General features: G+C 44.6%; 3 protein-coding genes across 4 annotated transcripts; 2 read left to right on the top strand and 1 right to left on the bottom strand.

Moving 5' to 3' along the window:
* The first annotated feature begins 18,679 nt into the window (after positions 1–18,679).
* Positions 18,680–22,236, top strand: LOC123397964. The gene is made up of 5 exons (XM_045092473.1): positions 18,680–18,759; positions 19,339–19,447; positions 19,764–19,994; positions 20,137–20,707; positions 20,925–22,236. The coding sequence occupies exons 3-5, from the start codon at positions 19,866–19,868 to the stop codon at positions 21,875–21,877; spliced, it is 1,653 nt and encodes a 550-aa protein (XP_044948408.1). The 5' UTR covers positions 18,680–18,759; positions 19,339–19,447; positions 19,764–19,865; the 3' UTR covers positions 21,878–22,236.
* A 13,640-nt stretch (positions 22,237–35,876) lies between these two features.
* LOC123451936 (protein PHOX1-like) lies at positions 35,877–40,474 on the bottom strand. 2 transcript variants are annotated; one of them, XR_006632535.1, is made up of 3 exons: positions 37,905–40,474; positions 37,198–37,414; positions 35,877–36,218 (listed from the first exon to the last, which is right to left on the bottom strand). XR_006632535.1 is itself a non-coding variant. In XM_045128500.1 (2 exons), exons 1-2 carry the CDS (start codon positions 39,847–39,849, stop codon positions 37,266–37,268), a joined length of 2,094 nt encoding a protein of 697 aa, XP_044984435.1. In that variant the 5' UTR covers positions 39,850–40,474; the 3' UTR covers positions 37,002–37,265. The 2 variants fall into 2 exon arrangements, 1 of the variants encoding a protein (XP_044984435.1); XM_045128500.1 differs by lacking the exon at positions 35,877–36,218 and having other exon boundaries at positions 37,002–37,414.
* A 1,875-nt stretch (positions 40,475–42,349) lies between these two features.
* Positions 42,350–46,127, top strand: LOC123451935 (signal peptidase complex subunit 3B-like). The gene is made up of 6 exons (XM_045128499.1): positions 42,350–42,605; positions 42,740–42,787; positions 42,888–42,950; positions 43,439–43,492; positions 45,497–45,583; positions 45,765–46,127. Exons 1-6 carry the CDS (start codon positions 42,480–42,482, stop codon positions 45,888–45,890), a joined length of 504 nt encoding a protein of 167 aa, XP_044984434.1. The 5' UTR covers positions 42,350–42,479; the 3' UTR covers positions 45,891–46,127.
* Positions 46,128–72,089: the final 25,962 nt, after the last annotated feature.

The raw sequence follows: 72,089 nt of genomic DNA, 5'->3' as shown, positions 1-72,089 counted from the left end.
TGTCCATAAATGCAGATTTGAATCCTGCGGTACAACTTGTATGCAACGTACCCATCTATTGCTCCATACCCAATATTGATAGGGTCAAGTGGAGTCTTCTCCCAATGTTTGTGCCCTGACTTGGGGAATTTTGTCTTCATATTAGTGTACTCCTCATCGATCAGGGCGGTTGCCATATGAGAAATTGAAGTCTTGTCATGCTCAAGCCTGAAACTACCCTGAAGATCGATGTGGCATTTAGCTCGTATCTCAATACCCCAAGTGCGCCTCATCTTGATCTTGTTATTCATTATATCAACGCTAGCAAAGTATATGCCGCTGCGAAGGAACTCCATGAGTTTTGGACAGTGCTTGTCACTACTGCAACAACAAAATGGAACAAATATGTTAAATACTATATTTTAGAACAAGTATAGTTGAATCATAAAAATTATAATACGGCAAAGTATAATAAGAATCATAACAAGTATAATAAGAATCATAGCAAGTTTCCTATTTCCTATGCATTTCCTATCCTATGAATCAAAAGAAGCCCCTAAACTATGAGATGTTCGCATGATGGCCAATATGTACAAGGAAAATTCTTATGCAATTTTCCTATCCTATTCATATCCTCCTAATTCCTATTCCTATGCAATTTTCCCTATCCTCCTATATATTCCTATGCAATTTTCCTATGAAAATCAAAGAAAAGCCCCATTCCTATATGAATCAAAAAGAAATCACCTATTTTTCCTATGCATTTTTCCTATGAATCAAGGAAACTAAGACATGTTCTCGACATTCCCAATCCTTCTATTCCTATGCAATTTTTCTATCCTATGAATCAAAGAAAAACCCCAATTAAAACTATGACAAGTTCGTACCTAGCCCACTGGAAGACCATGACACGTTGCTTTAAACAAAGTTTGTGTACTCGAGATCGAGGCCCATGAACTTGTGTTTCTCCTCTTGAAGCTATTCCTCAAACATGGAAAGAAAAACCATCACTTTGGCGCTGTCGTTCGTGTAGACGACATCGAGATTGGTCGTGCCATGTGCGAGCACCTTCCTGTAGCGAGTGATTGGATTCATGGTGGAGGATGGGAAAGAAGAGAGGAGGGAGACGAACAGATCGAAGAGAGGATGGGGAAGAAGCGAGGAGAGGAGGACGAACAAATCGAATGGAGATTCGTTTACTGAAGGGTCGCGGTTACTGTAGCGTTTGATCTCGCGCGGAACAACTTTCCAGGCGCGGGAATCGAACAGTTTGGACCTTTAGTCCCGGTTTGAGCCAAGAGTCAGGACTAAAAGGGCTCGTGCCAGGTGAACGGTTTCCACCACCCCTTTAGTCCAGGTGCATGGCTCAAACCGGGACTAAAGGTCCCATCTGAACCGGGACTGATGGTTGTCGATGCCCGACTGTTGCCCTGCCCTCACGAACCGGGACTGGTTCTCCCATTGATCACAGTTTGTAACAGAACCGGGATTAAATCTCTTTCATCGGCTGGACCAAAGCCCTGTTTTCTACTAGTGCATGCATATGGATATTTTCTAGCCGTTCAATTTTTTGAGTGCTAAGAGCATCTCCAATAGATAATGTATATATTTGAATATGTAAGAAATAGACGTTGTACAATTTACATCACCAAAAATGCTTTTTACATCTTTAAAAAAGAGCTAACTTCAACAGATGATGTAAAACTATGCTCTAACAAATGATGTATAATAGAATATGTAAAACTAGTTTGGCGGCATGGCGATGGCTGATCAGACGAGCGGTGGGGCGGTTAGTGAGCTTGAGGACGAGAGGCGTATGGCGGACGAGCTTGCAAACGAATAGTGAGGCGAGTAGTGAGGTTGTAGCATAGCGACATGGTGGTAGGTGAGCTTCAAATGGCGTGTCGGAGTGGCGATATGGTGGTGATTTGGGTGATTTAGAGGCGTTGGGCAACAGAGCGGTGGTAGATCCGATGACTGTGAGGTTGGGAAGGCTGGACCTGCCGGCGATGGGTGATACGTCCATTTTGCATCTATTTTCATGTTGATATTTATCGCTTCTTGGGCTGTTATTTCACTTCACGGTACCATACTTATGCCTTTTCTCTCTTATTTTGCAAGGTTTACATGAAGAGGGAGAATGTCGGCAGCTAGAATTCTGGCCTGAAAGAGGAGCAAAGTTGAGATACATATTATGTGCAACTCCAAACGCCGTAAAAATCAACGAGGATTTTTTTCAGATTTATAAAAAATACTGGGCCGAAGAAGCGCCACAGGGGCACCAGCAGGTGGCCACAAGCATGCTTGGCGTCGCGCCAAGGGGGCTTGTGGGCAGCCTGCTGGCCCACTGGCCCCCTCTTCTCCTATATGAAGGGTTTCGTCTGGAAAAAAAAATCAGGGAGGATATTTTTCATGGATTCGCCGCCGCCACGAGGCGGAACTTGAGCACAACCAATCTAGAGCTCCGGCATGACGATCTTGTCGGGGAAACTTCCCTCCCAGAGGGGGAAATCATCGCCATCGTCATCACCAACACTCCTCTCATCGGAGGGGACTCGTCACCATCAACATCTTCATCAGCACCATCTCATCTCCAAACCCTAGTTCATCACTTGTAACCAATCTCCGTCTCGCGACTCCGATTGGTACTTGTAAGGTTGCTAGTAGTGTTGATTACTCTTTGTAGTTGATGCTAGTTGGATTATTTGGTGGAAGAGTTTATGTTCAGATCCTTGATGCTACTCATTACCTCTCTGGTCATGAATATGATTATGCTTTGTGATTAGTTACTTTTGTTCCCGAGGACATGGGATAAGTCATGCTAATAGTAGGTATGTGAATTTGGCATTCGTTCGGTAATTTGATGTGTTGTATGTTGTTTTTCCTCTAGTGGTGTTATGTGAACGTCGACTACATAACACTTCACCATTATTTGGGCCTAGAGGAAGGCATTGGGAAGTAGTAAGTAGATGATGGGTTGCTAGAGTGACAGAAGCTTAAACCCTAGTTTATGTGTTGCTTCGTAAGAGGCTGATTTGGATCCACTAGTTTAATGCTATGGTTAGACTTTGTCTTAATTCTTCTTTCGTAGTTGCGGATGCTTGCGAGAGGTGTTAATCATAAGTGGGATGGTTGTCCAAGTAAGGGCAGTACCCAAGCGCCGGTCAACCCACATCTCAAACTATCAAAGTAATGAACGCGAATCATATGAACATGATGAAACTAGCATGACAGAAATTCTCGTGTGTCCTCGGGAGCGTTTTTCCTCCTTTAAGACTTTGTCCAGGCTTGTCCCTTGCTACAAAAGGGATTGGGCCACTTTGCTGCACCGTTGCTTCTTTTGTTACTTGTTACTCGCTACGAATCATCTCACCACACAATCACTTGTTACCGATAATTTCAGTGCTTGCAGATATTTCCTTGCTGAAAACCACTTGTCAGATCTTTCTGCTCCTCGTTGGGTTCGACACTCTTACTTATCGAAACGACTACGATTGATCCCCTATACTTGTGGGTCATCAATACTCTTTTCTGGCGCCGTTGCCGGGAAGTGAAGCGCCTTTGGTAAGTGGAACTTGGTAAGGAAACATTCATATAGTGTGCTGAATTTTATTGTCACTTGTCACTATGGATACTAATCCTTTGAGGGGCTTGTTCGTGGTATCTTCACCTCGAACGGAAGCACAAATAGGTGCTCCTCAACCTGCTGCACCTCATGAAAATATTTGCTTTGAATTTCCTTTGGGTATGCTTGAGAAAATGCTGGCTAATCCTTTTACATGGGATGGAACATCACATCCAGACTTGCATCTAATCTATGTAGATGAGGTTTGTAGTTTATTTAAGCTTGCAGGTTTTCTCGAGGATGAGGTCAAGAAGAAGGTCTTTCCTTTACCTTTGAAGGATAAGGCGTTGACATGGTATAGGCTATGTGATGATACTGGATCATGGGACTACAATCGATTGAAATTGGAATTTCATCAAAAGTTTTATCCTATGCATTTAGTACATCGTGATCGGAATTATATTTATAATTTTTGGCCTTGTGACAGAGAAAGCATCGCTCAGGCTTGGGGGAGGCTTAAATCAATGCTATATTCATGCCCCAATCATGAGCTCTCGAGAGAAATTATCATTCAGAACTTCTATGCTCGGCTTTCTCATGATGATCGCACCATGCTTGACACTTCTTGTACCGGTTCTTTTATGAAGAGAGATATTGACTTCAAATGGAATTTATTGGAGAGAATTAAACGCAACTCTGAAGATTGGGAGCTGGAAGAAGGTAAGGAGTCAGGTACGAATTTCAAGTTTGATTGCGTTAAATCCTTTGTTGAAACAAATACCTTTAGTGATTTTAGCGCTAAGTATGGACTTGACTCTGAGATAGTAGCTTCACTGTGTGAATCATTTTCTACTCATATTGATCTCCCCAAAAAGAAGTGGTTTAAATATTATCCTTCTTTAGAAGTCAATGTAGTTAAACCCAATCCAGTTGAAGACAAAGTCATTGCCTATAATGATCCTATTGTTCCCAGTGCTTACATTGAGAAACCACATTTCCCTGTTAGGATAAAGGATCATTCTAAAGCTTCAACTGTGATACGTAGAGGCTATATTAGAACACTTACACCCCCTGAGAAAATTAGAGTTGAACCTAGCATTGCTATCATCAAAGATCTTCTATCCGACGATGTTGAGGGACATAATATTCACTTCTGTGAAGATGCTGCTAGAATTGCTAAACCTCACGCTAGAGACAAACATAGGCCCGTTGTTGGCATGCCTGTTGTTTCTGTTAAGATAGGAGATCATTGTTATCATGGCTTATGTGACGTGGGTGCTAGTGTTAGTGCAATACCTCAATCCTTATATGATGAAATCAAAGACGAGACTGCACCTGTTGAGATAGAGCCTATTGATGTCACTATTCAGCTTGCCAATAGAGATACTATCTGCCATGTGGGAATTGTAAGGGATGTTGAAGTCTTGTGTGGTAAAACAAACTATCCTGCTGATTTCCTCGTTCTTGCTACCGCACAAGATAAATGTCCCATCATATTTGGTAGACCCTTTCTCAGTACTGTCAATGCTCATATTGATTGTGAGAAGCAAACTATCACTGTTGGCTTTGAAAGTGTGTCACATGAGTTCTTCTCTAAGTTTGGTAGACAACCTCATGAAAAGGAGTTGCCTAGTAGGGATGAAACTATTGCCTTAGCCTCTAGTGACGTGCCTCCTACTGATCCCTTAGAGCAATACTTGCTTGAGCATGAAAATGATATGCATATGGATGAAAGGGATGATATAGATAGAGTTGTCTTAGAACAATATCCTATCCTTAAGAATAACTTGCCTGTTGAACTGCTTGGGGATCCACCCCACCAAAGGGTGATCCTGTGTTCGAGCTTAAATAGTTGCCTGATACTCTTAAGTATGCTTATCTTGATGAAAAAGAGATATATCCTGTCATTATTAGTGCTAGCCTCTCAGAGCATGAAGAAAAGAAGTTACTAAAAATTCTGAGGAAGCACCGTGCTGCTATTGGATATACTCTTGATGATCTTAAGGGCATTAGTCCCACTCTATGCCAACACAAGATTAAAATTGATAGTGACTTCAAACCAGTTGTTGATCATCAAAGGAGATTGAATCCTAAGATGGAAGAAGTAGTAAGAAAAGAAATATTAAAGCTCCTAGAAGCGGGTATTATCTATCCTGTTGCTCATAGCGATTGGGTGAGTCTGGTGCACTTCGTCCCTAAGAAGGGAGGCATTACCGTTGTCCCTAATGATAATGATGAATTGATCCCACAGAGGATTATTACTGGCTATAGGATGGTGATCGATTTTAGGAAATTGAATAAGGCCACTAGGAAAGATCATTACCCTCTGCCTTTTATCGACCAAATGCTAGAAAGGCTGTCTAAACACACACACTTTTGCTTTCCAGACAGTTATTCCGGTTTCTCCCAAATACGAGTTGCACAATCTGATCAGGAGAAAACCACTTTCACCTGCCCTTTCGGTACCTTTGCTTATAGACGTATGTCTTTTGGCTTATGTAATGCACCTGCCATCTTTCAAAGATGTATGATGGCTATATTCTCTGACTTTTGTGAAAAGATTGTTGAGGTTTTCATGGATGACTTCTCCGTTTACGGGTCTTCCTTTGATGATTGCCTCAGCAACCTTGATCGAGTCTTGCACAGATGTAAAGACACCAATCTTGTCTTGAATTGGGACAAGTGCCACTTTATGGTTAATGAAGGCATCGTCTTAGGACATAAAATTTCTGAAAGAGGTATAGAAGTCGATAAGGCTAAGGTTGATGCAATCGAGAAAATGCCATACCCCATAGATATCAAAGGTATAAGAAGTTTCCTTGGTCATGCTGGTTTCTATAGAAGGTTCATTAAAGACTTCTCTAAGATTTCTAGGCCTCTTACCAATCTCTTGCAAAACGATATTCCTTTTGTTTTTGACGATGATTGCGAGGAAGCCTTCGAAATACTTAAGAGGGCTTTGATAACTGCACCCATTGTTCAACCACCTGATTGGAACTTACCTTTTGAAATTATGTGTGATGCTAGTGATTATGTTGTTGGTGCTGTTCTAGGGCAAAGAGTCAATAAGAAGTTGAATGTTATTCACTACGCTAGTAAAACTCTAGACAATGCTCAAAGAAACTATGCTACTACGGAGAAGGAATTTTTAGCAGTCGTGTTTGCTTGTGAAAAGTTGAGGTCTTACGTAGTTGATTCCAAAGTCATTATTCACACTGATCACGCTGCTATTAAGTACCTCATGGAGAAGAAGGACGCTAAACCTAGACTTATCATATGGGTTCTCTTGCTACAAGAATTTGATTTGCACGTTGTCGACAGAAAGGGTGCTGATAACCCCGTAGCAGATAACTTGTCTAGGTTGGAGAACGTTCTTGATGACCCACAACCTATTGATGATAGCTTTCCCGATGAGCAATTGAATGTCATTAATGCTTCACGTAGTGCACCGTGGTATGCCGATTATGCAAACTATATCGTTGCCAAATATATACCACCTAGTTTCACATACCAGCAAAAGAAGAAATTCTTCTTTGACTTGTGACATTACTTTTGGGATGATCCTCACCTTTATAAGGAAGGAGTAGATGGTGTTATTAGACGTTGTGTACTTGAACATGAACAGGGGCAGATCCTACAGAAATGTCACTCCGAGGCCTACCGAGGACACCATGCGGGAGATAGAACTGCACACAAGGTATTGCAATCAGGTTTCTATTGGCCCACTCTCTTCAAGGATGCCCGTAAGTTTGTCTTGTCTTGTGACGAATGTCAAAGAGTAGGTAATATCGGTAAACGTCAGGAAATGTCTATGAACTATTCACTTGTCATTGAACCATTTGATGTTTGGGGCTTTGATTATAGGGGACCTTTTCCAAAATCCAATGGGTATACTCACATCTTAGTTGGTGTTGATTACGTCACTAAGTGGGTAGAAGCTATCCCCATTAGTAGTGCTAATCACAACACTTCTATCAGGATGCTTAAAGAAGTTTTCTTCCCTAGATTTGGAGTCCCTAGATATCTAATGACCGACGGTGGTTCACATTTCATTCATGGTGCTTTCCGTAAAACGCTTGCAAAGTACGATGTCAACCATAGGATTGTGTCTCCCTATCAATCTCAGTCCAGTGGTCAAGTAGAGCTAAGTAATAGAGAGATTAAACTGATTCTGCAAAAGACTGTCAAAAGGTCTAGAAAGAATTGGTCTAAGAAGCTCGATGATGCACTGTGGGCTTATAGAACTGCCTATAAGAATCCCATGGGCATGTCTCCGTACAAAATTATGTGCGGTAAAGCCTGTCATTTACCTCTTGAGTTAGAGCATAAAGCTTATTGGGCAATCAAAGGGCTCAACTTTGATTTCAAAAATTGCCGGTAAGAAGAGGTTATTTGACATTAGCTCGCTTGATGAATGGAGAACTCAGGCATATGAGAATGCCAAGTTGTTCAAAGAGAAGGTTAAGAGGTGGCATGATAAGAGGATACAAAAGCGTGAGTTCAATGTAGGTGATTATGTCTTGCTATATAATTCTCGTTTAAGATTCTTTGCAGGCAAGCTTCTCTCTAAATGGAAAGGTCCCTATATTGTTGAGGAAGTATATCGTTCCGGTGCTATCAAGATCAAGAACACGGAAGATAACTGTCCGAGAGTTGTAAATGGGCAGAGAATCAAGCATTATGTCTCAGGTACTCCCATAAATGTTGAAAGCAATATCATCAATACCATAACTCTGGAAGAATACCTAAGGGACATTTATCAGCGTGTTTCAGACTCCGAAAACGAAGAGGTATGTGATTCGGTAAGAAAACAGAGTCCAAAACTTTTCCAGTAGGAAATTTTCTCCGTTTTGGAATATTTGAAAAAATACAAAAATTGGAAGTAGTCCGGAAAGTGCACGAGGAGGCGACAAGCCTGCCGGGAGCGCTTGTGGCCACCTCATGCGCCCCCGGACTCTGTTTTCGTGCGGAGTACTCCTTCTGGTCTGGAAAAAATCAATATATATTCTCCCGTTTGGTCTGACCCTCGTATCACGCAGATTTCCTCTGTTTTTCGTTTCGAGCCTGTTTTCTGCCGCAGATTTAGGACAAGATGTCGTCCCAGGAATCTGTGGGGGAGAACAATCTTCCTCAAGTCTATGAAGAAGTACATGCTGATCTGAAAAGGATGGAGATCATGGAGGCTAAGGAGAGGTTACCTAAAGAAACCAAGGACAAAGCTAAGGAGAAAGATCAGGCATGGGATGAAGTGCAATCTGTGCTCAACAAGGAAGAAGTTGAAGAAGTGGATTTCCTCCAACCCTACCTCCACCTACTGTCTCCATCCTTGATTGAACTCTTGAGGTTTTGTGAAACAACTCGTGCTCGCAATACTTATCTCACTCGTGAAGTTGTTTTGTTGGAGAAACATATCACAGATCTCCAAGGTATAAATCAAAGATTGATGGCCCTCTTGGAATCAAAGGTTGCAACAACTCCACCACCATCACCTCCAAAGGAAGACAACTGAGCATGGGTATGGGCAATCCCCTTGGCTTTTGCCAAGCTTGGGGGAGTTGCCCCTGTATCATATCACCATCACATCTTTTGCCTTTACCTTTGTTTTAGTTTTCCTTTTCAGTTTTCTCTTTCTCTAGTAGATTAAAAGTCTTAGTGTTTTAGTCTTGAGTTTTGCTTTGTGTCACCCCCGATGTATTCGAGCTCTTGAGCCATATAATAAAGAGTGTCTTAGTTGAGGGCTTTGCCTCTTGCCATGATCAATAGATTGAGAAAAGAACAAAAGCATGAAAGATCATGTAATGATCTTATGGGAAGTGATGGCTTCACATACGAAAAGGATGATGATAGAAACTTGTTGAGGGTAGACAAACGTAGACCTTGGTCATTGTTGCAATTGATAGGAAGTGATAAAGAAGGATAGGTTCACATATAAATATATCATCTGTGACACCATCTATGATTGTGAACACTCACTAAACTATTGCATGCCCAGAAGTAGATGTTCGACAAGGAAGACAACATAATGAATTGTGTTTGCTTGGCTCCGAACAATGTTATATGATTAGAGATCCCTTAGCATGTGAGGATTTCTTCCACCTCACATTAGCCAAACCTCCCGCACTAAGTAGATATACTACTTGTGCATCCATGAACCATCAAACCAGTTTTGCCATGAGTGTCCACCATACCTACCTATGGATTGAATAAGATCCCTCAAGTAAGTTGTCATCGGTGCAAGCAATAAAAATTGCTCTCTAATATGTATGATCTATTAGTGTGTGGAAAATAAGATTTATACGAACCTGTGATGAGGGAAGACATAAAAGCGACAGACTGCATAATAAAGTTCTTTATCACAGGAGGCAACTTAAAGTGATGTTCCTCCGCACTAAGAGGACATGCATCCAAACCTCAAAAGCGCATGACAACCTCTTCTTACCTCTGCGAAGGGCCTATCTTGTACCTTTACTTTTTGCCCTTGAAAGAGTCATGGTGATCTTCACCAATTCCCTATTTCGCCTTTATCTTGGCTACCGTCATATGCTTGGGAAAGATCAATATTCATATGTCAACTTGGAAGTAAGTATTCATGAATTATTATTGTTGACATTACCCTTGAGGTAAGTAGTTGGGAGGCAAAACTGTAAGCCCCTATCTTTCTCTGTGTCCAGCTGAAAGTTTGATCTCATGAGTACCACGTGAGTTGTAGCAATTGTAGAGAACGAAAGAATGATTGAGTATGTGGATTTGCTTTACAAGCTCTTATTTGACTCTTTCTGATGTTGTGATAAATTGCAATTGCTTCAATGACTACAGGCTATTGCTTGTTACTTCTCGATAAGGTTCGTGATCCATGCTTTACTTTGTGAAGGAATTATCACTTCAGCATGAGAGATTATATGTTGGTATTGCTATTCTGATCATGCTCATGATGCATGCATGTTCGTATCTTGTTTTGTCGACACCTCTCTCCCTAAACATGTGGACATATTTATTGAGCCAGGATTTCTCTTGAGGACAAGCGAGGTCTAAGCTTGGGGGAGTTGAAACGTCCATTTTGCATCATGTTTTCATGTTGATATTTATCGCTTCTTGGACTGTTATTTCACTTCACGGTACCATACTTATGTCTTTTCTCTCTTATTTTGCAAGGTTTACATGAAGAGGGAGAATGCCGGCAGCTGAAATTCTGGCCTAAAAGAGGAGCAAAGTTGAGATACCTATTCTGTGCAACTCCAAACGTCGTAAAAATCAACGAGGATTTTTTTCAGATTTATAAAAAATACTAGACCGAAGAAGCGCCAGAGGGGCACCAGCAGGTGGCCACAAGCCTGCATGGCGCGGCCACCCCCCTGGCCGCTCCAAGGGGGCTTCTAGGCAGCCTGCTGGCCCACTGGCCCCCTCTTCTGCTATATGAAGGGTTTCATCTGAAAAAAATCAGGGATCAGCTTTTTCATGGATTCGCCGCCGCCACGAGGTGGAACTTGAGCAGAACCAATCTAGAGCTCCGGCAGGACGATCCTGCCGGGGAAACTTCCCTCCTGGAGGGGGAAATCGTCTCCATCGTCATCACCAACGCTCTTCTCATCGGAGGGGACTCGTCACCATCAATGTCTTCATCAGCACCATCTCATCTCCAAACCCTAGTTCATCACTTGTAACCAATCTCCGTCTCGCGGCTCCGATTGGTACTTGTAAGGTTGCTATTAGTGTTGATTACTCTTTGTAGTTGATGCTAGTTGGATTATTTGGTGAAAGAGTTTATGTTCAGATCCTTGATGCTACTCATTACCTCTCTGGTCATGAATATGATTATGCTTTGTGAGTAGTTACTTTTGTTCCTGAGGACATGGGATAAGTCATGCTAATAGTAGTCATGTGAATTTGGCATTCGTTCGGTAATTTGATGTGTTGTATGTTGTTTTTCCTCTAGTGGTGTTATGTGAACGTCGACTACATAACACTTCACCATTATTTGGGCCTAGAGGAAGGCATTGGAAATTAGTAAGTAGATGATGGGTTGCTAGAGTGACACAAGCCTAAACCCTAGTTTATGCGTTGCTTCGTAAGAGGCTGATTTGGATCCACTAGTTTAATGCTATGGTTAGACTTTGTCTTAATTCTTCTTTCGTATTTGCGGATGCTTGCGAGAGGGGTTAATCATAAGTGGGATGCTTGTCCAAGTAAGGGAAGTACCCAAGCGTCGGTCCACCCACATATCAAACTATCAAAGTAACGAACGCGAATCATATGAACATGATGAAACTAACATGACAGAAATTCCCGCGTGTCCTCGGGAGCGTTTTTTCTCCTATAAGACTTTGTCCAGGATTTTTCCTTGCTACAAAAGGGATTGGGCCACTTTACTGCACCGTTGCTGCTTTTGTTACTTGTTACTCGCTACAAATCATCTCACCACACAATCACTTGTTACCGATAATTTTAGTGTTTGCAGATATTTCCTTGCTGAAAACCACTTGCCAGATCCTTCTGCTCCTCGTTGGGTTCGACACTCTTACTTATCGAAAGGACTACGATTGATCTCCTATACTTGTGGTCATCAATGGGCGACAACAACGTAACGGCAAAATGGCAACGATTTGCGGTGATTTAGAGGCATTGGGCGGATAGAGGTCGGCGACTGATCAGTGGGCGTTTGGATTGGCATACAACTGGCTTTTTGCATATGGTTTTACATCTCCAGCCATTGGTGATGTAAATTTGCATCTCTAAATGTTGTATTTTTGAATCAATTGGAGTAAGTGATGTAAAAAAATTACATCAGCATCATATGTTGGAGGTGCGTTTTTAGGCCTCGGAGATGTAATAGCTAGTTATTTTTGCATTTTTTAGAGACACATCTATAATTTTAGCCATACTTATAACAAACTATAGATACATTGATTTGGATCTAAGATCCAAAAAAATACAAAGTAACTCCTAAAACTAGAGTTACCATGAAATCTCTTGGAAACACCATCTTGGTGGTATCAATCTCTGGTAGAAAAAATAATCTAAATACTTTTTTAAAGAGGCTGCAATTACACTGAAGCAACGATGTTGTCCCTCTTTCACCCGCACGAACATTACCAATAATGTTTTTTGTAAGCGTCTTGAGTAGCCCATCCAAAAATATGGGAAGCCTTGATCGATGAACATACTAGGGCCGGGGATGATCCCTTAGAAGTGAGGACCATCGAATCATGATGTCTTTACCATGGCGTCGATAAAAGATTTCACCGCTACAAAGAATCAAACCAGCGAATAAAAAGCTTGACATACCAACATAAACTCATCATATCCGAATAATCGGATATGTAAGGACAAAAAGCTCTCTATCCTCATGACACTGCCAAAAGAATAAGAGTATTTTTTTCTCAAAAATATAAAAAAATCACTAGACATTGACGAAGAACATGAAAATCTTGAAGATGTGAGGTCCCTCCACCTTGCAGCGCCAAGATGGCAATTGGAGGCGAGGGGACCAAAGATCCCCCGCGGCTGCGATTGTTGTTGTGCGGTTCACAAAATCCTATCCTGAACCTAGTTGATTTTGCATCTCAATCATTTATTGGAGATGGTCTAAACTTTTTGCAATTTGGTTGTATACTTGGATCTCTCGTGGGAAGTTTCTCTTTGGCCTTTCCTATTCCGTGCGCAGTTCGCTTGCAAGCAAATGCGCGTTGGGGGGGGAGGGGGCATTCGAATGGGCGGACCCATTTCCCAGTTTCCTTTTCTTTCATTTCTTTCTTCTTTTTCTTTTACATATTTTATTTTTTTATTTTAGTTTTTTCCTTTTTCTTTTCCCTTTTTTGTTCTTTACCTTTTCAGCTTTTTTGTGAATTTTGTTTTTCAAATTCCAAACATATTTTGTTCCATTGAAATCAAAAAAAATTAATCAATGTAAAAAGAATGTTCATCAATGTAAAAAAATATTCAGCAATTGAAAAAATGTTCATCGAATTCAATTCATCAGACTTCAAAAATGTTCATCAAAACTCATAAACAATTCATCGAATTAGAAATTTGTTCATCATTTTCAAAAAATGTTCATAAAATTCAAAATGTGTTCATTGAATATAAAATTTGTTCATCCATTGTTTAAAAATAATGCTCTTGAATAGAAACCAGAGAGAATTTCTTATTTAACACCATGTTTAAAATTCATGTTTTATTTGTCATCGATAAATGATTTATTTCCTATCAAACAAACGCGTCTAAATTTTATGTCTTTTATAATATTTTTGTCTGTTTTAAGCCTAGATGATACCTGAATAGATCATTTTATTCCTCATATGATATATGCGCGCGTGCATGTGTGTGCTGTTATGTGTATGCATGGGTGCATGTGTGCTACTGTTGTGTGTTTGCGTGCGTGCGTGTTGCTGCGTGTTTGTGTGTGTGCGTGCCTGTGCTACTGTGTGTTTGCGTGTGCGTGTGTTGCTCGGTGTGTGTTCCCCGGTGTATGCTGCTATGCATGTGTGTTGCTGCATACGTGCGTGTGTGTGCTGGTGTGTTTCTATGTGATGTGACATGTGTGTGTGCTGCTGCATGTGTTGCCCGATGTGTGTCGCTGCGCGTGTGTGTGCTGTTGTGTGTGTGTGCTGCTGCGTGTGTTGCTCGGAGTGTGCTGCTATGCATGTGTGTTGCTGCATGCGTGCGCGTGTGTGTTGCTGCATGTTCGCGTGTGCTATTGTGTGCGTGAGTTGTGCTGCGTGTGTTGCTCGGTGTGTGTTACATGTGTGTGTATGTGTTGCTGCCCCACACTGATGTTGTGTGTGTGCGTTATTGCTTCGCATATATACATACCACATGAGAGGTAAAATGGTCTTTTCAGGTGTCATTTAGGCTTAAAATAATCAGAAATGTTATAAAAGGCATAAAATTTAGACTCGTTCTTAGATAGGAAAGAAAAAGTACTTCAGTGTCAAATAAGGAAATGAAATTTAAGAGAGTGTTAAATAAGGAATTTTTCTAGAAGTTATGTTCATCAAGTTCAAAAAATATTCATCAAATACAACAAAATGTTCATCGTCATTAGAAAATGCACATAAATATTTTTTCCATCGGATATGAAATGCTAACTAAAATTCAAAAATTATTCATTCATTTGTAATCGCGAACATTTTGTAATTGAAAGAACTGTTTTTGAAAATTCACAATTCACATTGTTCTTGTGTTTTTTGAACTTTTTGTTATCCCAAATTATTTTAATATATAAGAAAATAAAGAAAAAGTAAAGTAAATAAAGTATAATAGGACATCCCCTTCTTCCATGACGACACATTCCTCCTTGTGTACTGCTAGGCCCCGTTTGGTATCGGTGTATTTTTATACACCTGTATATATTTTACAGGGATATTATATCGGTCTTAATTGATTTTCGTCTATAAAAAACGATGGATGTAGGTCTGTATAATTTTTACAGGTGTATGCCGCTGTGAAATGCCAATCCAATCGGACTTAATTGGGCCAATAACTTCCTGTTTGTCACGTCGTTTTCGCTTTAAATACGCTTGTAAAAAATATAGACCAGCTGCAGTCGTTTTTGTTTCCGTCTGTCAATTACTCTCAGCCGGTAACTTACACGTGAAAGAAAAATACACCGGTAATTTTTACATGGCCAGTGCTATGCGCCGGCGCCGGCCGCGCATGGGCCGCACGATCCACCAACCCCCGCACGTCCGCACCGTTAGATCTTCATGCAGCATTTTTCCCTCCGATGCAGCAAATTTCGGCGCGATGCAGCAATTTTTTCAATTGTTGCAACAAAAAACAAAATTTGTAGAAAAAAAATATCTACGTGACCGTAGCAAAAAACCAAAACTGATGGTGCGTGGTAGAAAAAGTCAAACGCCGGTTGTAGCAAATATATACGTGACGTGGATGCAACTTTTTTAGTGAACGGTTGCAGCAAAAAATGATGTCGGTTGTAGCAAAAATTAACACAGTTGTAGCAAAAGTAAAAAACACCGATTGTAACGAAAATCCGACGAACTAGAGTTGCAACCAACCGTGGATGCAGCTTTTTTAGCGGACAGATGTAGCAAAACAAAACGCTTGTAGAAAATATGACGCTGGTTGCAACAATTTTAGACGAAAAAAGTTGCATGTAGTCAGCGGACGCCCGCGCGGTCGCGTGCGGCCCGCCGAACGGTTCGGCCGGCGCACCGGCCAGAAGCGCTTCCCTATTTACATCCATTCCAAACGTTAGGCGCCCAATGCACTGGGACGGAGGTAGTAAGAAGTTAGCTTGTCGGGGTTTTCTATGGAAGGGGGAGGAGGAGATTAGCGGCGGGCACTGCCTCTTGCCTTGGTCTCGGGTGTGTATGCCCTTGGAGAAAGGTGGCCTCGGGATCCTGAACCTGCAGCTCTTCGGCACCGCGCTTCGCTGTCGCTGGTCTTGGCTTCGCTGGTCAGACTCCCCACGCCCTTGGTGCCTGATCCCGGAAGATGATGACACTGCTGCCCTAGCTCTCTTCCGCGCGGGGGCACGGGTGGTGCTTGGTCGTGGCGACAAGGCCCACTTCTGGCATGATGGATGGCTTCCTGGTGGGCTGTTGGTACCGGAGATCGTCCCCGCCCTTGCCTCCTTTGTCAGTTGTTCCCGGATCACCGTCCAGCAGGCTCTCGTTAATCACCGTTGGGTGTGTATATCAGAGGAGGCTTGTCGGTACAAGCGCTGGCCCAGTACTTGCAGGTCTGGGACTTGGTCGCAAACATCCATCTTGACGAGTCTCAGCAGGACGCCATCGTCTGGAAGTTTGAGACCAGCGGGGAGTTCTCTACCATCTCTACTTACCACCTATTCGTCGCGCCTAACCAGGACTTTGGTTGTGCACCCGCCATTTGGAAGTCCAAAGCACCCTCCCAGCTGAAGTTCTTCATGTGGCTTGTGGTCCACGGATGCTGCCTCACCGCCGACAATCTCGACCGTCGTGGTTGGCCGAATCAGGGGGCGTGCGTGCTATGCAGCGTCGCGCAGGAGTCATGCACTCACTTGTTCGTGCACTGCCGCTTCATGAACAAGGTATGGACGCGCTTTCGTGGCTGGCTGGGTGCCTCCTTCCTGATTCCGGTCGGGGAGGACAGGTGCACGGAAGAATGGTGGTTGCAGGCTAGGCAGGCTGCGCCTATGCAGCTGAGGAGGGATTTTGACGCAGTCGTTATCCTGCTTCATTGGCGCATCTAGAAGGAGCGCAATGCTCGCATCTTCGAGGAAACGGCGTCCGGCCCTGCTGAGGTGGTGAGCGCGACCATCGAGGACCTCAGATCCTGGCGTGCAGCTGCCCTTTAGTTGCCAGGAGAGTTAGAGCCCTGCCAGGGCTGTTGCTGGGGAGGGTTGTCCCTGGATGGCCCTTCTAGATAGTGTGTTGTGGCCTGCAGCTTATGGCCTATCTGTAATATGGGCGGCCTCCGCCGCTTTGTAAATTTTCTTTCCCCATCTTAATAAAGATCGGCTTCGGCCTTTTGAAGAAGTTAGCTTAGAATTAAAAATTTAAACTAAGTAATGGTTTGGTTATGCGAGGGTGTTGTTGACCAGTTAGAGCAACTCTAGCAGACCCCGCATCCGTCCGGCCCGCAAAACGTGTTTGCAGTTCGTGGAAAAACGCCTTTGCGGGCCGGCGCGCACGGCCGCGGATGCAGACCCCACATAACATAACGGACCTGTAAAAAAGCATATTCGCGGAATATGCTTTTTTACGGGTCGGCTTTGCGGGATCTGCTCTGGCGCAGCTCATTTCGGCCTGGAAAACCTAAATTTGCACCACATCTTTGCTAGAATAATGCATTTCTTTGCTTTTCCAACAACATTTGGATACATAAACATCACCACATCTTTGCTAAAATAGCAAGAACAAAGAAAAAAAAAACCACAAGTATGCATTTTAGAAGATTTTCAACTTCCATAACTGCTCCAACTAGTTGAAGCAATATCTTCTTCATGCATTCATTGTTGATCTGTGGATTCTTCATCTTGCATTCTTCATTCTTCATCTTTGGTTCGAAATAAGTAGACGTTGCACATGCAGTCACATCATTGTTTTTTATTCTACTAAGGAGTGCATCGACATCTATTAACTTCTTTTCTATCAATAAATCAATGTATTCGTCTTCCCAAAACCAAAATGAGCATCCATATTCCTACACAAAAGAATAACCATGTTCGGAATGAGGATCCGCAATTGAACCAAAGAATGAGATACCGCAAGTGCACGTACCCCGTCGTTTTCGCATTTGAAGAACATCCATCCGGGGTGGTTCGGCGTGCCCGAGGTAAGCCGCATCACTGTCTGCGTGCAGTCGTCGCACTGTATGAGCGGCAACGGCGAGCCACAGAGCCGTTGCGTGAGCGCCGAGCCCGGTGGACGGCCGGACGAATCCATGCCCGCAAATCGTCGACGGCGCCGGGAGGACGAACCCGTCCCTGCATGCGCTGATGCGCCCTTGCCGGGGCTGTGGGAGATGCTCCCCGACCACTCCATCGCTTGGCGCAGCCACCGACGGCCCGCAAAAGCCAAATCCGGCGGCCGGAATCTTGGGCGAAGGGGGGAGAGGGGAGGTGGTTGATGGGGGAAAGCGTGGGCTGAAATGTTCCCCACCAACCGCTTCCCGCTTATATGCAGGGCACCGCAACGGCGAGGGGGGAACCCGCTAATACGCGAGTTGGGACTGAGATTTTGCCGCGTCCCGCAAAAATATTTACGGGCCGAAACGGGATGTGGGGTCTGATCGGGCAGGTTTTCCGCCCCGAGCCGTACTTTAATGGTTATTTTACGGGCCAGGACGGGATACAGGGTGTGATAGAGTTGCTCTTAGCTGGTTGTGCAGGTGAGCAGCGACCCGTATTCAAACCTGGCACAAAGGAAGTGAGTGCACCGTGTCGCATAGGGGGACGTGTGTCAGTCAAACCGCCCAAGGGAGAAAATACCTTTAAAAAAAGAAGCAGTGGGTCAGTTACATGTAATTGAATGTGCTCTAAATCCAGTCCAAAATGACGAAATCTCTTGTAAATGAATGCATTAATGTAGCACTAGAAAACATAAGGCATTGAAAGGCCAAATGAGCTCATCAGTGTCCATGTCGAGTTGTCATTGAATCGTAATCAAATCTTTATAATCACTCCTAATAAAGAACGAAACACCTCAAGGTTATCTACAAAAAGGATAGACGGATATCTTTCACCAGTATCGTGGGCTTCTCCTTGTGATAAGGTGAGCTGAAAATTCTCTCGTGTTCTTGGGAGTTTAGCTCTCTAGTCTCTACGCTGTTATGCTTGATTTTGTTTATGTAAAATCTGCTCTTTCCCATCTACTCCCTCTGTCCCAAACTAAATGTCTCAACTTTGTACTAACTTTAGTACAGAATTGTATTAAGATTGAGGCACTTATTCTGGGAAGGAGGGAGTATTTGTTTTTGCTGTGATCTTTTGGCACGCCCTGGGCAGAAAGGTGTGGGGGCACAGGGAGATCGCCTCTATTCTTCCTTGCTTGTTGATCCTGCCTTGCGCCCTCTTGTTGTGTGTTTCCTATTTCTTTTAGTTTCTCTTCAACTGTTTGTTTGTGGCGGTGAAGGTTCCTGGAATTGCTTTGTAAAGTTCTGTTTTTTACACATTTCATCTTTGGAATCCTTCTCCTGTCACATTTTGTTACAGATCTGGATCTTGTCTACCATTTTCCTCGCTTTGCATTTATTTTCATCTTCATTATTATGGGTGTGTCCTTACTTTCCATAAATGCCAAATTTGAGGTCTCTTCTTGCTGACGCAAGCTAACCGCTTTTGTCTGCTTCAGATAAGGAGGAATTGATTAAGCCGCCAGACATAATCCAGTTTCTTGGGAGCTAAGGATTCTTGGCTGGATAAAACTCCTTGCACACCATTGCTTCACATTCGAGAACTTTGTAAGTACGAGGCGTCCGTTCTTGTTTTCTATCACTTGTTGATCAGAATTTTCCGAGTATCTGTCAAGTGATGCATCTTCACTGTGGTGTGAAGTCATACTTGTTTGGTTTCCTAACGTCTTATTGCCGCTGTGTAGTATGAGTGTGCAAATCATACATGTTAAACTATTTTAATTCTCTGACTGAATACACCAAATCAGTCGCAAAAGAAAAAGGATGCCAAGTTCATGCATTTATTTTTTTCTAAATAACCTTCTCATTATATTCATTTGATGATACTACAATAACCCATCATTTATATGTGGATATTTATTAGGACCAGGAACAAAAGTTGTAGGCAAGACCTATCTTCCAGAATACTCGGGCACTTGCAGATTGTAGAGTAAACTTGAAAGGCAATTGGTGGTTATCGTAACACATGGAGAATAAACCAATTGAACATCTCAGTAACAGCTTCACTATAACACCCACAAATGGATCTGCATATGCTGAATGGGAAATGCTAAAGCAGACTATACTTGCACATGAAGCTACATTCCGGAAACAGGTAGATTATGACGTTACTCATACTATGTGCTTTCAGTAGTCTAGAGATTTCTTACATATGCAAGTGATGTGTTTTTTCTTATATTTGTCCATAGGTGTAATTGTTTCTCATTTCTATACGGTTTTGACATCTTTATTTATAGGTCTATGAACTTCATCGTCTGTATAAGGTTCAGAAGGATCTAATGGCATTACAATGCCGAGGAGGTGAATCAAATGGATATTCTCAAGCAATATCATATTCATTACCATCTGGGGGTATAAGAAGAGTCCAGCAAATTGGGCCTCCTGCAGGACATGATATGAGGAAACCTTCTGGAAAATTCATGAAGGGAAAAAATATAGAGCGTAGCTTGAACAGAGTGTCTATGAGGCATAGCAATAGTGGGTCCATAAAAGAAATGCCCCTTCAGGTTCCAGCTGATGCAAATGATAGTGATGATGATGTGGTGACAGTATGGGAGAATCCTGCAAAGAGTTTGCCAAGAAATAGTGGTTCAGTTGTTGGTACAAATCTGAAGCTTAGCATTGAACGCACCTCACCCATGGACAAGAATTGGGCCACTGGTTTACAGCCATCACGTGTCTCAACAGTGAATGCTTTGAACAAAAAAGTGATAGGGTCACCTAGTACTATGAAGAAAACAAACTTCTTAAGTGTGGGTGCCTCCAGTTCTAAGAACCAGTGTTATTCATACGGCCATAAATTAGATGGTAAGATTTTCTTAATTTATTTAGAAACTTGTACTCCCTCCGTCCGGAATTACTTGTCACAGAAATGAATAATAATGGATGTATCTAAAAGTAAAATACATCTAGATACATTCATTCCTCCGACAAGTATTTCTGGATGGAGGGAGTATATCTTTATGTTTTAAACCAACTTGTAAGCATCAATGCACACTAAGTGTATCTTATTTTCCTTTTCTAGGTCGAAGCAGTGGCATGGAATGGCTCACACACAAGAAAACTGGTGTTGATTCCTCAACCGCGCATTACCAGTCCAGCTCTAGAATCGTCAATCCAGGAATATTTGCAGCATCCAGCTCCAATGCTGCACCCAGATCTCTATGGCAAAGCAGCGCCACAGATTACATGACTAGGAGGCATTATGCTGACGCTGAATTGCCCAGTGCTCAGAATTGCCGACTTCCAACGTTTCAAAGATATCACCGCCTTCATTCATCAGAGATTCCTGGAGGGGCTCAGTATCAACATCCTTCCCCATTTTATGATTGCCCCAAGGATGTGAATCTGAACAATGGTCCTCAAGATGCAACTGCCACTCTGGGACAAGCAAGTGAGAATGCATCAAAGGAAATCTCCCGGGACAGAGAGAAGCTGCGAAACTCGACGAAGAGAATCGCCATGAAGAAATCACAAGTGTCACCGAGTCGTGAGAATGGGCGTTCCCACATTTCGCCTCGTTCCATGGGTTATTCAGGAGGTAGCACAAGAATTCTTGGTTTCACTATTAGTGCAGCCACCGAGAAAGATTCTCGACGCTCATCCACTTCGTCCACTACACACATGGGCGCAGAGAGCACACCCTCGAGCAAGAGCATAGCTGAGATGGAAATGCAATTCCAGAACAAGAAGGATGGCACCAGTGTCAGAAACCTCATTGACCTGAATGTTGCACCGCCGTTCATGGATGTTACAGTGATGGATGCCCGCCAGTCGGGAGGCGACACTGTTCCTCAAGAACCAGATGTTATAAATGCTGCAGCAAAGAATCTCATGGTCATGCATACAGGTGAACTCCAAGCAGGACCACCTCAAGGTAATATTCTGCATTGGTTTGCTGGCCTTGCAACATCAGGGGAGAGCACAGTGGTCTATAGCAGTGAAATGAACAACGTTGATACGACTCTGAAGCTTTGACACTGCAACTGTTCGAAACCAAAGACTGTTTCCAATAAAGCCAATTCAAGCATAGAGACACCTCACTAAGACATCTAGAAGGACATTACGTAGGTTCAGTTTTAACTTTAGATTTCTTAGTTGATGGGAATCTACTACTCCCTCCGATCCTAATTGTCGCTGATTTAGTACTAATAAATCAGCGACAATTAATATGGATCGGCGGAAGGAAGAAGTTTGAGAGAATTGAGGTACTAGTCCTATAGTTCCCAACTCTATGGTGGGCTCTAGAAACGCAAACATCTTTCTTGTTACCTTTGTTTTACAACAAACTCTGTTTCGAGATTTACTTCGTCAATGAATGTTTTATATTAATATCACCGTCTTTGGGGCTATTTTTTTTTAAATATTGCTTTTTCAAATCTTTTTGAAAAATATTGTGTCTATTTGAAATTTTTCAAAAATATTATAACGTCGGCCTCCCAGTGGCCGACTGCCACTTGTCGGCTTGCCACTGGCCGAAAGGTGGCAGTCGGCCACCAGTTAGCCGACAGGAGTTGAGTCGGCCACGCGTCGGCCGAGTACTGGCCAGAACACGTCGATGGAGCCCTGTCGGCTTGCGCCAGCCAGTCGGCCTCCTGGTGGCCGACAGGAGGCCAGTCGGCCACCTCTTGGCCGAGAGGGGCAACGGCTCTCTCCTTCCCTTCCTTCTTTCTTCTTTCTTCTTCTTCTTTCTTCTCTATCTTCTTCTTCCTCCCTTTCTTCTCCTTGCTCTCATTTCTCTCTTTCTCCCCCAGACGAAAAATCTTCCGATAAAACTACGTTTTGAACCGTGGTTTAGTTGCGTAAGTTTGAGGGAAGCCTAATCATCCTTCTCATTCGCGTTGCGGTGGTTCTTTGAAGCTATTTTTGGTGGTGGTGGTGGAGGTTGTGGAGGAGGTTGAGGAGGAGGTTGTAGTGGTGGTGGTGGCGGAGGTGTGGGTGAAGTTGGTGGAGTTGGAGCTGGTGGTGACGGTTGTTCTTGCTATCGGTGTTCGGTGTTCGTCGTTCGTCGTTCGTCGTTCTTCGTTTCTGCGCACGCTTCAAGGGTAAAATTATTTTTACTTATGTGAATTAGTTTAGTGAGTGAAGTAGGTTTGTCCTTGTTCTAATTTTTGTCCTTGTTGAACTGCCAGATGTCTGATTTAGTGACATTATGTTTGCGCTACGGTCCTGGTTCCGTTCGAACAAATGAGATGGGAGCTGATCTTAGTGAATTTCAGTACACTGAGGTGCAAGTGTCCTCCTCTGAAACATGGTCTGTTAGTCAGTTGACAGAATGGCTTGCCCGATGTTTAGGGTTCAATATTGAAACACACACCGTCGGTGTTCATGCATTATGGACCCGGTCCAGTGCAAATATTTTCTGGTATTTGAAGCATATAGAGCGGGACGACCAGTGGGTGAACTGGTTAAAATCTTGCGATCGTAGGGCATGTAATCCTGTGGCCTTACTGCTCCCCGTGGTAAAGCCTGTGACTGAACCTCAAGCCGAAGGTAGCTATGAGTCTGGTCAGAGCAGCTACGGGATGCATGATTCGCAGTCAATTCATGGCTGCCATGCTGGAGATGATGTTTACGGAACAGACGAGAGTAGCCAGGCAGAAGGGGGAGATGCGGATGATTATGTCAGCGGCGAGGCGGATGCTGACGAGATAGATGAGGAGATGCAAAACCAGATGCATGATGAAGATATCGAAGGTGATATCTCCGATGATTCGGCCGATTCAGATGAGGAAGTGAACGCACATGAAGTGCCTATTCCTGCATCATGGAATCAGGACTTTTCATCTGCAATGTTGGTGAACGACGGTCATGATTCTTCGTGGGAGTATCACCAGAACAACATTGCGACAGGTGCCCTCTACCCGAACAAAGAAACTCTGAAGGATGTCATCCTTAATTGGGCAATGTCCACTCAAAGGGTTTTTGTAGCTCAAGTTTCTTGTCCGAAAAACTTGACAATGGTATGCAGAAACGAGGGTTGTCCCGCAAGGGTGCATGGATATCTTCCGAAGTATGGCACAAGCTGGGTCATAAGTGACATAGTTAATCATAAATGTGTACTTCCGTGTATCCCTCAAGATCATCCTAACCTTACTTCCATGGTGATTGCTCGCTTGTTTTATAGCCAGATAGTGGAGAGTAAGGCGATGGAAGTGAAGGCTATCCAGAAAAATGTATTCGTGAGGTTCAAGTACAACATATCATATGGCAAGGCTTGGAGGGCTAAGCAGAAGGCACTTGAGACCAGATTCGGTTCGTATTTTGATGCATATGACTCTGTTGTTCGGCTCCTGCAGGCACTGCAGAACCGGAATCCAGGCACCTATGTTGACATCCAAGACTTGTACCTGCCAGAGTTCCCAAATGTTAGAGTGTTGCATCGGCTGTTCTTCTCTTTTGGTGTCTGCATTGAAGCATTCAGACATTGTCGACCGGTGATATGTGTAGATGGCACTTTTCTCACTGGCAAATACAAGGGTCAGATCCTCACAGCCATTGGTCAAGATGGGCAAAATCAATGCGTCCCACTTGCATTTGCTTTTGTGGAGGGCGAAAACAGCCCCAGTTGGACATGGTTTTTCAGGCAGTTGAAAATAGCAGTTGTGCGAGATAAGCAGAATGTGTGCATCCTTCATGACAGGCATCCGGGTATACTCAGCGCCATCAAGACATTATCAAACCCTGCTCCTGATGAACAAGCTCCTTGGCAAGACATTCAGAGCCGATGGTGCATGCGCCATCTAGGTGCAAATTTCTTTTCCCAGTTTAGAAATAAGAACCTGATGAATCTATTCAAGAAGCTTTGCAAGCAGAACCAACAATGGAAGTATCACCTGATACGTAACAGACTAAATCTTTGCACACAGAGGCATGTTAGGGACAGGAAAGCTGCAAGAGATGCCGCTGTCAGGGCACATGCCGAAGCGGTAGCTGCACAATTAGCAACTGGAACTGCCACCCTGGAGGAAGAGCCGGTTGGGCTTTGTGACTTGCCAGGATTTGACCCGCCTGGTACAAGGAGAAGGCTTGCGAGGACGATCAAAACCTTTGATCAGTGGATAGAGCATGAGCCATTGAAGAGGTGGTCTCTGTTGCATGACACACATGGAGCGAGGTACGGTGTCATGACTACCAACCTGGCCGAAACATATAATTTCGTCCTCATGGGAAACAGAGCTTTGCCACTCACAGCGATTGTCGAGGGCATTTTCTATGGCACAGTCAAGTATTTCAGAGAAAGACGTGAAAAGGCTGCAGAGCATATCACAAACAATCCTAACACACGGTATTGTGAAAGGGTTATGAAGTACATGGATAAAAAGATGAAGAAAGCTGAGACACACAGTGTTGTCGCCATTGGAAATCTGGAGCGTAGGTTCGAGGTCCGCTTGGCTAACAGCAAATTCGGATGTGCAAATGCGATGAGAACGCATGAGGTGATAATTGGAAATGAATTGTGGCCAACGTGCGAGTGCACGTGCAACAAACCAAAGTTGCTTCACCTACCTTGCTCGCATGTACTTTCTGCTTGTGGGCTGCTAGGCCTTGACGCAATCTCGTTTGTGTCTCCATATTTTTTGAAGCAGGCAGTTCTAAATACCTGGACAGGTGAGCTGTTTGGTTTCCGATCAATGGGTAACTTCAATACCGTTGACCCTGCTGAAAGGGTATATATACCACACCCTGCACATATGCGTACGAGTAGAGGGAGGCGGCAGTCTCAGCGCATCCGAAATGACATGGATGAATCGGAGGCGCGCGGACAATGCGTTTTATGTAATGAATTTGGGCATACGGATAGTAATTGTCCCACTTTCGTTACTGGAGGCCCGAGGCATGGACGAAGCAGCCGGGGAAGAAGAGGAGGAAGAGGGGGCCAAAGAGGACGTGGAAGAGGGGGTGCAAGAGGATGAAGAGTTTAAGGTTTATGTAATAGCACTATGTTTTAAGTTTCTAAAACCACTATGTTTTAAGTTTCTAATACCACTATGTTTTAAGTTTGTAATAGCACTATGTTTTAAGTTTCTAATACCACTAAAAGGGTCAAAATGGGTTCATTTCATGCTCAAAATTGAGAGGAAGGTCAAAACAGTGAAAAAAAGGAGTTTCCCGCCCAAAGGCCACCTGTCGGCTCAGAGGAGGCCGACAGGGACCTGTCGGCTACGGGCAGGCCGACAGGCCCCCCTCCCCTGCCGACTGCCCCCTCCTGCCACCTGTCGGCTAACTGGTGGCCGACTGCCACCTTTCGGCCAGTGGCAAGCCGACAAGTGGCAGTCGGCCACTGGGAGGCCGACGTTATAATATTTTTGAAAAATTTCAAATAGACACAATATTTTTCAAAAAGATTTGAAAAAAAAGCAATATTTAAAAAAAATAGCATCTTTGGGTGCACTGGTAGTTCCATTTAGCTCCTGGCCATGCTGATTGTTTAATTTGGATCGAGCTGCTCGTTTAATTTGGATCGGAGGGAGTATCACTTAAGCAATTTTGAGATAAAAAAAAGTATGTTGTAAGTAGAGATGGTTGTAACTAGAGATACAAATGCTATTTATCAAAAAAGGCTTTCGCCCTGCTTTATATATAAAGCAACGACCAGAGACACATATTCGGATACAACGCGCCATCACCCTACACAACACACACACCCAAGGCAAGATACAAGGGTGTCGATGCACCGCAACACTACCCAATGGACCACCAAGCACACTACAGATGAGACAAAAGGAACTACTTGGGGCCGACGAGGACCTTTCGAGACCTAGCCACTGAGAAGTGAAGCGGGATAGTGAAGAAGCATGGACTCCAAGGCGGTGCCTTCAAGAAGGGCACGACAGTGATAGTTGCCACCGCCCGATCTTGAGGATCAGGTTTTCACCCGGAGCAACATGGAGAGCCGGGGACACCACGACGGAGCCTTCAAGAAGGAAGCGATTCCCGTGGCCCCCGCCACCGTCGGCTGGAGAGGACCGGGCAAGTTATGCACTTTGGTGTTAACTCGCCACCAAACAACCATGATATGCCAAACACCAGCGACCATGTCACCCGCGTGACCATGAATGCCCGACCGCACCCAAGATGCACACTCCACCCATGAACACCGCGTCTCCCGCCGCCCTACATCCAAGCAACTCCGTGAATGCCCAAAGTGTTGGAAATATGCCTTAGAGGCAATGATAAAAGTTATTATTATATTTCTTGTTTAAAGATAATCGCTTATTATCCATGCTATAATTGTATTGAATGAAAACATAGATACATGTGTGGATACATAGACACAACAATGTCCCTAGCAAGCCTCTAGTTGGCTAGCCAGTTGATCAAGGATAGTCAAGGTTTTCTGGCTATGTGCAAAGTGTTGTTGCTTGATAATTGGATCACATCATTAGGAGAATCATGTGATGGACTAGACCCAAACTATGAACGTAGCATATTGATCGTGTCATTTTATTGCTATAGTTTTCTGTGTGTCAAGTATTTGTTCCTATGACCATGAGATCATATAACTCACTGGCACCGGAGGAATGCCTTGTGTGTATCAAACGTCACAATGTAACTGGGTGACTATAAATGTGCTCTACAGGTATCTCTGAAGGTGTCCGTTAAGTTAGTATGGATCAAGACTAGGGTTTGTCACTCCGTGTGACGGAGAGGTATCTCGGGGCCCACTCGGTAATACAACATCACACACAAGCCTTGCAAGCAATGTGACTAAGTGTAAGTCACGGGATCTTGTATTACGGAACGAGTAAAGAGACTTGCCGGTAACAAGATTGAAATAGGTATGTGGATACCGACGATCGAATCTCGGGCAAGTAACATACCGAAGGACAAAGGAAATGACATACGGGATTATATGAATGACACTGAGGTTCAACCGATAATATCTTCGGAGAATATGTAGGATCCAATATGGGCATCCAGGTCCCGCTATTGGATATTGACCGATGAGTACCTCGGGGCATGTCTACATAGTTCTCGAACCCGCAGGGTCTGCACACTTAAGGTTCGGCGATGTTTTAGTATAGTTGAGTTATATGTGTGGTTACCGAATGTTGTTAGGAGTCCCGGATGAGATCACAGACGTCATGAGGGTTTCCGAAATGGTCCGGAGACGAAGATTGATATATAGGATGACTTCATTTGGTTACCGGAAAGTTTTCGGGCATTACCGGGAATGTACCGGGAGTGACGAATCGGTTCCGGAAGTTCACCGGGAGGGGGGCAACCCTCCCGGGGAAGCCCAAAGGACTTATGGGTGGCTCACCAGCCCTTAGTGGGCTGGTGGGACAGCCCAATAAGGCTTATGCGCCATAAGAGAAAAACCAAAGAAAGAAAAAAAAAGGTGGGAAGGAAGAGAAGGACTCCACTTTCCAATCCTATTTTGAGTAGGATTGGAGTAGGAGTCCTACTCCTCCTCTTGGCCGGCGCACCTTGGGGGCTTGGCCCTCAAGGAAAGTCCCTTCCCCTCCCTCCTATATATATTGGTGATTTAGGGCTGATTTGAGACAACTTTGCCACGTGCAACTCAGATGTAGACACCATAGTTTTACCACTAGATCGTATTTCTGCGGAGCTCGGGCGGAGCCCTGCAGGAGTAGATCCTTCACCATCACCGGAGCGCCGTCACGCTACCGGAGAACTCATCTAGTTCTCCGTCTTGCTTGCTGGATCAAGAAGGCCGAGATCATCGTCAAGCTGTACGTGTGCTGAACGCGGAGGTGTCGTCCGTTCGGCACTAGATCGTAGCGGATCGTGGGATGGATCGCGGGGCGGATCGAGGGACGTGAGGACGTTCCACTACATCAACCGTGTTTCTTAACGCTTCCTGTTGTGCGGTCTACAAGGATACGTAGATCCAAATCTCCTCTCGTAGATGGACATCACCATGATAGGTCTTCGTGTGCGTAGGAAATTTTTTGTTTCCCATGCTACGTTCCCCAACACAAAGGGCTTGGCTTTGGTCTGACTAGCAGCACCCGCCGATGGAGCAGCAAGCTGCCGCCTTGCCTCGAATATTGCAAGATCCGTGCCAGAGGGTACACGGCTGAGGGAAGTGGGAGTAGGAGCGGACACGTCCGGACCGGTGCACCCCCGCACTGGCGACGGGTGGTCCCACATCAGGGCCTCCCATCCCTCATGCGGGCTCCCCACCGGACACACCCTTGTGTCGCCTCACCGTGGTGGCCGACGCAGCTCCACGCGAGGCCACCAACGACAGCTCGTCCAACCACCGACAAGGAGCACGAAGCCACCCCTCACCCACAGCCAAGAGCATTCACCGGAGAGCCCTCTCCGCGGCGCTCGCCATCGTCCAGGGGTCGGAACAGGGGAGGCCCGATTGGAGCTCGGCCAACACGCACCATTAGCACGCGCGCCCGCCCTGATCCCAACCACAGCGCTGCACGTAGCAGCAGAAGTGCCCGCACCCGTCGGCGAGGCGCCGCGCGTCGCCCGCACCCGTAGGCCCGCCAGATCTGGCCGCCACAGCAGCCACGAGCGCGAGCCGCCCCGTGAAGCCCACCGCGCCGCCACCAAGCCCTCGCTGCCCCACCGTCAGAGCCCGTTGCCGCGCCTCCACGCCCCTCACCAGCGCGAAGCACCACCGAACGCCGTCGCCCCGTGTCAACATCCTCCGAGCGGGATGAAGAGGAGCCCCGCCTCCACCGGCGCCGGCGGGCTTTGCCCGGCAGTGTAGTCGAGCGCCGGCGAGGGAGGGAAGGGAGGAGGGGGAGGCTCGAAGCCAGTCGTCTAGAGTCCGTCCCCCCCCCCCCCCCCCCGGTCGCCACACGGGAGCGACGCCAGGAGGGAGAGAAGGGAGGAGGGGCATACAAATGCTATTTCGCTCGAGATTCCAAAACTAGATCCCATGTTGATTGGTTTCGATGAACCCTTTTTTCACAAAAAAAACAGAACCGTGAGCATGTTCTTTTTCCTTTACCGAAAAGGCAAAGTTATGCCTTTCGTGGAAGCAAATTTGTGCCTCGATGAGAAAGAAATATGTGCCTCTTGCCAAAAAAAAATATTTTTTCTTTTTTTCTGAATTCTCGCGGAAGTAAAACTCATGCCTTCACGAAAAGTAAATATGTGTCTTCGCGAAAAAAGGGAAAATGTGTTTATTTTTCCTTTTCAAGTAGAAAACAAAGACAACACAGTTTTTCTCCTTTTCCGAGAGGCACGACCGTGCCTCTCGCGAAAGCAAATCCGTCCCTTCACGAGAAGCAAATTATTAACTCTCGCGAAAGAAAAAAAACATGTTTTTTTCCTTTTCCAAGAAGTAAGGTTGCGCCTCTCGTGAAAACAAATTTATGCCTCTCGCGGAAGCAAATCCGTCCCTTCACGAGAAGTAAATCTTTAACTCTCGCGAAAGAAAAAAAACATGTTTTAAATGCATTTTTCCGTGCAAAGGAAAAAAATGAATTTTGTTTCAAAACGTCCAGGGAAAAGCCAAAAAAACACAAAAAAATCATCAAAAAGCCAAAAATGTGTATACAAAAGGATTCCAGAGGGAGCCCCAGCACACGCGACACTCACAGCCCATCAAAAGTGACCCTTGCGAGGGCTCCCCAAAGAGTACTTCTTGGTTAGTTGCTGGTGATGGTGATGCGTTTGTCGGTGCTCTGCTCCGAATAATTGTCCAAGATTCCACATAATTGCAACTTTGCAAGTAAGCTTGCCTACAAACACTTCCTTTGTCATTATTGTGCTAAAAGTTACAACTTAGACATGTAGAACTCATGCTCCTTTGTTTTATTTTTTCAGTTGGAAAGGAGGCTCAAACTCCCGGCCTCAGCATCATTACAATGCGCACAATCATTTTTCTTAATTATGAGGTCCAATGAGAGAAGATAGTCACGTCTGAACCATTACAAGATATGAAATTAACACCTGCAAATAAGTCTACTTCTTCTGCAACAACACCTTTAAAAAGGCATAAACATCCTTGCGCCATCCCCCTGGTCAAGGATTTTCATCCTAGTTGTCGAGGCCAGCCAATGAGGACCAACACACCAACAAGTAGACATCACCTTCAACAAGGTAACTATGCAGATCTGCCACGACCTATTAATGTGGGGGCGAAAGTTTTCACCCCGGACATGAAGTCGTGTTCAGAAAGTATGGATGATGGATCATCCAATAGTTTAGATGTGTGTCGTGTGTAAATAAGGTCTCATATTTTTATTATCAAAGTTCTCCTTTTAAGTAATCATGATGATAATTTTGTTATTGTACTTGTACAAGGCAGATTTGCCGACCGCTACCTCTTTTTTAGTTATAATCAAATAACCCAAAAAAATGCTTCTGCTCTTGTGCAAGGTTAGCTCATGAATTTCTTGCACTTGAAAAAACATTTTTTACCCTACTCTTAGGGGAGAAGAGAAACGCTGATACACCATCTCCACAACAAAAAGGTGCAAGTTGTCTCACATTCTGTTCTCTAATGGTATGCTCCTGACTTTCAGAGAATATGCTTTTAGAGCTTTCCTCGGCAATCTCTCTGCTCACTAACCATAAATTCTGGACCTTATAATGATCCTCAACTCTTAAAGGTAAGAAGGCTTATTGTGTAAGTCCATGCTTTTGCTCATCCTGTGTAAAATTTGTGTCTCCAATTGTTGCTACAGTGGTGCGCTTATTATTCCTCATAGCATTGTCTCAAAGGCTTAAATTAACATGGCAGTTTCCCCCACAAATGCATGTCCCTTCTAACATTTCCTTAGATGAACATTGCCAGCATCTTTGTTGTTCCAAGGTTTTTTGGCAGATTAGTGTCAACATTAGAAGGAAGTATGATGAGGTGAAACAAGGAACACATGAAGCTGCAAAACGTACTAATGGAGCAGCAAAATGTACTCCCTTTAGTCAATGCAACACCCCTAATACCATGTTAACCTTCATGCGCTAGCCAACACAATCAAAAGTTCGAACTATGAAAAAGGCTAGGCAATCCACATATACACTTGAACACCCGTCTCATGTGTGACTTGGAAAGTCAACATGTTTTAAGCTTCGTTTACTAGCCAACGCAACCAAAAGTCCGAACTGATGAAAAAAACTAGACAATACACATATACACTTCAACACTTTTTACTCTGCATATATGATCTATTTGAAGTCAAACTTCGTAAAGGTTGACCAACTTTATAGAAAAAATATCAACATTCATAATACAAAATTAATATGATTAGATGTGTCGTGAATTTAATTTCATATTTTATAACTTCAATACGGTAGATGTTGATATTTTTTCATATTGTATAACTCCATCAAGTTTGACTTTAGATAAATCTTATATGCAAAGTAAAAAGGGATTGGAGGAGGTACTATCCAGATCCTGGCTGAAGCAAGTTATTTATCGGCTGACTGCAGTATGCGTGGTCACTGTGTGATGTGACTTTGTGTAGCATCACCTCCATGTGTTTACTAAAAACATTTTGCTATGCTATTTTATTTCTGGAGAAAGAACAAGCCACGGCCACGAAGATGGAGAGAGCCATGGAATGTCCATCTTGGAATTACTTGTTTGACTGAGATTTGATTGAAAAAGATATTAACAATTCATTTGAGTTTATTTGATTTGTAATGTGATTTTCAATTGAGTGAATTACATAACATATAGATATGCATTATTATGCCGTTATGCAGTTAGTAACTGATTTTCTCCTGTTTAAAAATGAGGTGTGCGACTTGATATTTGTTTTAATTTGATTTTTTAACATCCGTTGTGATCACCAAGATGTTGTGGTCGAAGAATGCAAACATTGACATTACGACAATGTTAGAGCAGGAGCGGATGAGCATAATACTAATAGAAAATATTAAAAAGTTCAAATATTAAAATTACTACTAGTTATAAAATATTCAATTGATTGGTCAGCAGAAAAAGATCAAAAGAATCTTTCTAATCCTCCCTAATAATAAAACAACTAATGCTTCTGTCGTACGTCATAAAAACTGCCCTTAAAATTGACATAAATTACCCACTATGCCACCTGAGGAAAACATTCGGTTTTTTTTCTGTCAAATCCGCTGTCTCACGCGATTCTTAAAGCCCGAGATCCTCATCTATCAAAAGCATGTCTCTGGCGTAGTGGCTTGAGCGCCTCGCTTCCACCCCAGAGAACTGGGTTCGATCCATTACAACACTTTTTTTCTTCCTCTTTTTTTGGAACCTTTTCTCTCTTTATTAGCAGCAAGGATGCACCTCTTCTTCCTTTTTTTTAGAAACCTTTTCTCTCTTTATTAGCAGCAAGGATGCACCTTTTTTTTTTCATGTTACATAATCCCATCTCGCTCTTTTATACAGATTACGACCTTTTCTCCCTCTTTTTTTTAAACCTTTTCTCTCTTTATTAGCAGCAAGGATGCACCTCTTCTCCCTCTTTTTTTAGGAACCTTTTCTCTCTTTATTAGCAGCAAGGATGCACTTTTTTTTCATGTTACATAATCCCATCTCGCTCTTTTATACAGATTACGACCAGTATATATAGGATCACATGTTTCCTGAAATATCAACAAGAAGCCTAAATAACTACAGCGGAAAGGTGCATTTAAAGGATAAACGAAAAATTATCCCCTGTCTCGTGGGGCTGAATTTCAGATGCGTACATCGAGGATGTTTCAACGAACGCGGAGGAGCTCACTGTTTCCTAGGACTAGGGTCTGCGTTTTATTTGTATATGCTCCCGGTGCAACGCACGGGCTTTTTTGCTAGTCAATAAAAAGCCCCGCTTCGATATAACCTCCTCACCAAACGTATAAAGGGCAATGTGTACTTTTTGCAAATCACATCCACTTTCGTACCTTAGTCATACACCATGCATTCACAAAGGGCAGCTCATTTGGGCCAGCCCATTTACAGTGGCATGTGATGAAAAATAACGAAAATGATCGCACTAGCTGGTAATCAAATACGCGACCACCTACAGAAAAATGTGTGTGCATAGCCACATGGACTGTCTACCTTTAGTGAACAGTTTGAACCCTGACGCTTTAGTAACAAATGGGCTCGGTATTTTAAAAACATTTGATGAACACTTTGCGAACCTGTCTTTTTGAGAAAAAAAATATTTTTTCCTTTTCATTTTTTTGTCTTTTGTGTTACGTTTCTTCTTCTTCTTTCAAGTTCAGTTTTCTTTTCCAAAAAATGGTCTAACTTTCAAAAATTTGTTAGAAAAATCACAGAATGATTGTTATTTTCATATTTTGTTCATTAACTAAAAAATATTTGCATTTCCAAAATTGTAAGGGAAGTTCAAAAAACATGTGTGTCTTTTAAAAATAGTTCAGAATATCAGAATGTGAACATTTTCCTGGAAAGCATGAACACAATCTGGAAAACAAACATTTTCAGAAAACACGAAGAAAATTTGAAATTTCATAACACTCTTTACAAAGTGAACAAAATTTTGAAAGAATAAAATCGTTTTGAATTTGCTCAAATATGTTTTGAATTTGTGAACAAAATGTTTTGGAAATGGGAATATTTTCTAAATTCCAAACAAATTTGAACAAGCGCCCGACGGGAGCGATGCTCTCGCATGGTTGGGCAAGGCCTGAGCATTTATTTTTCTTCTCTATTTTCTGTTTTGCTCTTTTTCCAGCAATTCATTTTTCACCTTTATGAATTTTATTATTATTTGTCAAACTTATCCAAAAAAATCATATATTGTTCGGAATACCTAATAATAGTTTTAAGTAACTATTTTTAATTATTATTTTCTTTCAAATATTTATTAAATGAGTTAAAGAAAGTATTTTTCGTTTCAATTTTACCCTCTGTATTTATTAGTTATGTTAAAAACTTAGAATACCAGTTTTAAGTACTAGTTTAAATTATGATTTTAAATAGTTTTTTTTCATACCTTGCATGTATGCCTACCCGAACACTCTGCGTTGAACATGATATTTTTATAGACATTCTTGAAATGACCACAACTTTTGCCATGGGATGTCAATGGTCGACATCCATGCCCCCAATTTCTATGTATGGCCTTTTATGATCAATTCGAGGCACCGTAACAATTCTTTTGGAATGATTACAACATACGAAGTTGACCGGGTTTTCGACAAGTTTTACATTTTCTGAAGTTTTCTCAATAAAAAAGAGAGGGATAAATGGCCAGACATGTCGTAACTTGCATACAGTGTTGAAAGTCGTTTAAACCTAACATGGATGCCTATCATAGACATGTTCACCTGCTGGGCTGACTTGCAATCAAGGGAGGTGCAGGATACGGAACATATCATATCCCGGTGTCATGACTTGCAAAATCGAACAGTATTAGGCCTATCAGAATCAGAAGAGCAATCCACACTCATATGGGTACAGGAGGAGCAAGCTCCCTAGGAGGAACTAACAGGTGTCAAAACAAACAGTCTCTTGCGTCTATCAGAATCAGAAGAGCAATCCACACTCATATGGGTACAGGAGGAGCAAGCTCCCTAGGAGGAACTAACAGGTGTCAAAACAAACAGTCTCTTGCCGTATACACGCCACAAGCAGGCTAAACTGCACGTACGTCTTTTTGCGGATGTTGTATCCTGAGGGAGAACAATCTTACGAGCTTGAGCTAAACCTACGCTCCTCCCGGATCCATGAGCTATCGGCTTTCCTGATGCCTCTCAACCCTAAGCGAGCTACAACCAATGATTCAGTAAAAGTTTCACTCGCTACACAAGATAGATCTAGGGATGTCCCTTCTAAATGCCATCATTATGTTTACATGTTCTTTGAAGGAAACACACTAGAGGTGTGGTTATATATAGAGAGCTGACAGCAAAGCCTTGGTCGGTAAATATACCGTGTGAATTCCCAACTACTCCCAAACATTTATAATCATCACACCTGTGAGCCAGTCCATATATGGTACCACAATTCGCGAAATTATCTCCACGACTCCCTCGACATAATCTCAGGTTCCCAAAATATAGTTGTGGAAAGCCCTTTGCCAAGTGCGGGAAATTCTAGATGGTGTATGTGATCACAATATAATTAAGCCCAAAACAGGCATGCAGACAAGATACCGGAATTCACTGCAAAACAAATAGAGGATGCACCAAATCCATCCTCAAAATAATACTGTATGTATATTACTAAGCTTACTGACAAATGCAGCTCTAATACAGTAACAAGTCACAGCTTCCTGTGCATGAAGAAGAACAAGACAGACAAAAAAAACGACAACTAACGTATGCAAATCGCGAGCGGGCTCCACCCCTCCGCAATGAATAGCTTCGCAACCGGGAAGCAGACTTTTCCATGTATAAAAAATGCAACCGGACAAATCCATGTATTGTATCCCAATCAACAATTGACCTGCAAAGATAAATCAATACGCCAAATTCAATACCACAAAGATCACAAACAAGGAACAATTTGGATCAAAGAGTTTAAGATGATAATTGGGTAAACAAAGGATTAATCACAAGGCTCTGACTAAAATGGACCAAAAAATCAGGAGCTCAGGATATGTATGGAAACATTATTTGTACTATATAATGCTCCGGTCTGACCAAGGAGGCTTTTTCACCCAAAAGAAAACAGAGGATAATCACATTCAGATATTTGTCCAAGTTAAAGTGTAAATGACATCAGGAAGAGTTTACTTCAAATGTCTACAGTAAATTAAACCCCTAAGCACAGACCATCAGGAACTAAAAGATGTACTTATCATGTGCAGGTTATGCTGACCCTGTATGGCAGAAAGCAATCTTTTCCAAGCAAAGAAAGCAATCTTTTCCCAGCAAAGGTCTATTCATCTTCACGATATGGAGTACATAGTTTTACCATAGCAAAATCTTATCTTCAAATATCTCACCTACCATGCTTTCTGAACTTGTAGTTATTTACTACTTTCTGCATTTTGTTTACAGAATCACCTGGACCAATCAGCGCAAGAAATTGTATTACAGTAAACTGGATTACATATGTTGTGTATGGCTCTAAGAGTTATTTATTACCTCTCTTTTCAAGAGAGATAAAGGGCATTTTATTAAAAGGCATCTATGGACCTATAAAACAAACAAATGAAATTCATGCAACTGCAGATGTGTGATAGAAAAACTACATGAATCCAGAAATAACTGGCATAGTACAAAATTAGAGCAGCAGAAATTATCTTTGTCGCAGCATAGATAAACTCGGAACTGTATATTCATCTTTGTTACAATTATACCCATGCAGCCTGCAATAATCATAACAAAAGCAAGACACATCTAACACACCAAAGCCAATTCAAATTTCTCATGTTCATATGAACTAAAGTTCTTACACAAACCAATATAACTGCACTCACCTAAAAAGAAAATTGGTGTCGGTAACAGTGCTCCAGAATTTAATATGTGTGGACCAACTTCATGCATACTATATATGCTCCAGTGCCATATGCAGTTGCGGCGTTCTCCGCCTAAACAATGGCTCGAGACGGAAGGATGGAGCACCACGCAGCCACCGTTTAATGTCGTACATCTCATTCCAGGCTTGCACAATTTCATCAACGTTGAAGCCCAAACCTAATAAGCAAACGGGACATTCTTAGAAATAAGTAATGCAATGCATGTTACACGATTACAGATTGAAACATACGATTGGGACGATTCAGCATAGTACACAATGTAAATTACAAAATTAAAGCTCGCGTTTTCACAATTGGACACCACATTTAAGAGACCCTTTTTCTGCACACAACTTTCTCAGCAAGTACTTTCAGTACTAGAAAAAAACTACGAAATATAATATCAGTCCCAATGATACTAGGTGAACTTCCCTAATAATAACTTCCAGTGGTCAGTTTGAAGTGATTAAGAGGAACAGCTAGCAAAAAAATACAGCATGTCTATAGAAGAGATGACAGGGCAATCAGCATCACAGTTTTTAATGTTGATTCGTGTGCAATTTTAATTTTCTCCAACAAAATCAACATCATAGTTCCCTCAGCCTCATGCGTCAGGATACAAGAACATGGTGAACTACTAGATAATAAACAAATATTGTTTTTCTTACCATCCTGGGCAGTTTCATTTGCACAGTGGTTTTTCACCAACACAGCAATGTTTGTAGCTGAAGCTCCTCCAAGTTTAAACTTCTCAATTGCTGCCATCAGACAATCTTCCCACGCTGGCAGTCCTAATTTAAACTCCACAACTGAACGCTCATAAAGCAGCATGCCCCACAGAATATTTATCTGGGACCTCATATTGGAAGCCCGTTCAGCAGCGTCATCAGTGGATACATCTTTGATGTACTCCTCCATGCCCATTTTCTCCAGCACAGCATTTTCCTGGCTAGGTCTGGATCGATTCTTCAGGCGCTGTTCTTCCACTTCCTCCCACATTTCTGTACCCTTCTCCATGTTATCCTCAGCTCTATTGAAGAGCTCCAAGACTTCAGAGGAAGGCCATGTGTCCAGATCCGCGTTGGTACCGATAGCATAATACCATGACAGCTTTGCTTGCTCAAACTGCTGGTGCGCAAGTGCAAGGAAACCTTCGAAAAAGTCCGGCTTGGCCCTTACAGCTTCTTCGTATGTCTTCCCGGCCTTCTTGTATTCTTCCTTTGCCCACTCGTACGCTTCCTTCACTTTCTCAAGCACCAGTTCCTTTGGAGAGTCTTCCGGTAAGAGCAGCCTCTTCCTAGCCCGAGACATGTGAACATTACCCCAATGGAAAAACGCAAGCGCTGCCATCTCCTGAAAGTTCCCCTCGGCGAGCTGAAACACCTCCTGTGCTTCGTCGGTAGTAATCGTGTCTTCAATGGCATCGGTATACAGCTTCATACTGACCTCGTGGAGGTCCAGATACTCATCGGAGCTGACCCCGACATGGTTCTTGAAAAGGCGAGCGAACTGCACAATCCAATCATCAATGTAAGTCACGGTGCTCCTGTCCTCGTCCTGCCTGTTGCTTCTGATACTTCCATTGTCCGACGCGTTGTGCATATTCCTGTCCAGCGGGCCGCTGCTTGCGTCCTCAAGGTAAGGCTCATGCTCCGGGTTGGCTTCGGTGACATACAGCCGAAGCGAGCTGCCCGGCTCAGTCAAGTCCTCGGCCCATTTGAGCTCGTCCTGGTTGGTGATGGTGACAAGGTCGCCCTCCCTGTCCTTGTACTTGACAAGAACAGCCTTGAGTCCCGGGAACTTGCCGCGGACAGCCTCGCGCAGCTGCGCCATGCCGCAGCTGGCCGGCACCTGAGCCCACCGGATGTCCTCGCCAAACACGAGCTTGACCTGCCTGGGCGGCTCCTCGGCCTCCTTGACAGGCTCGGCCGCCTTCTCCTCCCCCTGCTCCTCCACGGCGGCAGCCGCGGCCTTGGCAGACGCCTTCCGGCCCTTCTTCTTCCTGGGCTTCTGCTGCTGCTTGGGCGCTGCGGCGACCACCTCCTCGGGCGTGGGCATGACGGCCTCCCCGTCCACCACAAACCCCTTCTCCTCCATGGTCCGCCTGACCCTGTCGGCGACGTCGAGCGCGGTGAGGTTCCCGGGCTCGGCAGCCAGCACCCTGTCGACGTCCCGGGCGGCGAGGTCGAGGCGGCCGAGCGCCTCGAAGCAGCGGGCCCGCTTGAGGAGCGCCTTGGAGTATTTGGGCGCGGCGTCGAGGGCGAGGTTGCACTCGTTGATGGCGCGGTAGTGGTCGGGGGGGCTCATCTGCATGTAGCAGGCGGCGAGGTTGCTGTGGAGGTAGGCGGCGTCGAGGGCGGCGGAGGCCGGGAGCAGCCTGACGGCCTTCTCGTAGTTGAGGAGGGCGCGCTCGTAGTCCCGGCGCTGGAAGAGCTTGTTCCCCTCCTCCCGCAGTTCCTGCGCCATCTCCGCGAAGATGGTCTCGTCCCCGTCGAGCACCTTGGAGCCCGACCGCTCCAGCGCCCCCGGCTTGCTTCCCCCGTGGTGGTCGCCCCCGCCGCCCTTGCCGGCGCCGGAGGAGGCCCGCTTCTTTTTCAGCGACGGCTTCCCCATCCGGAACCCCGCAAATCCGAATCCGCCGCCGGGAACAGACGAAATCCTCCGCCGCGCCGCGCCGCCTCGAACCCTCCGACGGGACGGGACCCAAATCCGGTGGACGGACGGGAGAAGGCAGAGGAATTCTTCTTGCCCGATCCCAGGAAGAAAGGAAGGAAGGCAGGAGGGCAGACGGCAGCTTCAAGTTGAAGTCAAAGCAGGGTCGACCGAGGCAGAGGAAAGGAACGCAGCGCACGGGGTGGAAGAAAAGAACGGAGCAGGTGCGGGAGGGCGGAATATTTGTGGGTGGAGGGGAGGGGAGGGGAGGGGATGCGTGGAGACAAATAAAGGAACAACGGCTCGCCGCCCGCCGCCGCGTCGTCCTCTTTCTTCGCCCGGAGGGAACAATATTCTTCTTCCCCCTTCTTCTTCTTCCGGCTCCTCAATCAAAAAAGACGAGATTTTTGGCCGAGTTCTGGGGAATGGGGTTGGCTTGGTCCGGTGGGTTTGGTCCGGTGGGGTTGCGTGCGCGCGGTCACGGAGGGAGCGTGTGGTGGCGGCGACAGCGGGGAGGCCGCCAGCGAGAAAGGAAAGGAGCCAGTGCGGTGCGGTGGGTAGGCGGCGGTAATTACTTGCCCAAATTAGTTAGTAGCTAAGCTAACGCGCGTGCGCCGCCGTCCCTCCCCCGGGGGTCGGGTCAGGAGGAGGGGGATTAGATTAGGGTTTGCTTGCGGCTTTGCGCTGCTAGCCTCCGTCGACGTCGCTGTCGATGGCCGGCGGGGCGGTGGGCCGACCGACGGGCGGCCTGGGAGGGACCGTGCTCGCTATCTCGTGCCGGACGGACAGCCTAGTCGCGCTGGGCCGTATGTGCCGCGTCCTTGTCCCATTCCGCCTAAGCTCCCCTCTTGTAAGTAAGAAAAAAAAAAAAAAGGTTGTCGTTTCTCAAAAAAAAAAAAAAAAAATTGTCGAAGAATTGTCCGTCTGGCCGTATGCGCTCTCAGCTCATATGAAAAGCCGAGCCCCGCACATGTTTTTGTGTTAAAAAAAACATGTTCTCTAATTTCACAATCTGTGCGTAAATTTGAGTTCCGCACAAAACAAGTTTAGGGTTACAGGGTTGCGGGCGCATGTTTTTATTTTTCCTGTTTATTGCCCGCTCGGGGCGGCGAGGATAGGATGGGAGGAGAGTTGGCGGAAGGAGGAAGGAGGAAGAAGATTAGGCTGGAGGAGAACAAAATGGTACCGGGCCAGGAGGCAAAATAGACTCACACTAAAAGAACATATAGGTGTCACACGGAAGAAAAGATAATATAAAACAAATATCCTCTATCGGTCCCTTCGTCTTTGTTGGCTTATTTGTGACACCATCATCGTGAGCTACTCGTCGTCGTAGTTGCGGCATCAACGAATGCACCTTGGTGGATGTTGGGTACTACCACCTTGAGCGGGTTGAGGGTGTGTGGTGATATCGGTATGCATCGATGACACCAAGGGGGGAGCTATGGTTGGGCCAAACTTGGCCATGGCCCGCCTAGCTCAATAGGAATTCAGTTAGAGTCTGGTGCTAAATCTGGGCCCCAAAAGCGAAATTACAATGGTATTTTCTTAAGTCGGTTGCTTTGCCCCGTCCAAAGAAATGGTTAAAGCTTCACCACTGGATAGGACGCAAATATGATGTAAAAGGGGGATTAGGTCCACTTGTGAGCATCGATTTTGGTTGTCGGACACATGATCAAAGTTTTTTTTGGAATAAAACACATAGTCGTAGTTGGTTTGTACAAAATGAGCTAGTTCTTCATAAAGAAGGAAGAAGTATTAGGCTGGAGAAGGAAGAAGGGTGCCTCGGCCTCTTGGCAAAATTGACTTACACTAAAAAACAATGGGGCATACATATAGGCGCCCCCTCCCTCCACATAAAAACGACAATTTAAAATAAACATCCTCTATGTATCTCTTTGACTTTGCTACCTCGAGCGGGTTGGGGATATGTGGTGGGATCGGTCTAAACAAGTAGGATGGAATTATGGTGCATCGAGGTAATGTAAAAGAGTGGTCAGATCCACTTGTGAGCATCGGTTTTGGTTGTTGGACGCATACTCGATGTTTTTTTAGAACAATAAGTAATCATAGCTGTACTGTGAGCTAGTTTGAAGCTTCAACCCCAGAATAAATTCGAATTTGAATTATTTTCCTCAAAAAACAAGAAATTTGAATTTGTTTTTTTTTTCCTATTTGATTTTGCGCTAGAAGGCCCAGCCTGACCTGGGGTGCTAATAAATTGCGCAGACATGCCCGAATAATGGCCCGTACGAACGAGATGGACTTTATCCGTGCTGGATGACGGGCCGGCCCACTTGTACCCGCAGCCATTACTCCATCACATCACGTCGTCAGTAACTCCCGGTGACGTGCCGCACCCAATCAGCGCGCGCCACGTCAGACACGCCACCGTCACCGACGCGTGGGTCCGGCCGCACCACTGCGAGGAACCCACCATCCATCCGTCCTCTCCTCTCCAAAGATCGGAGCAAAACAGGCAGCGAAAAGTAGACAGAAAAAAAAAACAGAGAGAGCTTTGCACGGGATTCACCGGCGCCGCCGCGGAGCAGCAAGCACAGGCAGGCAGCAGCGAGCCCCGGCGAGCGAGGATGCACTCCTTCGGGCACCGCGCGAACGCGGTGGCGACGTTCGCCCTGACGATACTGGCCGCCATGTGCTTGGCCGCCTCCTTCTCCGACAGCTTCAACTCCCCCACCCCCACCGCCTCCGTCAAGGTACCTGCCCCTCTCCCCTTGTTCCTCCGCCCCGCCCCGCCCCGCGCTCGGTCTTGGTTGAGTTCGTCCTCTGCCCTGCCCGATTCGTCTGCCCCGCTCACGCGATCTGTGCTGCCTTGTTTCGAACCGCGCAGATCCTCAACATCAACTGGTTCCAGAAGGAGGCCAACGCCAACGACGAGGTGACCCCCGCGCGCGTACCCAGTCTCCCGCCTTCAACGCCGACGATTCCCTGTTATCGAATTCTGACGGTACTTTGCTGTACGATCTGTTCCTGTTTAGGTTAGCATGACGCTGAACATCTCCGCCGACCTTTCGTCGCTCTTCACGTGGAACACGAAACAGGTATTGTCCTCTGCTGGCGCCCTGCCCCTCTATTTCCCCTAAATGTTCACTGATTCATAGCATTCTCCTGGAACCAAATGGAGGTGGGAGGTGATGCCTCTTGTAGAAAGTATGATGTTTGGTTAAGGTAGAAGGTCTTTCTTACCCGGCGAGAACACGAGGGAAGGTAGTGGTAGAATGTTCGACACTGACCACGGTGAAATTGGCTACACTGACATGGTGAAAAGGCAGGCAAGTCGGTAACCGCGTCTGTAGTAGTATCTCTGTATGTATGGATGTATCTGAGGTTCGCAGAATTATCTTGTGCCAGTGGCAAGTAGAAAGATATTTCGGACCCGTAGTATCTGGGGTAGTGTTATGATGCTACCAACGATGCAACTGAAGTTTGAATCATTCATGTCTTCCAGTTTCTGCTAAGCTTGAGAATCGTTCTTGTGCTTCCGATATGCTAAATCGCTTAATGATACTTCTCTTGGATGTCTGTTCAGGTCTTTGTTTTCGTGGCAGCTGAGTATGAGACTCCACAAAATGCCCTGAACCAAGTAAGTTTATTGATGTATTTGTGGTGTATTATTGCAAATATGACCAGCGCTTTTATCCATTCTCTAAAAAAATGAATGTCGGTAACTATTTTGAACACCACTTCTGTAAGGAGAGAAGACTGCATACAGTGTATTGTATTTCACCTTTAACGCTCGACACTTGTGTTTTAAGATTCTATACCTGAATTATAGTGCCTTTAGGAAAGTAGCCAGTCCTGCCGAAGAAAACATACCAACCCACAATAAAACCAAGATATTTTACTTCAATGCCACCACTACTATGCTGTGTTTTTTGCACTGTTTTCTGATTTCCCACATGATTTTTGTAGTGGTAAGTCCTGCTGATTAAAACATACCAACTCACAATAAAACCAAAGTTATTTTACTTACGTACCCACCACTACTATGCTGTGTTGTTTTCACTGTTTCCTCACATGATTCTGTTGGCCATATGTGTACTCACATTATTAATGTGACACAAAGCTGCAACAGCTCGGTAGTTATGGCACAAAGCTTCTGCTGTTCACCATTACATTCAGTCAACACATACTCATGGCTTGCACTGATGGGAATAACTCCATTCCTTGTCCTGTCTTGAACGCGAGTTGGAGCATAAGATACATATATATTTGATGGTTTTTAAAACTAAATGTAACTTGCTGCAGGGCTACAATAGTTTTGTAGTACACTAGGAATGACCCAAACTATAGCTCTGTGTGAGGAGGGGGTTGGGGGGTGGGGGTTTGATTTTGAGCCTAGTTACCGCTAAGCAGCCTTTAGCCAGTAATGGTAGTGGCGATTACAACTATTCCAGAACTCTAACACTGGGGTTTGATCCAAGCTTTTTCAAAAGTAATCAGGTTCAGCCGGAGCTTACCACCTTTTCTATCCATGTCTATCATCAATTGTGATGCTTTGTTCTGAATAGCTCCATTGCATATTCCATAATGTGCTATGACCTGAAACCACTTGAACTCTCCTAAATATAAATGGAATAAACTAAGATAATCAGCTTGCCTCTATTTTACCACTGATTTATCATTTCCTTCTTCAGTCCGGAACTTTGTTGAAACCAAAAGTTGAAGCGGCCATATTTGTATGAACTGTAAATTGCTTAGGTGCTGAAGTTAGCCAATTGAAAATGTGTGCTACCAAAGCTAGGTGAAAGAAGCTTGGTTGAAAATCTTGATATTTCTTTTAAATATCAGTGACCATAAATATAGTTCCACATAAGGTCCCGTAGGCCAGTATTTGTGCTCATTTGATTAATACAAAACTGCAATAATTGCGCAAAGCTTCTGTTGCTCCACAGTTCCTCAATTCCAGTCAATTGGCACATACTCATTGCATATATATATATGATGGTTTTGGAAACCAAAACTAACTTGCTGTGCGGTTACACTAAATGATATTTTTTGTGCAAGTCCAATAGGAATTTCAGTCCGAACCTAGTTATTGCTAGTCAGCTGGCAATAAGTTCTTAAGAACTCGGTTATATTACTACCATGGCATGCTAAACTGCCTAACTCAGCCTGGATTGGCTTTTGATTGCACCACTGATTTGACATTTGCTTCTGGAATTTGGAATTTCAATTAACTGAAATTGAAGCAGCCATATCTTTTTGAACTACAAAGATGCTGAAGTTGAGCCAAATTAATTGAAATGTGTGTTATGAAAGCCAGGTGTGTTAAGCTTGTATAAAATCAGATGATAAAAGTAAAGTATATGGATTTGGCATGGTCTACTGAATGTTAGCTTGACCATATCATATATGCCCCACTGCTGTTGGTTTTCTGAACTTCCAGTGCGTTGGTCTATGCTAATTATTCTGTAGTTTTCATGACACATGATATGTTTGTACCGCAGTGGAAGACCCATTATTTGATGGCATTATAATATTATCGATCCGTTTTCCTTGTATACATCAGTTATCTTGTGCAATTCAAGTTATCATCCTTCTAATTATAACGGACATAATTTCTTTCGATCTAATCATATGACAGGTCTCCCTTTGGGATGGAATCATACCGGCGAAGGAGCACGCCAAGTTTTTGATCCATACCACAAACAAGTACAGATTCATTGACCAGGCAAGCACGTTGCCTTGATTACATGTTAATTTGATGCAAATCATCTGATATGGCCATGTGAAGGATGATAATCACCGCAAAGTGTTGACCAGGCTGTCTTCTGCATCATTCTTGGGAAGGATGATAATCACCGCAAACTGTTGCTTTGATTGATTTGTGCTGTTTCATGCCATTTCTGCAGGGGAGCAACCTGAAGGCCAAGGACTTCAACCTGACGATGCACTGGCACATCATGCCCAAGACGGGCAAGATGTTCGCGGACAAGATTGTCATGACAGGGTACCAGCTACCCGAGCAGTACAGATAGACCACCACCGTCCCTAAAAGAACAGCTGCTAGCCCTATATATGGTCCGCTGTGCTGTGCAAACGCAGGAAGGGTTGTAGTGGCAGTGATGATGTAGCTGGCGCCAGGCCTTTTTTGCTCTAATCTTGGCGGGGCAGGACATGTAAACTTGCTCATGAGCTTGTATGTTAGCCGAATATGCGCAAGGCGAATCCGTATTGTTAACTGTCGAATGCGAAACTTTGATGTTAGCAACTGCCCTGCTCGTGTTCTTGCAAAGCCTTGTTGGATTTCTATGCCAATCCAAGCTGCTCCAGAGTTAAGATGCTGTACGCTCTGCTTCCTGACCTTTTCTTTTCTCTTTCGAATTTCGGCTGAGTTTACTGAATGATAATGAGGTCGTTTACAAGATCTGGAAGCTGGGCTCTCCAACTCTTCCCTTTTGTCTCCCTGAAGCTATAGCAAGTAGGTCCATTGCTCTCGGTGAATCTACTTAAAGTCGAGAAACCCATGCCCTTGGAGATGATGATCTTGCCAGGGTCACTGCACGAGTTATCTAGTCGTTGATTTGTGGTGGCATTGATCGTCTCCTGGCGTGTTATCTAGTCGTTGATTTGTGGTGGCATTGATCGTCTCCTGGCGTGTTATCTAGTCGTTGATTTGTGGTGGCATTGATCGTCTCCTGGCGTTGGCACACGGTTGTAGTTTTGCCAATTGCGGATTTGATCGTTTTTTTTCTTGCCTATGCATAACTTTGATCTTATATGATTTTGCTTTTGCTTGGGTGTTTTTTATGTGCGTCTGTGTCGATGTTTGGTTGTGTGAATTCTAGGTATGCAGAGGACACCCATTGTATCTGCATCCTTTTGATGTTTTATTTTTGCCAATAAAATCCATACATTGTAAAGAAAAATACAAACACTTGACTGTGATGATCATGATCATGGTTTGAATCCAAGTAAACGCGGGTGGTCGGACGGACGATTGATGCATCAATCTCTATTAAAGCATTGATTGACGACGAAATATATCAGACCCTATACATTAAAACAGCCTGTGAGGAAATTTATAGATAATTAAAACATTGATACAAAAACATTTTTTTTTTACAAAGGTAGTATAAATTACATATCGATGTATATAGACATACTTTAGAATGTACTTCCTCCGTTCCTAAATATAAGTCTTTTTAGACATTTCACTAGAGGGCTTCATTCATTCATTTAGGAACGGAGGAAGTAGATTCATTCATTTTGCTTCGTATGTAGTCTTTTGTAAAATTTCTACAAACACCTATATTTGGTAACCGAGGGAGTAGCACGTACCGTCATCGAGAGGTACGTACGTATAATATGTAGCAGCAGGGACCCAACGTCAGGGCGCACCATGTTTACACGAAAGTAAACACATGATCACCATCAACAGGCAGTCAGTTTGGACTGCAGACTCAACCAAGACTGACTGAGCGGCGCCGGTCGTGTCTCGGCGTTAGCACAATTGGACACGATCATCGTCAGTCAATTCATTATCAATACTACTCATTATCATCATCATCATCAGCTGCTGCTGCTGCCAGATCCGGCCGGCCTGTCGTACTTGAATTGGTAATTATCTCAAGCAGTGGTTCTACTAGCTAAAACGAAGGTGAAGGGACGTGCGCCGATTACCAATCAACATCTAGGAGTAGATGCTATCCCTCGTTCAAGGAAAACATACTCCTACTTGTCAAACATTCCTTCTAAGGCCTTGTTCGGTTTCAACGGATTTGAAGGGGATTGGAATGGATTGGGGAGGATTAAATCCCCTATAAGTCAAAATTCACCTCAATCCCCTTCAATCCTCTTCAATCCCTTTGTGATGGGGATTAACCGAACAAGCCCTAAAAGGGAAGGCCGCAGGTTCCCGGAAAAGAAGGGTGATGGATCGACCTCAAACATCCATGCATGCAAGACCGATGAATTAGTTAAGCTCGACCGATTAACCTTAGAGCATCTACAACTGAACCACTTATATCTGTCTTACGGATTGACCTTATAGCATCTACAACTGAACCACTTATATCTGTCTTAAACGTCCGAATAGGAAAAAGCGATTCAGAAAAACACCCTACACAGACCTCAAACGTCCGGACTGAACAGCACCCCTCATATCCAGCCTAAATATGAGACGGATATGGGGAGCCGGGACGTGCTCGGGCACGCCCGCCTGTCCCACAGTCGACCCCACCGCCACATCAGCCTGACCCACCACGGACCCACTAAATACCATGATCTAAAAACCCTAGACATCCGGAAGCTCAACCTCAGTCCACTCCACTTCCAACCCACCCTCGATCAGATGGCCGACGACGGAAGCAGCTTCAACGGATTGAACGTCGATGTGGAGGAGGTGGACCTCTGCATCGCGTTGCACCGGTTGATGTAGGACCAAGGAGGCCCTTGCGACGGTGGTTCTGCATCCTTCAGGCCCGTCGCACGCCGACGAAGCGTCGGCGACGTCAGATGCCCTTCCCGTGAGGCACACAGCTCCAGCCGCTGCTTATCAGGTACGTCACCCACCTCCACCACCTTCAGCTCCTGAAGCGGTGCCCGGCCACCGCTGGGTCATCGTGCCCGCGTCAGGGGTGGGGCACATGAGGATGCCGGAGTCCGAAGCGCGTGCAGCCCGACGCGAGCGACATCGGGCGAGGGAGAGGGGGAAGGCGCTGGCTGCGCACTGTGAGACCTCGAGCGCGTGGGTCGATCCGAGGACGCGCTTCTCGCGGGCGTCCTGCGTTGCTCATTGATGATGACGGAGACAGGTGCCCTTCGCCTTTGCTGCAAGAATGTCGAGGCACTCTAACTAGCCATCTACTTATCGGAACGCGAGGCTGGAAGAGACAATGTCAAAGGCGAAAGTAGCATGATTTTTAAGATTCATACATGAAAAACGCAGATATAAAAAGCAATAAATAAAACATGTCCGGGCCCATATACGCGGACGCGTCATATTGGCAAGGATGCTCTTACTTCCTCCGTTCTTAAATATAAGTCTTTCTATGAATTTTACTAAAGGACTACATACGGATGTATATAGACGTACTATAGAGTGTAGATTCATTCATTTTGTTTCGTATGTAGTCATCTAGTCATCTAGTGAAATCTTTTAAAAGATTTATATTCAAGAACGGAGGGAGTATATGTTCCTGCATGCATGCACTTGACAAGTCTAGTGCAAAACACACAGGGTCGGTTTCCAATCAAACCACCACCAACGCTGCCATGCATGGAACTCTTTCTACTCCGGTTCTCCACCAACCACGGCCATTGACGGAGGACAAACAAAAGTTGAGGTAGAACGAGCTTTGGTCACTCGTCACCAACAACATCGTCATGCCGATGCGTCGCCTTACCCTCAGCCTGCACCGTCCAAATCAAGGTAGGGCAGCCGCCAGGGCCTGCCCTATCAGGTCCTCCACCCCTGACCATGGCCCTCGTCGAGTCGACGACGCTTATTTTGTTTTAACACATACAAACGCAAGTGTTTATATACATGTGCATATATTCAGTTTTATTAAAATCGTAGACTACTTGTTATTGACGAAAATGTCTTCTTCTACTGATAACGTAATAATGCAAGTATCAAGACTTGAACCCTGCTACAATAACAATGTCTCTTTAATCATCCAATTATAAATTGATTTGCGTCGACGGCGTGTACGGGAGGCTGCACGGTCAACTTCAATTCATGCACGGCCTTAAACCGTTTGGGTAGTGGCCACCAACCTTTTGCATCATTTTCGTTCACGGCCGTCCGAGGAATTCCGTCCTTCCTTCAGTTCAGGTGAGTGCAAAAGTTGATACACTCGGTCGGTCTCGTCTCGTGCACGTTAAGTTGAACGCTTTCACAACTTATTGGACAGTTGAAAATCGTTAAAAACACATGCATGCCTGCACGGCTGCACCGGGTGTTCCCTCCTTCACAAAACGAACGAAAACCGTGCTGCATTTGCATAAATGAGCATGTGGTTTATTTTCATTAGTTTGTGAGCGTATTTTAATGAGGATGTGATGTTTTTCCCATGTGTTTCGTGCCTCCGGATCGACACTCACGTACGTACTTGTCTCTACATTGAGTTGAACGCTTGAAGCCATCGGTCAAAAACACGATGAGAGTTTTCCAGCAAAAAAAAAGAACAAAGAGAGAGTTCGTTGAACAGAATGGATGACTTGCCTATGAGCATCTACAAAAGGGCTGACCGATGACAAAAACGCAATCCAATCGGACCTTTTAAACCCGTCTAAAACGCCCGGACTGACCAGTACTCCTCATATCCGGCCTAAAATACAACGGATATGAGGCGGTCAGGTTATGCACGGGCGCGTCCACCTGACAGCCCGGCCCACCATTGACCCCACCACTATCCCAGAAAAATTCCATTCCGGGCGCCTCGCTTCGAACCCTAGCTCACTCTCTCACCCTCCGCCCCCTCCTCTCCCTCTCCGAGTCTGATCTCATCGACTCCAATATCGAGTTCCGGCATCCGCTCCGGCTCCGACAGCTTCGACGTAGACTACGACGAGGAGTTGGCCCTCCGCATCGCCTTGGAGCGATCCAAGGTGGACATCGACGGTAGCTCCGAATCTGGAGCTAATCTGCAGCTCCGGCGCCGGCAGAGCGCACATGCCGGAGTTGGATCCTCCCGACCGACGAGCAGCTCCGGCAAGACGGTGTAGTCCACACCTGCCCCACGCTTAGTCCTTCCCTCGCCGTCCGCTCCTCCACACGGGCAACGTTCGGTCCTAGTGCCCGTGCCGCCAACCCGCACGCACACTTCGGAATCGGAGGCACGCGCCGACCGCTGTGAGAGGCAGCGGGCAAGGGAGAGGGAAACGGAGCAGTCCGTGCGCCGCCGCCATGGGATGTCGGTTGAGCCTCACAAGGACGAACGTCTCCTCGCATGGGTGTACCGCTGATCGCTCACGGTGGTGGAGACGGACGCTTGCCGTCTCCGACAAAAGAATGCCAAGGCACTCCGGCTAGCTATTGAGCGGTCGGAGCATGAGGCGAGGGAGGCAGCGGAGGAGAAGGCCCGACTCGCGAGGTTGAAGGGGGAGCATGACATGGTGGTCCGACGAACGAAGGGCCTCATTGTCATCTTCGACTCCGACTCCGACCACGACGACAATGACGCCTCTCCACCGACGACGGAGACCCTTCGCCAGCCGCGGACGACTACAATTGCGCCGATGATCCAAAGGGCAAAGGTCCAGCGAGGAAGTTGTGATCTGCCCCCCTCCCCCGCCCCCTCTGCATTGTTTATATCGTTTTAGTTGTAGTATAGTAATTTAAGAACTATGTCCGGTGAACTAAGATGATCTTTTGGGTGATGATTGATGTCTGTTTGCCGTCAATCTTGTGTTCCTTTGTTTTCGATTTTGTTGTCCGATGTTTGATCACGTAGAGTAACTTAATGTTGCATTTGTAGTACGAATATAGGACGTTGGATATGAGATACATGAATATGGAGTAAGAAATATGAGACGCGTCCGATCAATGCCCGCGGACATGCTCGGACGCTTCCTTGAACGTTTAAGGAGACGAATTTACAAGTAACGGCTAGATGCTCTTATAGCTAGCTACACCCTTGGCTTGTAAGGCGCCGATTTCGTTGATGATTGCATCTACCGTCTCCTGCAGGCTGCGAGCACGGGGCTGGCTTGTTTAAGAATGAACGGGAATGTGTCAGAATTGCAAAAATGAGCATGTATGCTCTATTTGTTTGTGTGCGTGTTTACCACTTTAGCCAGGATATATCTATTTTATACTATTTTCCTTTATTGTGCGTGTACTTTTCATGCTGGAGAGGATGGGATGGGAAGCTGAGCGCCCCGGCCGTACGTGATCCATGTGCACGGGAAACAAATACACGCGGTCATACGGTCCAAGACGAGACACTACTTGTGTTCGTTTTCTTCAACAACAACATTGACTAAAGACACCTACAACTAAAGAAACCTATCATTGGCACGGGGACTTCTTCAGGGGAGGAATGTCACGGGAACTTCAAAGCAATATAAACGTGCTATGATATGGTATGCACCTTTTTTATTATTCATAAACAAAACAACCCGTGAGTACCGGCTTTGTCTTTCCTTCATCAGAAATTCGTTGGGAATTCACTCAAGTTTCCCGCTGTGTTCCTAGTTGTATAAAGATCAGATTCCAATCGCAATTTCGCAATGCGATCCCGACTTGTTACGACTTGCAACCGAGTGCGTCCTTTCTAGGGCTGCTTTCCTTTCGACCAATGACAAGATATTGATACCGTATGCAACTTTTTATTCATGAAACAAAACAAACCCTGAGCACATGCTTTGTCTTTTCCTCATCACAAGTTGGTTGGGAATTCGCACCTCTTTTCCCGCTAAGTTCCTCGTTATAAAAGATCGAATCAAAGTTATATTTCATAGTATGACCCTGACTTGTACAACTTACAATCGAATGCATATTTTCTAGGATTGCTTTCATTTCCACAAGAACTAGGAGTACCGAAGTAATCCACACTTGAGGGAGAAAACAAAATATGGCCTCGTCCACGTTGGTTTGAACTCATTATAAAACACAGGATCAACATGCAATATCAAATATATATCAATATTTTTATTTTACATTGGTTATTTTATGCTTTAGAGTCTGCACTACCTAAAATAATCGCCGGCCACCACACTGTGCCACTGATGAGAAGTGTGCCATTGTATGGAACACCATATGAGCACATTTTTTATAACAACAATTGTGCTTCTCGCGGATGTAAATCCACGTCTCCACCAGAAGTAAACTTGTGCTTCTTGTGGAAGCACTTTTTTTATAAGCATAGTTGTGTTTCTCACAGAAGCAAATATGTGCTTATCATGGAAGCACACTTTTTCTTCCTTTCTGATAAGCATAGTTGTGCTTCTCACATAAGCCAATCTATGCAGGAAGAAAATCTGTGCTTCTCACAAAAGCATTTTTTCCCCTTTCGGAGAAGCACAGTTATGCTGCTCGCGAAAGCAAGTCTGGGCCTGCACGAAAATCAATCTTGTGGAAGCATTCCTTTTTGCTTTCCGAAATGCACATTTGTACTTTTCTCATGAAACATATTTTTTTTCCTTTTCGGAAAGTGCAATTGTGCTTCTTGTGGAAGCACAATTTGTTTCGCCGTAAAATAACCGGAGAGCCAAACAAACATATTAAACCCAAAAACGCGTACAAAAAGAAAATACAGATTGAGCGCCCGTCACAAAAGAAGTGACAGCGGCTGGACACACCACTTGGCACTCTAAGAGCATCAAAAGTGATATCTGGAGGTTCCAAGAAATGATAATCCCAAGTTAGTTGCCCTCAGATTGGCTAAGTGCATACCTCTAGAATCTAGTTGTTTATACAAAAATAAAAGAGTAAGTTATTTTAGACAAAGTAAAAGAGTATGCACCCTAGCCCATGAGACACCCAAAAAATACACTCCACGCCCGACCGACCGAATCCATCTCATCGCTCCCGGTCCATCAGAAATAGTAAGTACCCCTTAGTATCTGGCCCATCAAACACACTAAGCATCGCCATATTGGCAGCCAACCAGCTACCACGTGGCATAAGTTGGTTGGCCGCGGTGAGAAAGCTTTTTGAAATATTTTTTAGATAGATGTGAGGATATTTTTAAAATGTATTTTTAGATGATGGTCAGAAACTCACGCATTTTTTAAAATGAAGGGTATGCAAAGTGGCGCTCCCCGGTAGGCTACGGTGGTATATTTTTCCTTTTTCTTTTATTTTTCTTTTTGTTATTCTAAGATGCATTTTTAGATAGAGGCGAGGACCACATATTTTTTAAATGGCAACTTGCGCAAAAGTTCCTCTGAACCGGCGCCACCGGATGGCGCCTCAACCACTAGAATTTAATAAAACGCTAACCCAAAGCACATGCTGCGCCCGCCGTATGTAAGGGAATGCATGTGGCATATCCTATTTGGTGCTTCTGGTGCTTGTTACTGTACATTTTGCAAACGAGTGCCGGAAGCAATCCAAGCTGGGCCGCCCCGTTTAGCTATTTTTTTTTCTTTACTTAAATTTCATAAACTTTTCTGAAATCAGTGATTTTTTTTAAATGAAAATTTTCTATTTTTTTTTATTTTTTACAGAATTTGGTGAATTTATTTCAAAATTGATGAAGTCGATGAACTTTTCTTAAATTTGATGAACTTTTTCCAAATTCGATGGAATCATTTTTTTCTCAAAATTGCTGATTTTTTAAAACCGGTGATATTTTTCAAAATTTGATGGAAAGTTTTTTTTTCCAGAATTGACGAACATTGTTTTGAAATCAGTGATTTTTTTGCAAATTTGATGATTTTTGTTTCAAATTAACGAACCTTTTTCAAGTGTATGTATTTTTTTTAACATTCGTAAACTTTTTTGAATTTCGTTTTGGTTTGGGTATGTGAAGAAGTCAGTTTGGGTATAGTTGGTTATGTGCTTAAACAGTTTGGTTATAAACGGTTATAAACTAGGGGTCCAAACCGGTTTCTAGGCATTGGTTATGTGCAATAACCAACGATGACCGAGAACGAATATCTTTGATCCGCATGCATGTTGTAATGCACTATGTAATTATGTATTATGAAGAAATACCACATGAAAATCGGAAGTGTTTGCTTGTGCTTTAGCTAAGTAATTTTGTTTTAATACACTTGTTAGTGAGCTATTCATACGTTGGCATTTTTTTTTTGCCTTTTTCTGTGTGTTGACTGTATCTCAAGGATAACTTTATTCTCAAACTGTTGTAGATGCACTTATGCCTTTTCTATCTCATTTGCTTCTTAACTTGTCAATTTATGCAATTATATGTATATTAAAGCAAACCCATAGTTATGTATTGGTTTTAAACCCACGGTTATGTATCGGGTTTAAGTTGGTTTGGGTGGAAAAAATAATGGGTTTAGTTTTGGTTGGGCTGAAAATGACATCAAATGGGTATGGTTTAAGTATGGTTTTGAGAGATAAATGTATGAGTATGGTTCAGAAATGGTTCAAGTACGAAACTATTCTCAGTTTTACATGCATATGAGAAATGATTGCCTTACAAAATGCACGTGAGATACACGATTTTTTTAGGCATATCATGGGTCATTCATTCATAAGCAATATTACAAAACCACATGCAGCCACAATCAAGAGGCATCCAGAGCACACACGGTACAACACTTTGCAAGAAGAAATCCACGCAAAAACAACAAAGAAACACTTGGGATCCTAAAAGCAAAAAACGAGATGTCGCCGCCGTATGCTTTGCTGTCATCACAAAAGCTTCATCGGACAGTGGGGAGGTGCCAACTTGCCCATGATATTAGAATATAAACGCCATAACAGACAATGATGTGTTGTGAGTCGATGAAGCAAGCCGACGTGCGGCCTGAGACCTCGCGGATCGTCGACCGGGATCATCCATGCGCTCTTCTATCCATGGCTTCGCTGCACTCGTCTAAGGATATTGGAGAGAAGACCCGAAGCCACTACCATGCACCCGCCTTTCTGGCGCCGAACCGATTGTCTTCCAGATGTCGCCGTCGTCATTCCTGAAGGAGATAACGTCGGCGACCCCGCTGCATCAGGAATGAGGCCTCCAATCCCCACCATGGCTCTGGAGCAAACACAATCACGGCGACGGGATCGAACCACATAGGGCCTCCACCGAGTTGTTGTCGCCGATACACCAACCAGGCTTGACCACCAGCCCAACCAAATCCACACCCGACGACAAAGAGGAGCACGCCGATCGAAGAGGAATCCAGAGAAAATCCATTCACTGCCATGCCATCACAGCCACCACCGGAGTAGACGCCATGGCCGGCTGAAAACCTAAGCAGTACGCTAGCCCTAAACTACCGCTAAACAAGCCAGGGGCATGGGATCCTACACGCACGTACGCAACGTACTACTCCAGGATGTGGTGCCCATGCTTGGCCCAGGATGCATGCATGTCTAGACAACGAATCACGTCATTGTCAAGGGCAATTCGGATTGTAGGCTCGATCGAGACAGTAGTCTAGATCTGCATCTGCATGCACAGCGGTCGTCTCTCGCCGTCAGCAAGATCGGACGTGGACAATGACCCATCATCATCATCTGCCCCTGCCGGCCGGCCGGTCGCCGTTGAATCAATTACTAATTCAGGTAAAACACAGGTGGACGAACCGCGGATGGGGTGAGAGGGACGCAACGCAACGCAGGTGCATCCGCCGATTGGTCTATTACCATTCCCCAGCTAGGTCCTCCACGTTCAACGAAAACTTGTCAACACAGAACACATCCAACACAGCGCCGGCAGGTTCCCGGAAGGAACAAATCTCCTCCTCCTCTTCTCTCCGAGTTTGATGATTGGGCGAAAGGAGAGGGAACAGGACCCGACCATGGAGGAGCGAAAGACCCGACCGGCGCATTAAGCTATCGAGCGAGGACTGCACGTGTTCCTGCGTGCGCTTGACCAGCTGAGCGGAGGTGACACGGCCGGCGAATCACACCGCCACCACCCCGGCCCTGGAAGAGGCCGTCGTCGAAGCAAATGGCAGCGGCAACGGACGTACGGCGACGCAGCGTCCTGGAACGTTTGGCCCTATAGTTTGGTTATTAAAGTTAAAGAAGACTTGGTTGAGGAGATATATCAAGCGCCCATGGACAGGGAGCACGCCATGCATATCCGTGATACTCCTACGTCGCTCTCGCATACTCCCTCCCTCCGCGAATAAGTGTGCATATAGAAATTTTAAGACAGATTATAGAGTGAAGTAAAAAAACTGCATTGAAAAGATGCAAGCTATCATCTCTCTCGTTTTTAATTACTCCACATCCAATGAGCTAAGCGCATATAGAAAGTAAGGAGACCATGTGTTAAATGTTATTGGTCTTGATTACTGTGTGATGAATGAGAAACATTTTTTTTCTACTTTATAGTGCACTGAGAAGATAGATATACACTTTTTTTATGAATAAATTTTAAAGCTAAATATACACTTATTCGTGGACGGAGGGAGTATAGCATAAGCTCAAATGGGGCATAATTCTACTCGTACTGCTGTTTGGTTGAGGTCTGTTCCTTCACCAAATTCATGTGCTGTCTCCAAACGATTGTGATCATCATGATTAAGCAATGATTCTTTTCTCACAAAAAAGTAGTTAAAGACAAACTATATAATACAACGAAAATCACGAGTACATGCATCATCTACATAGTTAATTACTTTGGCCAAGGCCCAGGATCGATGCATGTTTGAACGACGAAACACATGATCGTATCGGCGGTTTGAACTCTAGACTCGGTTGAAGACGGACTCTGCGTGGACGACCTGGCGGCGCCGGTCGTCTCTCGCCGTTAGCAAAATTGGACGTGGAAATGCAAGATCATCGATGTCATCTTCGCTCCGGCCGGTCATCGTCGTTGAACAATCAACTGATTCAAGTAAAGCACAGGTGCACCCGCAAAAAAAGTAAAGCACAGGTGGACCGACCGTGCAGGGCGACAGTGACGTGAAACGTAGGTGCGTCGACCAATCACCAGCTAGCTGCTAGGTCCTCCTCGTTGAAGGAAATGCTGTCAACATCGATTCCAAAAGGGAGTGGCGCGCAGGTTTCCCGGAAAGGAAGGACCTCGCAATCCCAGTTTAATGCCCCGTCTGTGAAAACATGCAGGACCAACGCGTTAGTCTCGACAGGATCGACCTCACGTGTAGCCGAGGAGAACCCAAAATACACGCGCGCGCGGGGGGTCGGATTCCATCACTAAGGGCATCTCCAACAGTTTGTTGGTTAGCTTGTTGGTAAAATATGCCATGTCATCAGCCAACATCTTAACATACAACTACTTCAATGGATTGTATCTAGTTTGTCCAATAAGATGTGAGATAATAAATAAGGTGCTCTCTCATTCTACATTGGAGCTTGTGCAAGGGTGTTGGTTAATTTACATACAATCTTGTTCTCTTTCCTCATTTATTGCAATGACACATCATCAAAAATCATATGTGTCAAAATTACCAACAACTATCTTACAACCATTGGAGATGCCCTAACAACGCCGCCAATGCATGCATGGAACCCTTTCTTGTCGACCCCGATAACCATCACACATGTGATGAGAGCAATACTCGATCATACCCTCCATCGTTACAGATTGGACCATCTCTTAAATAAATAAATAAATTGATTGAAAAAACGTTTTCACCACTGAATTCATAGCGATGAGTCTTCGAAACTAGATCGCATATCGATATTTTTCGATGATTTTTCTGAGGGTTAAAAGTAGTCATGTCTATTCACATAAATTGCTATCATGATTACATTAAAGTTGTCATGCATGATATATTTCAACTATTTTTTCTTCAATGTTTAAAGTAAATTTTGACATGTTATAAAAAATAATTTGGAAAATAAACTTGTCATGATGAATTACTAAAATTTGACATGATCCATGAAATCATTTTGACATGGTTCATAACTAAAAAAGAAATATGTCATCAATTATTTTAAAAATGCATGCTCAATGGCTTAAATTTGCCACGAATCATAAAATAAAATTGACATGGCAATTACTGAAATTTCCAATGGTACATGCACTTAAATTTGCCATGGGTCATACGAAAAATATTTTTCATATTCAAAATACTAGAATTGTCATGGTCAAAATATTTAAATTGCCATGATCTATAAACCCAATTTGTCATGATGAATTACTACAAAAATATCATGATCCATGAATTAAATTTACCGTGGTTAATAACTAAAATTCGCCATGTCAATTAATAAAAAATGCCGTGAAAATTAGTTGAAATACAATGATCGTTTCAAATCTAGAAGAAAAAACTAGATAAAACATGTCGTGGCAACTTAATTATAAACATTATGGCTACTTTAGTGTAAACATCATGGCAACTTTTGGCCTAAAAAAAGTCGTCAAAACATATCAATCTGGGATATAGTTTTGAAGTTCTCATTGAGATGGATTTAATAATAAAAACGGATTTTTAATTAATTTTTTTATTTAAGAGATAATATATTTTAAAGTCTAAATAACAAAAAACATTTCATTGATATCATATGTGTGATGTTGTAAGAGCATCTTTAACAGACCTATATAATGCTCCGACCCATAAAATAATCGTTAAAATACGGATCCATAAAACATTGATGCATCGACCAATTACCAGCTAGGCAGCTTAGGACCTCCTCGTTGAAGGAAATGTTCGTCAACATCGATTCCAAAAAGCAATGGCCCGCAAGTTCCCGGAAAGGAAGGATCTCGCACTCCCAGTTTAATACCCCGTCAGTGAAAACATGCAGGACCAACGCATTAGTCTCGACTCGATCGACCTCACATGTTCCTGCATGCGACTTGACCAGTTTAGCCGAGGAGAACCCAAAATAAGCGCAAGCGCGGATTCCACCAGCAACGACGCCGCCAATGCATGCATGGAACCCTTTCTTGACTTTGCAAATTCGATCTTTTAAACATCCGCGAAGACGCGTCCACAGAAAATGACTGGTCGCCCGTTAAATTTGCTTCTCTACATTCAAATTTCTCACATTTCATCACCTAAATTCGTACAAATCATAGCTGAAAATACATGGTAGAATTTTATTTGAACGTAACCAACACGGGTATGGGTTACCCGCAGGTATTGCCCACACCCGTCCGTATACGGGTATGGAAAAGATATGAAATCCGGGATGCGGGTATGGATATGAGTTTGGGCAAGAAAAATTGGGACATGTTAGGGTTTGGGTAAGCATTACCCGCACGCGAATCCTGGGAGTGCCAAATGGAGTTGATAGGGGAGGGTATGTGTGTATGTATGAACATCTACGTATGTATTGTATTAAAGAAAATAAAATAAATGAACATATATATATACACGTCGGACTAAAGAAATGAGCGTGTCTAAATATATCCACTGTCTTTTTTCTTTATTGTGTGTATAGCAGCCGTATACTTTTCAAGCTCAAGAGAGGAAGGTGAGCGCCCCGGCCGTACGTGATCCTTGTGCGCTGGAAACAAATGCACACGGTCGTTCGTTCGAACATAAGATATACCTATGTTTTGTTTTCTCTCCTCAAAATTGACGCGTAACTAAAGAAACCTATCATGCCATGAGAACTTCTTCCGATGAATGCCACGGGAACTTCAAAGCAATATAAACGTGATACGACGATATTGCATGCGCCTTTTTTTATATTTGTATAAACAAAACAAAACCGTGAGTATTGGCTTTGTCTTTTCGTCATCAGAAGGAACTGGTCCTCTTTTCCCGTTGACTTCCTCGTTGTATGAGGATTATATTCGAATTGCAGTTTCGCAGTATGATCCCGACTTGTTATGTTTTACAACTGAATGCTAGTACATTTTCCAGGATTTTGTAGGATTGCTACCATTTCAAACCAATGACGAGACAGCGTCTTTGATTTTTTTCCCGTGCCTCGTTGCATGGATGAGCTCTTGGGACAGGACATGCGCCTTGACCAAAAGATCCAAGCACCCCTTAGAGCAACTCTAGCAGACCCCGCATCCCGCTCTGACCCGTAAAATAATCGTCAAAGTGCAGGTCGGGGCGAAAAAACCTGTCCGATCAGACCCCGCATCCCGTCCTGGTCCGAAAATATTTTTGCGGGGCGCGGCAAAACTTCCCCCCAGCCTCTAGTTTCACGGGCCGGGAGGCCGACCCGAGCTCAGCCTCTATCCACAGCAAGATTTGGCGGGAGGGATATTTCCGCGCGGCCTTTCCCGCTCCCCCCACCCGCCGCCACCATTGCCTCGCCACCGCATGCTCCGGTGCATCCTTCAAGGCCGTCCCTCGCCGCCATGGACGCCTCCTTGCTGCCCCCCGTCACCGTCGAGGTCGTGCACGCTCCTTCCCCTCGGACGGATCTCGTCGCCGGCCATGTTGGCCCCGCCGTTGCCAGCCATGTTGGCCCCGTCGTCGTTCAAGCTAGCGCCGCGCCTGCCCGCAAGCGGCAGAGCAACGTGGTCGTGCCGGGAGGAAATCCGACAGCCCCCGCCGCGAAGGCTCACGCTCCTTCATCCTCTCACTCCATCCCGGAAAGAGAGGAGGTCACCAAGGCCGCAGGTGTCAAGAGGAAGAGGATTCAGGCTCCTCCTTCTGTTGGGTTACGTAGCAAAAATTCAAAATTTTCCTACGCCATACATAGATCTTCCTATGGAGAAACCAGCAACGAGAGAGGGGTGACAACATCTTCATACCTTTGAAGATCGCTAAGCGGGAGCGTTGCTAGAACGCGGTTGATGAATCGTACTCGTTGCGATTCAGATCGCGGTGTGATTCCGATCTAGTGCCGAATCACGGCACCTCCGCGTTCAACACACATGCAGCCCGATGACGTCTCGTGCACCTTGATCCAGCAAGGAGGAGGGAGAGGTTGGCGAAGAGCTCCGGCAGCACGACGGCGTGGTGGCGATGGAGCTATGAGGTCTCCCGACAGGGCTTCGCCAAGCACCATGGGAGAGGAGGGAGAGGAGAAGCAGGGACGCGCCGAGAGAGAGAGAATTGCGTATCTCCAATGGCCAAAACCTCCACTATATATAGGGAAAGGGGAGGGGGCGCACCCTTTAGGGTTCCCACCCCCAAAGGGTGCGGTAGCCCTAGATGGGAGGGGCTGGCCGGCGGCCAGGGGAGGAGAGGGGGTGGTGCACCCCTAGGTGGGCCTTGGCCCACCAGCGCTAGGGTTTCCCCTCTTCCGTCTCTAGTGCGCCTGGGCTGGGTGTGTGGGGGGGGGGGCGCACCAGCCCACCTAGGGGCTGGTTCCCTCTCACACTTGGCCCATGTAGCCTCCCGGGGCTGGTGGCCCCTCCCGGTGGGCCCCCGGAACCCTTCCGATGGTCCCGACACATTGCCGGTGGTGCCCGAAACATTTCCGGCGTCCAAACCCATCCATCCTATATATCAATCTTTACCTCCGAACCATTCCGGAGCTCCTCGTGACCTCTAGGATCTCATCCGGGACTCCGAACAACCTTCGGTAACCTCGTACAACAATTATCTATAACCCTAGCTGTTGGAAATATGCCCTAGAGGCAATAATAAAATGGTTATTATCACCTTTCCTTGTTCATGATAACCGTCTATTGTTCATGCTATAATTGTATTAACAGGAAAGAGTAATACATGTGTGAATAAATAGATCACAATGTGTCCCTAGCAAGCCTGTAGTTGGCTAGCTTGTTGATCAATAGATGATCATGGTTTCCCGATCATGGATATTGGATGTCATTGATAACAGGATCACATCATTGGGAGAATGATGTGATGGACAAGACCCAATCCTAAGCATATCACTAGATCGTGTTGTTCAGATGCTAAAGCTTTTCTAATGTCAAGTGTCTTTTCCTTCGACCGTGGGATTGTGCAACTCCCGGATACCGTAGGAGTGCTTTGGGTGTATCAAACGTCAGAACGTAACTGGGTGACTATAAAGGTGCACTACGGGTATCTCCGAAAGTGTCTGTTGGGTTGGTACGAATCGAGATCGGGATTTGTCACTCCGTGTGACGGAGAGGTATCTCTGGGCACACTCGGTAGAACATCATCATAATGAGCTCAGTGTGAATAAGTGGTTAGTCATGGGATGATGTGCTACGGAACGAGTAAAGAGACTTACGAGTAACGAGATTGAACAAGGTATAGGTATACCGACGATCGAATCTCGGGCAAGTTCTATACCGACAGACAAAGGGAAATGGATAGGGGATTGATTGAATCCTTGACATCGTGGTTCATCCGATGAGATCATCATGGAACATGTGGGAGCCACCATGGGTATCCAGACCCCGCTGATGGTTATTGGCCGAAGAGGTGTCTCGGTCATGTCTGCATGCCTCCCGAACCCGTAGGGTCTACACACTTAAGGTTCGATGATGCTAGGGTTATAGGGAATTGTTATACGAGGTTACCGAAGGTTGTTCGGAGTCCCGTATGAGATCCCGGACGTCACGAGGAGCTTCGGAATAGTTCGGAGGTAAAGATTGATATATAGAATGGATGGGTTTGGACGCCGGAAATGTTTCGGGCACCACCGGCAAAGTGCCCGGACCACCGGAAGGGTTTCGGAGGCCCACAGGGAGAGGCCACCAGCCCCAGGAGGCTACATGGTCCAAGTGTGAGAGGGAACCAGCCCTTGGGTGGCCTGGTGCACCCCCCACACCCAGCCCATGGCGCCTAAGAGGGGGAAGGGGGGGGGGGAACCCTAGCGCAGGTGGGCCTAAGGCCCACTAGGGGGTGCGCCACCCCCTCCTCCCCTCCTGGCCGCCACCCCCTCCCCTCATCTAGGGCTGCCGCACCCCTTAGGGGTGGGAACCCCAAGGGGGGGCGCCACCCTCCCTTCCCCCTATATATATCAGGGTTTTTGGCCATTGGAGACACGAAATTCCATCTCTCTCTCGGCACAACCCTGGTCTTCTTCCTCCTCCCCCACAGTGCTTGGCGAAGCCCTGCCGGGAGACCTCGTCTCTCCATCGCGACCACGCCGTCATGCTGCCGGAGATCTTCCCCAACCTCTCCCTCCTCCTTGCTGGATCAAGGTGCGGGAGACATCACCGGGCTGCACGTGTGTTGAACGCGGAGGTGCCGTGGTTCGGCACTAGATCGGAATCACACAGCGATCTGAATCGTCGCGAGTACGACTCCATCAACCATGTTCTAGCAACGCTTCCGCTTAACGATCTTCAGAGATACGAAGATCCACTCACCCCTCTCTCGTTGCTGGTCTCTCCATAGGAAGATCTGAATATGGCGTAGGAATTTTTTTGATTTTTGCTACGTTACCCAACAGTGGCATCCGAGCCAGTTTTTCTATGCGTAGATTCTATGCACGAGTAGAATACAAAAGGGTTGTGGGCGCTGATTTTGTCAATTGCTTGCCGCTACTAGTCTTATTCTTTTTTTGCGCTATTGTGGGATGCAACGGCCCGGACCGACCTTACACGTACGCTTACGTGAGACAGGTTCCACCGACTAACATGCACTAGGTGCATAAGGTGGCTAGCGGGTGTCTGTCTCTCCCACTCTAGTCGGATTGGATTTGATGAAAAGGGTCCTTATGAAGGGTAAATAGCTTGGACATATCATCGTTGTGGCTGTCACGTAGGTAAGAAGGCGTTCTTGCTAGAAACCCAAATCAGCCACGTAAAACTTGCAACAACAATTAGAGGACGTCTAACTTGTTTTTGCAGGGTTTGACATGTGATGTGATATGGCCAAAGGTTGTGATGTTACATGTGTGATGTATGAGATGATCATGTTCTTGTAATAGGATTCACGACTTGCATGTCGATGAGTATGACAACCGACAGGAGCCATAGGAGTTGTCTTAATTTGTTGTATGAGATGCAACACCATGTGTTACTACTTTTACTTCATTGCTAACGATTAGCTATAGTAGTAGTAGTAGTAGTTGGCATGACGACTTCAAGGAGACACGATAATGGAGATCATGGTGTCATGCCGGTGACAATGATGATCATGCGATGCCCGAAGATGGAGATCGAAGGAGCAAAGATGATAATGGCCATATCATGTCACTATATGATTGCATGTGATGTTTATCATGTTTTTCATCTTATTGGTTAGAACGACGGTAGCATAATAAGATGATCCCTCATAAAATTTCGAGAACGTATTCCCCTAAGTGTGCACCGTTGTGAAGGATCGTTGTCTCAAAGCACCACATGATGATCGGGTGTGATAGATTCTAACGTTCGCATACAACGGGTGTAAGCCAGATTTACACACGCGAAACACTTAGGTTGACTCGACGAGCTTAGCATGTACAGACATGACCTCGAATACAAGAGACCGAAAGGTCGAACATGAGTCGTATGGTTTAATACGATTAGCATGAAGTTGCTCACCATGATGATTAGTCCGTCTCACGTGATGATCGGACACGGGTTAGTCGACATGGATCATGTATCACTTAGATGACTAGAGGGATGTCGATTTAAGTGGGAGTTCATACTTAATTTGATTAAATGAACTTAATTATCATGAACTTAGTCTAAAAGTTGTCTTTACAAATATTGTAGATCCAATGGCCAACGCACCTGTCAACCTCAACTTCAGCGCGTTCCTAGAGAAAAACAAGCTGAAAGATGATGGTAGCAACTATGCGGACTGGGTCCGCAACTTGAAGCTCATCCTCATTGCATCCAAGAAGGCTTATGTCCTTGATGCACCGCTAGGTGACCCCCCTGTTCCCGTGGCAGCCCAAGATGTTCACAACGTTTGGCAAGCTTGGAGTGATGACTACTCTCTGGTTAGGTGTGGCATGTTATACAGTTTCGAATCGGGGCTCCAAAGGCGTTTTGAGCAACATGGAGCATATGAGATGTTCCAGGAGCTGAAGCTAGTTTTTCAAGCTCATGCCCGGGTCGACGGATATGAAGTCTCCGACAAGTTCTTTAGCTGCAAGATGAAGGAGAACAGTTCTGTTAGTGAGCATATTCTCAGAATGTCTCGGTTGCACAGACGTTTGACTCAGCTTGGAGTCGAACTTCCGGATGACGCTGTAATTGATATAATCCTCCAGTCTCTCCCACCAAGCTACAAGGGTTTTGTGCTGAACTACAACATGCAAGGGATGGATAAGACCATTCCCGAGTTGTACTCGATGCTCATATCTGCAGAAGTAGAAGTCAAGAAAGAGCATCAAGTGTTGATGGTCAACAAGACCACCAGTTTCAAGAAGGGCAAGGGTAAGAAGAACTTCAAGAAAGATGGCAAAGCCGTTGCCGTGCCCGGTAAGCCAGATGCCAGGAAGAAGAAAAAGAATGGACCCAAGCTTGAGACTGAGTGCTTCTATTGCAAGGGAAAAGTTCACTGGAAGCGAAACTGCCCCAAGTACTTAGCGGAAAAGAAGGCCGACAACGTTAAAGGTATATATGATATACATGTTATTGATGTGTACCTTACCGGCGCTCATAGTAGCTCCTGGGTATTTGATACTGGTGTTGTTGCTCACGTTTGCAACTCAAAGCAGGAACTGCAGAATAAACGGAGACTGACCAAGGACAAGGTGATGATGCGCGTCGGGAATGGCTCCAAGGTCGATATGATCGCCGTCGGCACGCTGCCTCTACATCTATCTCCGGGATTAGTTTTAAACCTTAATAATTGTTATTTAGTTCCAGCTTTGAGCATGAACATTGTATCACGGTCTTGCTTAATGCGAGACGGCTACTCATTTAAGTCAGATAATAATGGTTGTTCTATTTATATGAGTGATATGTTTTATGGTCATGCTCCGCTGGTGAATGGTTTATTCTTGATGAATCTCGATCGTGATGTTACACATATTCATAGTGTGAATACCAAGAGATGCAAAGTTGATAATGACAGTCCCACATACTTGTGGCACTGCCGCCTTGGTCATATCGGTGTTAAGCGCATGAAGAAACTCCATACTGATAGACTGTTAGAGTCTCTTGACTTTGAATCATTTGACACATGCGAGCCGTACCTCATGGGCAAGATGACTAAGACTCCATTCTCAGGAATAATGGAGAGAGCAATGATACGTCTCCAACGTATCTATAACTTTTGATGGTTCCATGCTATTATCTTGTCAAACTTTGGATGTTTTGTATGCATTTTATATCTTTTTGGGACTAACCTATTAACTCAGTGCCAAGTGCCAGTTCCTGTTTTTTTCGTGTTTTTGACTTTTTCAGAGGAGAATATTAAACATAGTCCAAACGGAATAAAACCTCCGAAAAGATTTTTTTCCGGAACAGAAGATACGCACGGAGCTTGAGAGCCAAGGCAAAGGCTCCCGGGGGAGGCCACAAGCCCCCTAGCCGCGGCCTGGGGGGCCGCGCCTAGCAGGCTTGTGGGCCCCCCATGGCTCCTTTGCCCTACTTATTCCGCTTATAAATCCCCGAAAAATCTGAAACCACGAGAGAGAGCCACAAAAATACTTTTCCGCCGCCGCAAGCTTCTGTCTCCGCAAGATCCCATCTGGGGCACGTTCTGGTGCCCTGCCGGAGGGAGGATTCGGACACGGAGGGCTTCTTCATCAACACCATGACCTCTCTGATGTTGCGTGAGTAGTTCACAATAGACCTACGGGTCCATAGCTAGTAGCTAGATGGCTTCTTCTCTCTCTTGGATCTTCAATACAAAGTTCTCCATGATTTTCATGGAGATCTATCTGATGTAATCTTCTTTTGCGGTGTGTGCTACTGCAACAAAAAACCTTCCAATGGCGCCAGAAATAGGCGTGTTGACAAGAGATTATTCTTGTCTTGATTCTCCTCAGCAACGGCACCAGGAATCCTTCTGCCACGGCTACACCTTAAGGGACTTTCTAGGCAAATATGCAAAGGATTTCCCCCGTGGCCTTGGAGCCTTGCGTTGGTGTTCCCTCGAAGCGGAAAGGGTGATGTAGCGCAACGGTGGTAAGTATTCCCCTTAGTTTGAGAACCAAGGTATCGATCCAGTGAAGGAGTATCTCAAGTGCCTGCACAAACACAAAAAGCTTGCTCCCAACGCTATGAAGGAGTTGTCAATCCCTTATAGATTGTTCACCAAGTGAGAACTGAAAGAAACAAAGTAACAAAGCAAAGTAAAAGCGAGAGTGCAAATGATAGGTGTGAATAGACCCGGGGGCCGTAGTGTTTACTAGTGGCTTCTCTCATGAAAGCAAGTAGACGGTGGATGAACAAATTACTGTCGAGCAATTGATAGAACCGCGCAAAGTCGTGACGTCATCTATGGCAATGATTATATCTATATGCATCACGTCCAAAACAAGTAGACCGATACTTTCTATATCTACTACTATTACTCCACACGTCGACCGCTATCCAGCATGCATCTAGTGTATTAAGTCCAAAAGAACAGAGTAACGCCTTAAGCAAGATGACATGATGTAGATGGACAATCTCATATCTACGACAAAGCCCACCTTGTTACCCTTGATGGCAACTACACGATGTGTGCCTTGCTGCCCCTACTGTCACTGGGAAAGGTCACCACACGGTAAGAACCCAAAACCAAGCACTTCTCCCATTGCAAGAATCATAGATCTAGTTGGTCAAACAAAACCCAAGACTCGGAGAGACTTACAAGGATATCAAATCATGCATATAAGAAATCAGCAAAGACTCAAATATATATCATAGATAATCTGATCACAAATCCACAATTCATCGGATCTCGACAAACACACCGCCAAAGAAGATTACATCGGATAGATCTCCATGAAGATCATGGAGAACTTTGTATTGAAGATCCAAGAGAGAGAAGAAGCCATCTAGCTACTAACTACGGACCCGTAGGTCTGAAGTGAACTACTCACGAGTCAATGGAGGGGCGATGATGTTGATGTAGAAGCCCTCCAACTCCAAAGTCCCCTCCGGCAGGGCACCGGGAAGGGTCTCCAAATGAGATCTCGCGGAAACGGAAGCTTGCGGCGGCGGAAAGGTGTTTTCGAGGATTCCCTGTTTTTTCTGTATTTTAGGGAATATATAGGCGAAGGAGCTAGGTCAGGGGGGCGCCAGGGAAGCCACAAGCCTGCTGGCCGCCGCCCTGGTGGCGGATAGGGGGCTTGTGGGCCCCTGTAGCCCTCCTGGCTTGGCCCTCAAGCCCCCTGATCTTCTTCCTTTCGGGAAAAAATTATTTCGGGGATTTTATTCCGTTTGGACTCCGTTCCAAATTCAGATCTGAAAAGAGCCAAAAACATAGAAAAAACAGGAACTGGCACTTGGCACTGAATTAATAAGTTAGTCCCAAAAAAGATATAAAAGATACATAAAACATCCAAAGATGACAAGATAACATCATGAAACCATCAAAAATTATAGATACGTTTGAGACGTATCAAGCATCCCCAAGCTTAACTCCTGCTCGTCCTTGAGAAGGGAAGATATAAAGAATGAATTTTTGATGCCTTCATGCTACCTAGCATAGATGTCCTTTGTAACTCCTCTTATGTGACGTGAATGTTCAGATCCATTAGATTCAAAACAATAGTTTGCTATTGACGTGGAAACAATAATAATTCAAGCAAACTAGTAAGGTAATCATGAACTTTCAAAATAACAAGGCCAAAAGAAAGTTATCCCTACAAAAGCATATAGTCTGGCTATGCTCTATCATCATTGCACAACGAATTTAAATCATGCACAACCCCGGTATTGGCCAAGTAATTGTTTCACACCTTTACTTTCTCAAACCTTTTCAACTCTCACGCAATACATGAGCGTGAGCCATGGTTTTAGCACTATAAGTGGTGTGGAGTGTGGTGGAGGTTGCAAGACAAAAAAGGAGAAGATGATCACATTAACTAGGCATATCAATGAGCTGTGGAGATGCTCATCAATAGATATCAATGTGAATGAGTAGGGATTGCCATACAAATGATGCACTAGAGCTAAGAGTATGTGAAAGATCTTAAAGAAAACTAGTGGGTGTGCATCCAACTTGCTTGCTCACGAAGACCTAAGGCAATTTTGAGGAAGCCTATCATTGGAATATACAAGCCAAGTTATATAATGAAAATTTCCCACTAGCTATATGGTGGTGACAAAACGAGAGACTCTCAATCATGAAGATCATGGTGCTTAATATACACAGGTGTGGAAAGGTGGTAGCATTGTCCCTTCTCTCTTTTTCTCTCATTTTTTGGGGTTGGCTTTTTGGCCTCTTTTTTTTTTATTTTGGTGGGCATCTTTGGCCTCTTTTATTTCCTCACATGGGACAATGCTCCATCAATGATGATCATCACACTTTCAACTCAAAACTTAGAGCAACAATGACTCTATATGGAATGCCTCCGGTAGTGTACCGTGACAATGATCTAGCATGGCATAGACATTAATGGAAACATCATGCTTGCTATCTTACGATCATGCAATGGCAATGTAGACGTGGTGGCACATGTCATGGTGGTAGTTGCATGGCAATATATCTCGGAATGACTTTGAAAAATCCATAGTAGGTAGGTATGGTGGCTGTTTTGAGGGAGGCTAATGGTGGGTTTTGTGCACCGGCGAAAGTTGCACGTCACTAAGAAGATAGTGATGGTGGAAGGTGAAAGTGCATCTAAACCATGGACTCAACATTAGTCATGAATAACTCATATACTTGTTGCAAAAGTTTTATTAGTAATCTAAACAAAGCATTCAACGCATACTCCTAGGGGAAGGGTTGGTAGGTATAAACCATCGCGCGATTCCGACCGCCACACAAAGGATGACAATCAAAAGACTAATCATGCTCAGACTTCATCACATAGCGGTTTACCATACGTGCATGCTACGGGAATCACTAACTTCAACACAAGTATTTCTAGATCCATAACACCTTACTAGCATGACTTCAATATTACCAAAACCACAACTCAAAACTAATAGAGATGAATCAAACTTCTCTAACTATTCAATGCACATGAAGGTGGAAGTTTTCGTATCCCTTTGGATAACTACCCCTTTTGAGACTACTTTCAAAGCATAGATCAACTACCAAGCCACGCACCGCTGTGCTCTAAAAGATATAAGTGAAGCACACAGAGCAAAAGTATCTAGCTCAAAAGATATAAGTGAAGCACATGTGAGCTGAATTGTCTACCAAAGGATATAAGTGAAGCTCGACAAAATCACGGTGAGTGCATGTCTCTCTATCTAGGTGTGCAGCAAGGATGATTGTGACACAACAAAAATAAAAGACTCCTACGATACAAGACGCTCCAAGCAAAAACACATAACATGTGGTGAATAAAAATATAGCCCCAAGTAACATTACCGATGGATTGAAGACGAGAGAGGGGATGCCTTCCCGGGGCATCCCCAAGCTTAGGCTTTTATGGCATCCTTGAATCTCTTGGGGTGCCTTGGGCATCCCCAAGCTTGAGCTCTTGCCACTCTTTATCTTTTTGTCCATAAGAACTTCACCCAAAACTTGAAAACTTCACAACACGAAACTTAAACAGAAACTCGTGATAACATTAGTATGAGAAAGCAAACCACCACTTCCTTAGGTACAGTAGCAAACTTAAATTCTACTTATGTTGATGTTGGGTTACTGTATTTTCAATCTTCCATGTCTAATATCGCCCGATACTATCCATAGTTTCATAAAAATAAGCAACCAACACAACAAAAACAGAATCAGTTAACAGCAGACCAGTCTGTAGCAATCTGTATATTTAGTATACTTCTGGTACTTCAAAAATTCTGAACAATTACGACAGTCTGAATAATTTGTGTAGCAATCAGCAGCAAAAAGAATCAACTCAAAAGATCTTATAGAAAAAAATGAAAATTATTTTCATGAGCAGAAAGTTTCTGTCTTTTCCAGCATGACCAAACGGTCATCCCCAAGACTAATCATAACGGTTTTTCTTGGCACAAACGCAAAAAGAAACACAAAAAACACAATCATAACTGAATTATGAAAGTGTGGAAAACACAAAACAGAAAGAAAAAGGATAGATTCGTTGGGTTGCCTCCCAACAAGCGCTATTGTTTAACGCCCTTAGCTAGGCATTGATAATTCAATGATGCTCACACAAAAAGACAAGAATTGAAACACAACAAGAGCATCGTGAAGCATGTGAAAATCACATCTAAGTCTAACATACTTCCTATGCATAGGCATTTTATAGGAAAACAGATTGTCAAGACAACCAATAGTTACCAAATGCAAGGAAGAAGAAAGAGACAATAGCAATCTCAACATAACGAGAGGAGATTTGGTAACATGAAAGTTTCTACCAAAATATTTTCCTCTCTCAAAGCAATTTCATGTGGGATCATATTCAAATTCAACAATATAGCTATCCCATAGGATATTCTTTTCATGATCCACATGCATGCAAAGTTGACGCTCTTCAAAAATAGTGGGATTATCATCAACTAAAGTCATGACTTCTCCAAACCCACTTTCACTATTATTGCAAATATCATATTCATCATGAGGTTTAAACAAATTTTCAAGATCATAAGAAAGATCATCACCCCAATCATGATTATTGCAATAAGTAGTGGTCATAGCAAAACTAGCATCCCCAAGCTTAGGGTTTTGCATATTTTTAGCATGATTGTCACTAATAGAATTTATAGTGAAACCATTGCAATCATGCTTTTCATCCAAGGAGCCCTGCTGAATCACTTCACAATTTTCAGATTCACGCATCTCAAGCA

This window comes from Hordeum vulgare, chromosome 5H, assembly GCF_904849725.1.
Source record: "Hordeum vulgare subsp. vulgare chromosome 5H, MorexV3_pseudomolecules_assembly, whole genome shotgun sequence".
Taxonomy (NCBI): domain Eukaryota; kingdom Viridiplantae; phylum Streptophyta; class Magnoliopsida; order Poales; family Poaceae; genus Hordeum; species Hordeum vulgare.
The sequence above is the reverse complement of the archived record's forward strand: the minus strand, read 5'-3'. Positions and strand labels throughout refer to the sequence as shown.

Coding starts and splice junctions, on each gene's coding strand:
- LOC123397964 (XM_045092473.1), top strand. CDS start 19,866: ATGGAGAATAAACCAATTGAACATCTCAGTAACAGCTTCACTATAACA. Junction 19,995..20,136: donor AAGCTACATTCCGGAAACAG/GTAGATTATGAC, acceptor CTTTATTTATAG/GTCTATGAACTTCATCGTCT. Junction 20,708..20,924: donor ATACGGCCATAAATTAGATG/GTAAGATTTTCT, acceptor TTCCTTTTCTAG/GTCGAAGCAGTGGCATGGAA.
- LOC123451936 (XM_045128500.1), bottom strand. CDS start 39,849: ATGGGGAAGCCGTCGCTGAAAAAGAAGCGGGCCTCCTCCGGCGCCGGC. Junction 37,415..37,904: donor AAATGAAACTGCCCAGGATG/GTAAGAAAAACA, acceptor TTTGCTTATTAG/GTTTGGGCTTCAACGTTGAT.
- LOC123451935 (XM_045128499.1), top strand. CDS start 42,480: ATGCACTCCTTCGGGCACCGCGCGAACGCGGTGGCGACGTTCGCCCTG. Junction 42,788..42,887: donor AGGCCAACGCCAACGACGAG/GTGACCCCCGCG, acceptor GTTCCTGTTTAG/GTTAGCATGACGCTGAACAT. Junction 45,584..45,764: donor AGTACAGATTCATTGACCAG/GCAAGCACGTTG, acceptor CCATTTCTGCAG/GGGAGCAACCTGAAGGCCAA.